Source organism: Scyliorhinus canicula, chromosome 19 (genome assembly GCF_902713615.1).
Source record: "Scyliorhinus canicula chromosome 19, sScyCan1.1, whole genome shotgun sequence".
In the NCBI taxonomy this organism is placed as follows: domain Eukaryota; kingdom Metazoa; phylum Chordata; class Chondrichthyes; order Carcharhiniformes; family Scyliorhinidae; genus Scyliorhinus; species Scyliorhinus canicula.
This window is the reverse complement of record NC_052164.1, coordinates 32,489,781-32,561,869: the sequence shown is the minus strand read 5'-3', so window position 1 is coordinate 32,561,869 and position 72,089 is coordinate 32,489,781. Positions and strand designations below refer to the sequence as shown.

General features: G+C 44.8%; 1 protein-coding gene and 1 long non-coding RNA gene across 2 annotated transcripts; one reads left to right on the top strand and one right to left on the bottom strand.

Annotated features, from left to right (window-relative positions):
- Positions 1–12,597: 12,597 nt before the first annotated feature.
- Positions 12,598–51,239, bottom strand: slc35b1 (solute carrier family 35 member B1). Its single transcript, XM_038778836.1, has 9 exons — positions 50,989–51,239; positions 47,099–47,196; positions 44,137–44,267; positions 42,264–42,294; positions 37,124–37,284; positions 24,031–24,157; positions 15,859–15,965; positions 15,537–15,690; positions 12,598–13,933 (listed from the first exon to the last, which is right to left on the bottom strand). The coding sequence occupies exons 1-9, from the start codon at positions 51,144–51,146 to the stop codon at positions 13,875–13,877; spliced, it is 1,026 nt and encodes a 341-aa protein (XP_038634764.1). The 5' UTR covers positions 51,147–51,239; the 3' UTR covers positions 12,598–13,874.
- A 7,973-nt stretch (positions 51,240–59,212) lies between these two features.
- On the top strand, positions 59,213–71,778 carry LOC119954055. Its single transcript, XR_005458158.1, has 2 exons — positions 59,213–59,270; positions 71,437–71,778. It is a non-coding gene; the product is annotated as an uncharacterized LOC119954055 (long non-coding RNA).
- Positions 71,779–72,089: the final 311 nt, after the last annotated feature.

The window sequence follows — 72,089 nt, the reverse complement described above, 5'->3', positions numbered from 1 at the left end:
GGAAGGATCAGCGCCCGCTGTGGAGGTTAGATGTGGGGCTTCTGTCAGAGGAGGAAGTATGTGGGTGGGTCCGTAGGGGTATAGAGGGGTATCTGGAAGCTAATGACCATGGGGAGGTGCAAGTTGGGGTGGTCTTGGAAGCGCTGAAGGCGGTGGTTAGAGGGGAGCTGATATCTATTCGGGCGCACAGGGAGAGGGGGGAGAGGGCCGAGAGGGAGAGGTTGGTGGAAGAAATGGTAAGGGTGGACAGGAGGTATGCGGATGTCTCGGAAGAGGGGCTTTTGAGGAAGCGTCGCAGTCTCCAAGCGGAGTTCGATATACTGACCACCCGGAAGGCGGAGGCGCAGTGGAGGAGGGCGCAGGGGGCGGTATATGAGTACGGGGAGAAGGCAAGTCGGATGCTGGCCCACCAGCTCCAGAAGCGGGAGGCAGCGAGAGAGATAGGGGAGTCACAGATGCAGGAGGGAACCTGGTGCGGAGTGGTAGGGACATTAATGGGGTGTTCAGATCCTTTTACAAGGGGCTGTATCGGTCGGTGCCCCCTAGGGAGATGGGCGGGATGGACCGTTTTCTGGATAGGCTGGAGTTCCCAAGAGTGGAGGAAGAGCGGGTGGAGGGTCTGGGGGCCCCAATCGAGTTGGAGGAGCTGATGGAGGCGCTGGGGAGCATGCAGACAGGGAAAGCACCGGGACCTGATGGGTTCCCGGTGGAGTTTTATAAGAAGTTCTCAGACCTGCTGGGCCCGCTGCTAGTGAGGACCCTGACTGAGGTGAGGGTGGGGGGGGGGGGGGGGGGGGGGGGGGGGGGGGGGGGGCTTTGCCCCCGACGATGTCTAGAGCAATAATCTCACTGATCCTGAAGTGGGATAAGGACCCCCTCCAGTGTGGGTTTTACAGGCCGATCTCGCTCCTAAACGTGGACGCAAAGTTGTTGGCTAAGATACTGTCCAGGATGGTGGAAGATGTGGTCCCGATGGTTATCCATGAGGACCAAACGGGGTTTGTGAAGGGGAGGCAGCTGAATGTCAATGTGCGGCGGCTTCTTAATGTCATGATGATGGCGTCGGCGGATGGGGAGGCGGAAATAGTAGCATCGATGGATGCGGAGAACGCTTTTGACGGGGTAGAGTGGAGCTACCTGTGGGAAGTGCTGAGGCGGTTTGGGTTTGTTGAGGGATTCATCAACTGTGTGAGGCTGCTGTATAGTTCCCCGGTAGTGAGTGTGGTGACGAATGGGAGGAGGTTGGAGGACTTTGGTTGTCCCGGGGGACAAGGTAGGGGTGCTCCTTGTCTCCCCTCCTCTTCGCGTTAGCGATTGAGCCCTTGGCCATGGCGCTGAGGGATTCGAAGAACTGGAGGGGGATTGTTGGGGGGGGGGGGGGGGGGGGGGGGGAGGAGAGCCGGTTGTCGCTATACGCAGATGATTTACTGTTGTACATCGCGGATCCGGCGGGGGTGGATGCCAGAGGTGTTGAGGATACTTGGGGAGTTTGGGGTTTTTTCGGGCTATAAGCTCAACGTGGGGAAGAGTGAGCTGTTTGTGCTGCACCTGGGGGACCAGGAGAGGGAGATATGAGAGCTCCCGGTCAAGAGGGCAGAGAGGAGCTTTAGATATCTTGGAGTCCAGATAGCTAGTAGCTGGGGGGCCCTGCATAGGCTAAACTTTTCGAGGCTGGTGGAATAGATGGAGGAGGAGTTTAGGAGGTGGGATTCGCTGCCACTCTCTTTGGCGGGTAGGGTCCAGTCAGTTAAGATGACGGTGCTCCCGAGGTTTTTGTTTCTCTTCCAGTGCCTCCCCATATTGATTCCGAAGGCTTTTTTTTCGGAGGGTTAATAAGAGTATTCTGGGGTTCGTGTGGGCGTGGAAGACCCCGAGAGTGAGGAGGGTATTCCTGGAGCAAGGAAGGGAGGTAGGCAGTTTGGCGTTACCCAACTTGTGTGGGTATTACTGGGCTGCGAATGTGGCAATGATTCGTAGGTGGGTGATGGAGGGGGAGGGTGCCGCATGGAAGAGGTTGGAGGTGGCGTCCTGTGTGGGTACGAGTTTGGAGGCATTGGTGACGGCCCCGCTCCCACTCCCCCCGGCAAGGTACTCTACGAGTCCAGTAGTGGTGGCTTCCCTCAAAATTTGGGGGCAGTGGAGGCGGCATAGGGGGTAAGTGAAGGCCTCAGTTGGGCCCCGATATGGGGCAATCCCCGGTTTGCACCAGGGAGAATAGATGGTGGGTTTTTGAGTTGGCATAGTGCAGGCATCAGGCGGATGGGGGACCTTTTCCTCGATGGGAAGTTTGCGACTTTAGAGGAGTTGGAGGGGAAGTGGGGTCTCCCCCCTGGGAATACTTTCAGGTATATGCAGATTAGGGCGTTTGTTAAGCGGCAGGTGGCTGAGTTCCGACTACTGCCGCTAGGGGGGTGCAGGATAGGGTGCTCTCGGGGACGTGGGTCGGTGAGGGTAGGATCTCAGCAATTTATCAGGTGATGCAGGAGGAGGAGGAGGCCTCGGTGGAAGAGCTGAAAGGGAAGTGGGAGGAGGAGCTAGGGGAGGAGATCGACGAGGGGACGTGGCAGACGCCCTGGGGAGGGTGAACTCGTCCTCTTCTTGCGCACGGCTCAGCTTAATTCAGCTGAAGGTGCTGCATAGGGCACACATGACTGGGGCCAGGATGAGCCAGTTCTTTGGGGGAGAGGACAGGTGTGGGAGGTGTTCGGGAGGCCCGGCGAACCACACGCATATGTTCTGGGCGTCTCCTGTGTTGGAGGGGTTTTGGAAGGGGGTGGCGGGGACCTTGTCCAAGGTGATCGGTTCCAGGGTGGAACCAGGCTGGGGGCTCGCGATCTTTGGGGTGGCATCGAAGCCGGGAGTGCAGAAGGCGAGAGAGGCCGGTACCCTGGCCTTTGCGTCTCTAGTAGCCCGGCGTAGGATTCTTTTGCAGTGGAGGGACGCGAAGCCCCTGAGCCCGGAGGCCTGGATTAACGACATGGCCAGGTTCATCAGGCTGGAGAAGGTCAAGTTTGCCCTGAGGGGGTGGGTACAGGGGTTCTTCCGGCAGTGGCAGCCCTTTCTCGATTTTCTGGCTGAGGGTTAGAGGGTGGTCAGTCTCCGCAGCAACCCGGGGGGGGGGGGGAGGCTAAGGGGTCTGTTTAGGGGTCTGTTAAGGGGGTTTGTTTTTGCGACTGTTTGTTTGCTACTTTCTTCTTTTTGTATTGTTATTAATTTATTGCTTTGTATTGGGGGGGGGGTTCTTCTTTCTTTCTGTTTATTTCTATACCTTGTTTATTTTATTGTTGGGAGAAAATTTGTTGTTGAAAAATTTGAATAAAAATTATTTAAAAAAAAAATGTCTTTACTCAATTAGTGGTAATTACTTGGTGTTTCTCATTGTGGTCAATAGTGGGCAAGTGTCACGTGATCAAAATGTCATGTGATTAAGTATTCCGTGGTTCCACTTTATTGAATACCTTATGATCATAGGTCACATGCTCAAGCCACTGAGAATACAAGAACCAGAGTTGGCAATCCAAACGTAAAATAATTAGTCAGCAAACAAGAAACCAAAAGATAGTGCAGAGTTAAGAGGAACGATGGTATCCTTTTCAGGAGATGCTTTAAGTGTGTATAAATGTTGTTGGGAGAGGGAGAAACATATTGTCTCTGGTCTAGCTGAAATAAAATCTGTAAGAACTGCTGAATCCAGTACATGGTTGATACAAAAGAAGGACTAATCACAATGGAAACCATCATGAAACAAGGAGTAAGCAGAGTATCTATCAGTTCCTGAGCTGTATTTAAAGGAGAATACTAGTGATAAGAGAACTCAATGCATGGGCAGCACGGTAGCATTGTGGATAGCACAATCGCTTCACAGCTCCAGGTCCTAGGTTCGATTCCGGCTTGGGTCACTGTCTGTGTGGAGTCTGCACATCCTCCCCGTGTGTGCGTGGGTTTCCTCCGGGTGCTCCGGTTTCCTCCCACAGTCCAAAGATGTGCAGGTTAGGTGGATTGGCCATGATAAATTGCCCTTAGTGTCCAAAATTGCCCTTAGTGTTGGGTGGGGTTACTGGGTTATTGGGATAGGGTGGAGGTGTTAACCTTGAGTAGGGTGCTCTTTCCAAGAGCCGGTGCAGACTCGATGGGCCGAATGGCCCCTTCTGCACTGTAAATTCTATGTAATCTATGTAATAGTGTATATGGAATCAGAACTTGCAAAGCCTGGAACTGGGGACAGAAGCCAGTAGGTGACCAATAATCACACCAGGTTGATGATCTAAGTCAAGGAGACTATGGGCACGATTTAATGGCTGCGTTGCGCTTGAGCGCGACAAGGCCGTTAAATCGCGGCAGAGGCCAAGATAGAGAACTGCGCCAGGCGCCTATCTGTTTATGATCTAACTGGCTCACCCCTATTGGCAAAATCAGGATCCCACCGTGGCTTGGCGTGAAACCAATAATCCCCATACAATTAACGGAAGCGACCCACTATCTAACGGTCTCCCGTGACCTAACGTCCTCCCCAGCAAGTGGTCATGTGGGAGCCGATTAGTACTCCTGTTTAAAAACGTGAAGCTGGCAGAAGGGCTGCTGCAGGGACCCAAGGAGGTGAGCAGCCATCTTCGCTCTTGGACAATGAGCCCGGGAGCACTGGTGTTACTGCTCCGTTGCTCGGAGGGCGGGGTGGAAGCCCCAGGTGGTGCCAGCCTTGGTCAGAGTGGGCTGACATCAGGGTGGGGGGGGGGGGGGGCTGTTGCAGACCAGACGGGATGACCACCCATGGTCTTGGGGTGGAGGGGGAGGGGTGGTGCCAACCCACCTGTGCGGACGGTGGAGGTCATTGATCTTCTTAAGGCATTGGGGGCTGCCAGTCCTCCTGGTGACGCTCCCCGAACTGAAACGCTGCCACTTCCTCCCAGGTAGCACTGGCTGCCATGTGGCTGATCCTCTGAGACCCTAATGGGAACAGGGCTTCCCTTCCAGCCTCTACAGCGTCCCAACAATCTGCCCAGGTTGGCACCCCTCACTCGTGGGGCTGGTCTTCTTGGTGACATGGCTGTGAGCGGAGTGGGATTGGCTGTGAAGGAGTGGATTAAACGTTGCTTTCCCTTGTTAGCAGGGGGCTGTGAGCGCGGTCCCATCGAATCAGCCGGCAGGACCATTTACGGCGTGAAGCCCGTGGTGTCTCATTCGTGGACCAATTAACATTTTATAGCAATGATGGCCTTGCCAATCCAAGCATTAGGAAGCGCATGGCAGTTCCTGCTTGCTACCATTGCTCTATATATAGGACCACATTGCTACGAATGTGGGTCTTTACCGAATGTGGGTCTTTGCAAGATGCTTACATTTTATGATGTTGCCTTTAACTTAAGGTGAAACAGAACATTTGGATAGAGGAGACGATAGATATTTTCGCCTCTGCCCGGAAACAGACATATGTAATTTAGCTGTCATAGAAATGAATCCCAAACTGAAACCTATTGAAAATCATGTGACAGTTTTCACACCATGACACAGCAGTTTTTTTGGTACAGATACAGAGAGAGAGAATGCAATTACCATTAAGAGCAGGCCCGCAGCCAAGCAGTTTGCTGGTGGGAGCTGGTTCTCTGTTTGAAAATAACAGAAGGGAACAGATGAGACTTTTGAGCTTTTAAAGAACAAGGGGCGGAATTTAATGGAATCATTTCTAAGAGCGCGATTCTTCCAAAAGGGAACAAAATCCCCAGCGAGCATGCTTAGCCGCATTTTTCCTGGCACACGCAGTTTCGAGAAACACATGGCTACTCAACACATCTCATGTTCAATGAGGGGCCTGAACGGGGAATGCGCAGCCCCGTTTTGTACAGGAGGAGCTCCACTTGACATTATAGCGTGAGATCGGGATGCCATTTCCCCAAAGCCCCCAAAACAATCCATGACCTTCTTCCCCCACCCGAAAGCAACATCCACGCCAGGTAAACCGGCCCATTCGTGCATGCACAGAAAATGCCTGCTTGGCACCTTGGCAGTGCCAACCTGGCAATGTGCATGCCAGCTGGCAATGTCACCTAGGCACCTTGGCAGTACCAGGTTGGCACCCAGGTGGCACAGCCAGGATATATAGACAGCACCAGTCATGCCAGGGCATCACCTTGCCCAAAGAGCATACAGCGGGGGGCCTTCGATCCCCTGGGAGACCCTCACGAGTGCCATTCCATCTGGTCCCCAGTTATGAGAACCAGTGCTGAATGGCATTCACCCAAGGTCTCTGAGGTGAAGGGGTTGAATCTCAAAGCCTCAGGCACGTCGGGAATCTTAACATTAGAGTGAGGCTAGCTGTATCGCTCTAAAATGCAGGTTTGCCAAAAAGTGATTCCGCCCACATCGCAGCGTCTCATGAGATTGCATTGAATGTCGTGAGGCATTGCGAGCCGGGTAGATCAAGTGAGCGGGACCCCCAGACTTTCAACGGCTATGCTGTGCTGTGGCAAGCTGCTTTTATGACACAACACGTCGGTTGGATCGCATCCCCCAAGTGAGGGCACCCTGTTTTGGGGTCTCTGGGGTTCCCCCTCATCAAGCCACCCATCCAGGTCCGCCGCCTGTCACCCTCCAACCTCCCAGAGGCCCTGCTAACCTGCCATGCACTTCCCCATCCTTCAACCCCCCCTTTCATGGGCATGGCCCCCCTCGGGCCCTGACCCATGGCAGTGCCACCCTGGAACCCAGGTACCCTTGCACTGCCACCCTGGCAGCACTACCCAGGCACCTTAGCAGTGCCAGGATGGCAGAGCCAGCTGGACAGCACCAAGGTGTCCACATTTCAGGGGGAGGGTCAGAGGGCCACCCTGCAGTATCCCTGACCACCCAGGGGTCTCCGCTGGCCCAGGTGTCTCTTTGGGTGCCGTTCCACCTGGTCCACATTTGTGTGGATCAATACTGACCAGCTTCAACCTCACTGGAGAGGCTGATAATTCCCATGTGAGCTGACCTAAGTAGGTTTAAACCAGTGTTTTTCAAATTTTGCCTGGGACCCATTTTTCTCAACTGGCCAACCGTCAGGACTCACGCCGACCGACCTCCGGGGCTCACGCTGGCAGACATTCACTTTTTTAAAAAAAATTTAGTGTACCCAATTAATTTTTTTCCAACGAAGGGGCAATTTAGCATGTTCAATCCACCTACCCTGCACATCTTTGGGTTGTGGGGATAAAACCCACGCAAACACGGGGAGAATGTGCAAACTCCACACGGACAGTGACCCAGAGCCGGGATCGAACCTGGGACCTCGGCACCGTGAGGCAGCAATGCTAACCACTGCATCACCGTGCTGCCCAACCAGTATACATTCGTGATCACCATTTTCTCTTACCTTTAATGTGGGAGGAGAGCCTGGGCTTATATTCTATAGTCTAGAGTGGGGCAGAATGAGAAATGACCTCATTGAAACAGGTATTATTCTCTCAGGACTCTGCAGAGCAGAAGCAGAATGTAAATTATCCTCAGATGGGTGGTTTACAGCCTGGGGATATAGTCTGCAAATTACAATGCGACGATTTTAGACATAGATGAGGAGCAATTACTTAACTCAAAGTATTGTGAATCTTTTTAATCTCTAAAATTCACTATCAAAGAGAGTTCTGCAGGCTCAGCCATTGAGCATATTCAAGACAGATGCAGGAAGACTGAATTGAATTTAGGAAAGTCTTCTCCTTGGTCAGGGCGCTGATGTCAGGAGGAGGCAGTGTTTCAGTGTTGCGCAGGAGGAGGTGGTGTTCGCCCTGCTCAGTGCTTCGTTCCAGAGACCCCATCCTACCTCTGTCCCCAGTTCATCCTCCCATTTTTACCTGGTCTTGTCCAGTGTTCGAGCTCTGTCCAGTAGCTGTCCGTATATATTCCCACATAGCCCCCCCTTCTCACTGCTTGTGCCTATCAGGTCCTTTAGTAGTGTTTTCTGGGGTACACTACTGTCTCTTTGCGGAGGTAGTGTTTTATTTGGAGGTGTCTCAATTCCTGTCCTTTTGCTAGTTTCCACTTCCTTGGGAAGTTCATTTTTAAAACAAAGTTATTGATCTCAGTGGGGATTCTAACATGTCAGTTTTTTCTGTGCTCTTCTGCTTCTGCCAATACACACTCTCAATCCAGATGCTTTCAGATATCTTCCTCCAAGGCTACCCTGATGAGATGTACTCACCCACCATCTTGCTCAGAAGTAAACCTGTGCTACTCCACCATCAACTGGTATCATGGCATCGACAAATCCTCAACTGACTTCAATGACTGAACCAATCCTAAGTATATTTATTTTTTTCTATAAAGCTTTGGTCTATATCTGGAACTTCTTACTGAAAGCCCAATCAATAAAATGCTGCAGCACAGATGAAGGCTTTTTGATCCAATATGACTGTGCAGATTCTTTGGCAGAGACTCCACAATTAGTCCTATTTCTGTGCTCTACTCCGATAGCAATGCAAATTTCTTTTAATAATTCCATCACCTTTTCAGGTAAGTGTTCCAATTAACAACAATGTGTGGAAACAAATCTCACTTCCCCCTTGGGTCCTTTTGCCAATTATTTTAAATGTGTGTCTTCTGCTCATCGACCTGCCTATTAATGGAAAGTTCCTCCCCTTCTACTCTTATCACGACCCTTCATAATTTCGAACATCACTTTTAAACGTCCCCTTGCACTTCTCCGCCATAAGGAGAGCAATCCCATCTTCTCTGATCTCTTTACATGGTCATCCAAAACCAAATCCAAAATTGGTGACCTTACTCATAAGCAAGGCTCATTCACTATCACCCCTATGTTTGCTGCCCTACATTGAACCATTGCTTAACCTAGAGCCAATACTCAAACTCTCATGCTTATTTTCAAATCCCTTCATGGTCTCGCACCCTGCTAGCTCTTCCAGCCCCATGGTCTTGAGATATGTGCACTCCTCTAATTCTGGCTTCTTGAATCTCTCAAATTTCAATTGCTCAACAATTGGTGTCTGTGCCATCAGCTGCCAAGACCCCCAGGTATTTCCACTCTAAACGTCCCCACATCTGTTTCTTTCCTTAAGGTGCTCCTTAAAATCAAGCTTTAGGCCATCCACCCCAATATCTCATGTGGCCCGGTGACAAACGGAAAAAGAAAATGAAATGAAAATTGCTTATTGTCACGAGTAGGCTTCAATGAAGTTGCTGTGAAAAGCCCCTAGTTGCCACATTCCAGCACCTGCCCGGGGGGGCTGGTATGGGAATCGAACCGTGCTGCTGGCCTGCTTTAAAAGCCAGCGATTTAGCCAAGTGAGCTAAACCAGCCCCATACTTTTTAATACTCCTGTCAAACACCATGAGCAGGGGCAGCACGGTGGCCTAGTGGTTAGCACAACCGCCTCACGGCGCTGAGGTCCCAGGTTCGATCCCAGCTCCTGGTCACTGTCCGTGTGGAGTTTGCACATTCTCCCCGTGTCTGCGTGGGTTTCGCCCCCACAACCCAAAAAAAATATGCAGAGTAGGTGGATTGGCCACGCTAAATTGCCCCTTAATTGGAAAAAATAATTGGCTAACTTAAATTTAAAAAAAAAATAAAAAAAAAAAAAAAAAAAACACCATGAGCATGTTTTATTATGGTAAAGTTGCTGTATAAACACAAACTGCTGTTGGTTAAGAACATTCATTTGTGGCATCACTCTAGTGAATAGCCTCTTCACACTCACCAAGATCTTAACATCCTTTCTTAATTGGGTGACCAAATTTGACATTGCTAATTGGGCCTCAGTGGAGTAATTGTAAAGGTTTAACATAACCTCCTTGCTTTTGTACTCAATGCCTCTATTTATAAATCCAAGAATCCTGTATGCATGTATTCTTATCTTGATCTGGCATCTTCATCTGCATTATTACTTTATGATTTATCTCAGGTGCTGTTTGCAGAATTTTGCTGTGTGCAAATTGGTTATCACAATTGCCTCCAAAGCAGTAGCTGTAAATAAAATTTATTGTCTTGACATATTCGGAGATGTGAACGTTGCCAAGTCCCTTTTCGTACTATGAGACTGAATAGCTGAGATGGCATACAAAGCATGATGGTAAGAAGTTAACATAAGCAGACATTTACACAATCCGAAGTGGGATACTATGGTGCAAATTAAAATTGTGGTGTTTCCACATGTGTCCATTAAGCACAATCCAATGATACAGATTGAAACAAATGCATTTGGAGACTGGTTAAGTGTTTGAGGAAATCTCAAAAGAGTCAAGCAGCTGCTAGATGCTTCTGACCTCATTTCAAGTTTTGGTTTCTGGCTAAAGTCAGAAGCTTAATTGAATTTTATCTGGGTTGCAAGGTTTAATTAATCATATCCTAATTTTACAGGCATGCAACTTGCCTTTTTTTAAAAAAATGGTCCTTACATCATTATATGACGTAGTTAAGTAGTTTTCAGTGGTAAATGTAGGGTCTCTGAATCTCAAGGACCTAAAGCCACCTGGAAATCAAAGGATAAAGAGCCCTGTACAAGTTGACAGCAGAGAATTAGGCAGAAGCAGTACACTACAATGAGAATAGACAGTAATGATCACACTAAATATTATTTTGACAGACTGTATAATCACCAGCACGGTCCATCAAAATTTGATCAGCTTCTGATTTGCACAATGGCATTGGGACCATAGACCTTGTGTGATCAAATGTTAGGTGATGCCCTTGTGCAATAGGCTAAAGGACATTCTGTCCCACTGATCAAAAAGTTTTTATTTTTTGAACTTTTGAGACCCAAAAATATGAAACGGCATTGTATTTTGATTTTAAACATATCATTGTATAATATTTGCTACGCCATCTAGGCAACAGGGCGGCATTGTGGCAATGGTTAGCACTGCTGCCTCACAGCTCCAGGGACCTGGGTTCAATTTTGGCCACAGGGTGACTGTGTGGAGTTTGCACTTTCTCCATCTATCTGCATGGATTTCCTCCGGATTCCCCCTACAGTCGAAAGATGTGCAGGTCAGGTGGACTGGCCATGATAAATTGCCCCTTTGTGTTTAAAAGGGTAGGTGGGGTTACTGGGTTAGGGGGATACAGTGGAGGCGGGAGGTGTAGCTTAAGTAGGGTGCTCTTTCCAAGGGACAGTACCAACCCGATGGGCCGAATGGCCTCCTTCTGCACTGTAAATTCTATGAACAGAAATAATAATGATCAAATACACAAGAACAAAAATCATCAAAGCAGTCTTAACCCCCACCCCCGCCTGCCAGTCTCAGCATACAAAAGTGCTATAATATTGTTTTCAAGACTCAATAGTTGAATGTACATCATTGCTTTCCTCCTTCTCTAGGGACCTGGAGAACAGTGGATTGCTGATGAAAGTACTGATACAAGGCAAGCAATGCAGCATCTGATACTGCATCTTGACCCCATGTGATCCTTCTGTCAAAACCTTAGAACTGCCTGAGATTATGAAATGCCTGTGAACCCAAACAAAGATCGGCTGTTTTTAAGGTGCTTTTCATGAATAGTGCTCACTTTACTTATTTGTGGCTCAAGCAAATGGAACTGGAGTGCCTGGACAGAAATGCACCTTCAATATCAGGTTTCACATCTACACTAAATATACAGTAAAAATACATCTAGAATCAGTTACGGCCACTTACTGATTATATCACAGCGATCTGGCATACTGTTCCAAAAGATTGGAGAATACATCATCACAAAATCACACTGTCACCGATAGCAATTAACAATTCCCCACAAATTGTAACGCCTACCTCTGTCACCTCATTCTACAACTGAGAAATCAACCAGACGACGATCCAGGGATGTAGACAAGGCTTTCCTTGCCCCATACCTACAATTAAAAACTACCCGGCTGGAATCAAAATTTACCGTACAGATATATATAGGATTAATCCATTTTCTATTCCGCTATAGAACCTCAACATTTGCTACCCATTAACTCAGTAACTGGACTGTACACCATTTGTACGGAATTCTAACATGGAAATGGAACACGCCATTGGTCCAATCAGCCCTCATTTTTGTTCATCCTCCGTAGCAGTAATCCTAATCTCATGTGCCCATACAAATCTCTTCCCCCCCATTCTTTCAACTATCAATCTGTTTCAATTACTAATTCCAATGGTGCGTTCAAGTCTCTCGACCATTCGTAAAAGTTTTGCCTGTTCCCTATCCAAATCTCTCATTTAATCTTTTATCTATATTGCATTTTGCTGGATCCATGACCACGGAAAATTGCCTATTTCTAACTACTCTGCTCTGACCATTCAATTATAAAAACCCTCCATCAAATTCAATGGTTCAGCTCCTCCGAGTTTGATTAATCATCATTTTAAAATAAATTTTGAGTACCCAATTTTTTTTCCAATTAAGGGGTAATTTAATGTGGCCAATCCACCTAACCTGCACATCTTTTGGGTTGTGGGGGTGAAACTCACGCAGACATGGGGAGAATGTGCAAACTCCTCACAGACAGTGACCCAGGGGAACCCGGGTCCTCAGCGTCGTAGGCAGCAATGCTAATCACTGTGCCACCGTGCTGTCCTGGTTAATCATGTTCAATGGTGCGCACAATAATCCCAAGGGCTATAAAAATGTACAAAATATATTACAATGAAGACATTATTTAAAGCTTTTATTTTGAAAATAGATGATGATTTGTTTTTTTGTTGGAAAACTTCCACAACTGGCAAAATGTCATACTGTGAACCATGTGAGACAATAGGCGAAGAACAGATGGCTCACTGACAAGGACCATCCAGAATAAAATATAATAAAATCAGATTGTGGTGGGTTAGCTTCCCAACATGTAATAAGCCATTTCTTCCTTCCTCCTAAATCATTACTGAAGATCACTTTGCACACAATAGTTAAATGTAAATCAAGATGGCATTAAATTAAGCTGTGCTCAATTTCACACAGACAACAGCGACATCGGGCAGTAGCAAATAGGATTTGCTAACTATTCTCACTTCAAAGTGCAGGATTTAGCGTTAAAAATAATCTCTACTTTTAAGGATTTTTTAACATGAATTGGTTCTTAATTATTACTCCTTATTACATTTTGGGAGGGTTTTTCTTTTTAAAAACAATTAAAAAACGTCGGTATTAAAAATAGAACATGCTGGAAAGACTCAGGTCAGGTCGCTGACTTTTGAACATTATCTGTTTCTCTCCGTGCAAAATGTTGCCAGACTGGCTGAGTATTTCCAGCACTTTCAGCTTTCATTTCAGATTTCCAGCATCTGAATTATCTTGCTTTTTTTAGGCTTGAGGAGGACTAAAGTAAACACTTTATGGTGTTTTAAACTAGGTCATGTAGACTAACAATCAAATAATGAAACTTTAAGCTATGAACTATGAGTATATAATCATAACAGTATCCAGATTGTACAGAACCACTGATCTTTTTTATGGCACTACAGGCCACGTGATTTAAAAACCTGAGGACAGGAGGCTTCCAAAACATTTCATAAGACAAATGCGATAGTAAGATGATTGAGAAGGCACTACACAGACACACACAATACAATCAAATTATCAAGAACAATTTTATCTTTCAGAAATTCAGGATTGTTACACACTATTTGCCAAATTTTGAGAAACATTATCAATTCTAGAACTTTATTGATAGCATTTACAAGTCACGCTTGATGCGAGGCATTACCTAACAAACATGTCCATGATAATAAGTTAAGTATTGCACAAAGTGTAAGTGTAAACCCTTAAAGTACTCACATGGATACACAGAAATCTTGGAAACGAATACTTTAAAAAAAAAAGTGAACCATTCCAACATTTAAATGATGTAACAGCCTTAGCAAAGAATTTAAACATCAATTGATCAAGTTCAGACAGCATTATTGGTGATGAAAATATTCTGATTATATTGACTTCAGTGTTTAGTGATGGTTTTCTTAGTTGTCTTTCCAAATTTGGCATCTAAACCAAGCCCTGGAGAGAATAATGGAAAATAAAAACAACTTTAGTGAGATTTGTGAAAAAAAATGCTCTTGCTATTGCAGGTTCAATGTAAGGCATTTCAAACTAGATTCTCCTAATCTTAAACCAATTTGGCAACCGGAAAGAAACAATTACTATTTTTACCTATGGATTCAGTGGATTGAATGAGCATGAGGTTGCAGGAATTTCCAAAACAGACAAGCAAATGACTTGTTCATTCATTTGCATGACATGAGGTTAAAGATTTAGAAATGTGATTAAGCAGTACTCATTTTACATAAATAGGAACAGATATTCTTTTTTTTTTTTTATAAATGTTTTTATTCAGTTTTCGTATTTTATATTGAACAAATTACAAATTGTTAGGAGAGAGAAACAAAAAAAAAAAACAAACAAAAACAAACACGCAAAAATTAACATACATATTTACAGGTAAGCATCTTCGTAGTAGTAACTGCGCCCCCCCCCCCCCCCCCTCAACATGTTTATTTAGCTTGGTTTTGGGCCTTAGCTAGCCATCGAACCCCCGTAACGAACCTGTAGCCCCCCCCCCCCTCCCGCTACCTTCCCCCGACTATTCTTCCTCTTGTACATTGGCCACAAATAGGTCCCGGAACAGTTGCATGAATGGCTCCCACGTTCTGTGGAAGCCGTCGTCCGACCCTCGGATGGCAAATTTGATTTTCTCCATTTGGAGAGATTCCGAGAGGTCGGACAGCCAGTCCGCAGCTTTGGGCGGTGCTGCTGACCGCCAGCCAAACAGGATTCTACGGCGGGCGATCAGGGAGGCAAAGGCAAGGGCATCCGCCCTCCTCCCCAGGAATAGATCTGGCTGTTCTGAAACCCCGAAGACCGCCACTATCGGGCATGGCTCCACCCTCACTCCCACCACTTTGGACATTACCTCGAAGAAGGCTGTCCAGTACTCCACGAGTCTGGGGCAAGACCAGAACATGTGGGCGTGGTTGGCCGGGCCTCTTTGGCACCGTTCACATCTGTCTTCCACCTCCGGGAAGAACCTACTCATACGGGTTCTTGTTAAGTGGGCTCTATGTACCACTTTTAGTTGCGTCAGGCTGAGCCTTGCGCACGTGGAGGTGGAGTTGACCCTATGCAGTGCTTCGCTCCAGAGTCCCCACCCGATCTCCATCCCCAGGTCGTCCTCCCATTTCCTCCTTGTTGCGTCCAGTGCGGTGTCGTCCCTATCTACCAGTCGGTCATACATGTCACTACAGTTAGGAACAGATATTCTAAGGTAAAACAGTATTACAGTATAACTCTACAACATCAGAACAAGTGAACACCTTAATCACTGGGGACTTCACTAAAATACAGATGGCGTTAATGAGACATGGACACTGAAGATATTCACACCTATATACAAAAGGTCACCTCCCTTAGGGAGGTGCTTTTCCTTTATAATACAAGGATTCAGCAAAGTAATGACCCAGTCTGTTGGTTGGTATTACAATCTAATTGCCATCGAGTCAAATGCCTGAATTACTGGCACTTAAGCGAACTGCCCTAACTAAATTGGGATTTTAAATTTTCTTATTTTGTAGGCTACTGCTAGGAAAAGGTTTACATCACTCACCTAGGAATACAAAGACAGTGCCTAACCACTGCAAGGAGCTAATTGGATTACCAAAAATAAGCACAGAACCAAGGATAGTAAAGAACTTTCTGGTTGTAGTAATGATCGAACACGTTAAAGGTCCAAAGTGAACAACAGTCATGAAGATAAAACTCTGTAAAAGAAAAAGACATAAAAGTGCTGAATTTCTGTTACTTAAATTCCCATTTATAGCGAGAGGATGAATGCAATAAAGCTTGTCGTTTACAGTTTATTTTAAATGTTAAAAATTTTTTATTTTGCGATCCTTTTGATGTTCCACAGCGATACAAATAATACTGACCTGGCCTAGAGCACTAGTTAAACTGAACAGAAGTATCTTGTAGAGAATGCTGGAGTGGCGCTCAGTGAAATTCAGAAATTCCCAGAATTCTCCAGTACCCAGGACACCTAAAAGAAAAGCAGGAATTGTTAATGGAATGAGGACTCATTTGAAATTTCAAGTAATGCATAGAAAATGATAGGTAAAACAGTACTGCATGAACAGCTGAGATACACAATTTACACATAATGTACCGAAACACATTTTCGATAGCATGGGAGAGGAATTAGGATTCCTTGGTGCACAAATGAAAAAGAATAGAAAGCTCCATTTATTTTTTTTCACATGCAATTTCTTTTCAACAAATTAACTCTGGATGAAAATAGGCAGCAGCAAAATAGGCTTTTAAAGACTGATCGATTTAAAAGAAAAATCTCTCTAATTTGCTTCACATTTTAAACTCATAATCTGAACCAATTCTCAAGAATAAATGTATCAAAATAATAGGCCTTTTTTAGTACAAATAATATTTTTTTAAAATTCCAAGCAGTAAATCTGTAGTTCTTCGAGGAGCCAGATCCCTTTCACCACATTGCAATCCGAATGTCCAATTCCTATCTCAATTTGCACGCTGAGACATTGCCTGCCTGAAGATTCTTTCCTGATTTCCTTATATCCGGAGCCACTTTAATTACCTCGAGCATTTTTCAGATTTAATAAAATTCAGATTTTTTTCTAAGTTGGCAAAACATAAAATATTCATGTACAAGGCAGCAAAGCACCAGAGCTCAGTCTGAACAGAAAATGACATTGACGCCAACCAAGACAAACAGACTCGGTGCTGAAGGAAGTACTTTTTCACACAATTTATATAACACACAAAAGCTTTGCTCCAGAAAAATCATGCCAGACTACCTTTCATGGATCAAGATACCATGAAAATCCGGCACTAACCTTATCATGTACGGTAATTAGCTATCGAAGTTAGAGTAATCATCCCACATTGAACAGCAAAAAGTGACAGAAAGAAAGCTATTCTATAGGGTTGGGAATAGGCCAAATATACTGGCATCAATTCTGAGAAAAGGACGTGCTCTAGGGGGATCTTACTGACAGATGCCACTGGATTGCATGTGGGAAATAGGACATTTTCTGTGAACTAATGTTGGAGCCCCTCAGTTGCTCTAAATTTATTCAGATAAAAAGCTGTCACACTAAAATAGAACATGCTTCATCTCTGAAGTGTTTACTGCTGGGTCTACTTCCATTCAACACAAGATGTACACTCATCGGTTCGCAAACATAATCAGTCCTGTTTGATGGAATGTATTCACCACATAAATTGAACTATTCCATGATAAAGAAAAAAGCCATTAGCAATCAGAACATGTATTCTACATTTCACATGCCACTGTGATTCATAACTTTCATCACCAACTCCTCCAACAGAAGAAACATTGACACATTTCAGAATGCAACATTTGCTGCCATTTGGTTTGAGGTCATCACACTTTTGATTCCAGCAAGTTGGCCAAGAAAAAAAATTAATGGAGCTTTCTATTTTTTTCCATTTGTGCACCAAGGGTGCCATTAATTCTAATTTTGCTTCCTAGCTATCCAAAATGTATATAGGTAAATTATGTGTAATTCGCGTATCTGCAAACTCTCTCTCTCCGCCCCCCCCCGCCCCCGGTCTAAATCCACATCTCATTTAATAAATGTACCCAGTCAAATCATGTAGGAATACTGCTCTAGTGGAATCGATAACAAATGTAGTCAGGGTTAAATAAATGTTAGGCATGGAATAATTGCTTTCAAAACTACAAAGGTCTGTGACAGCAAATGTCTACAGAAAGATGGCACTATGCTGCAGAGAAATGCCAGAACAACTGTAGAAAAGAATTTCTCCGCCAGTATTTTACAAATTCTAGATTCCTTTTCCACATGTCACAAATACTACAAATGTTTATCTTAAGTACCATTAAGTCCATGTACACAACAGAAAGAAAAAAAGATAAATTTACATTTATATAGTACCCTACACAACCTCCAAGCATCCCAAAGAACTTTACAGCTAATGCATTACTTTTTGCAGCACAGTCAATATTATAATTTAGGAAGTTCTATAGCCAATTTGGGCCCAGGAAGGGTCCAAAAACATCAATGAGAAAAATTACCAGATCATTGTTAAGTGATGTTGGTTGAGAGATACAATATTGGCCAGGAAACCCACAAACACCCCTATTTATTGTTCAGGAAACCGAAGAGCACCTGCTCTTCTTGGAATGGTGCTATGAGACTTTCTATACTGCAGGATTGACATGGCTTCAGTTTAATATCTCACCCACAATACAGTGCCTCAAATAGTTCAGCACTCACTCAGTACAGCACCCTGGAGCTTGCCTCAGCTCCCAAATCAGTACCCGAACAAGCGCCGGAATGTGGCGACTGGGGCCTTTTCACTGTAACTTCATTGTAGTGTTAATCTAAGGCTACTTGTGACAATAAAGATTATTATTATTATGCATGCAGACATTTGAGCAAAGTTAATACATTAGCATAGTGCAATTCATCTGGCCTTTTAACAACAAGTCAAGTGCATTACTTGCCCTGGCAGAAATTATTTGGATTCAAATGTCAAGCTAAGCCATTATAATAAACGTAATTACAACTCAGATGCCTTTACTTGAGCACACTCTTGTGGATTAGAAGAGCATGTGTTAACAAATGTGTAATGTATCGAAAAGATGCTGCCAAACAGAATTAATCTCTCAGGGTGCAAAACATTTTGTTGAGAATATAATACAATTAATTTAAAAACAAAACTATACAGGTTCCATTAACTTGAGATTCTGACAATTATAGTCGAAAATCACGACATAAATTTAAGCCATCACATTTTCTAACATACCATTTTCTATTTCCCCGCCAAAATTTACAATTCCAAAAACTCACTGATAATGTTAGCTATTAATCTTGAAATTATTTATAGCAGCCAGTACACTCCAACTTTTGCAATGAGGTCTCCTATGTATATTGGCATGAAGCAAACTCATGTGGGAGATATGTCCTAATCTGACTTCAGCCTGCACAAAAACCCAAATGTACAAGACCATCCTTAGAAGCTGGTATCTCACCACTTGATACATGCCGAGAGTAGCATAATCCCAGCTCAAAGCAAAACTCATTTATAAATGACAGATAGAAATAATGCTGCAAATGTCACTCCATTCTTTTCCCTCAATGCTAAAAATAGCCATTAAGAAGGCAGAGATTTGCACAAGCATCCAAGCTCACAAATATAGCAATCTTTATGTAAAACCAGTAGCTGCAGTACAAGATATATCATGAAGTAAGTGTTGAAAAAGTTTTCTATCACAGGTTTAATAAATCCTAAAATTATATTGGATGCGCGGCACAGAAACAGGCAACTCGGCCCAACCAGTCCATGCCAGCATTTATGCTGCCTTGAGCCTCCTCTGGTCTTTTTTCATCTAAATCTATCATCGCAACAACTCCCCATTCCCTTCATCCTCATAATCCTGACAAGCTTTCCCTTGAAAATCTATACTATTCGCTTCAACCACTCACTGGGTGGCACAGTAGCACAGTGGTTAGCACTGTTGCTTCACAGCGCCAGGGTCCCAGGTTCGTTTCCCTCTTGGGTCACTGTCTGTGTGGAGTCTACACGCTCTCCTGGTGTCTGCGTGGGTTTCCTCCGGGTGCTCTGGTTTCTTCTGACAAGTCCCGAAAGACGTGCTATTGGGTGAATTGGACTTTCTGAATTCTCCCTCTGTGTATCTGAGCAGGTGCTGAAATGTGGCGATTAGGGGATTTTCACAGTAATTTCATTGCAGTGTTCATGTAAGCCTACTTGTGACAATAATAAAGATTATTAAGTGCCACATTCTCACAAGTTTTTGCGTAAAGTAGTATCTTCTGAATTCCTAGTTGGATTTCTTGGCAACTACCTTACATTGATGGCTTTAATTTGTGCTCTGCCCCACAAGAGGAAACATTCTCCGTATCCACTTTGTTAGGTCACTCTTCAGCCTTTTTACAAGATAAAAGAGACCTAAGTCTGTCATTCTTTCTCCGATATATATACACCCACATTTTTCTAGTATCACCTTTCTAAATCTTCTCTGCAGCTTCTCCAGTGCATCTAAATCCTTTTTAGAGTACTCAGTGTAGCCCTGCTTGCCATAGTCTAGCCAAGGTTCTTTCCCTATTTTTCAACTCTGTCTCTCTACAAATAAACCATAGTGCTTGGTTTGCTTTCTGCATGGCCTTGTTAACTGGTGGCTTAATTTTTAGCAATTAGAACATAGAACATAGAACAGTACAGCACAGAACAGGCCCTTCGGCCCTCGATGTTGTGCCGAGCAATGATCACCCTACCCAATTGATGTACTTACACTTAGAGATTCCTTTCTTCCTCTACCCCGCCTTGACTTGTACCTTCCAAGTGACTTCCCTATTCATCCCCACAATTGTGTCATCTGCAAATTTAAAAATTGTGTTTTTGATTCCAAAGTCCAAATCATTAATATTAATATCAGTCCCAGCACTGATCCTTGTAGAGCACTACAATAAATTGTTTACCACAGTGAATAGCTACGCTTACTCCCATGCTCTGCTTGATGTCTTGAAGCCAGCTAGCAATCATGCTGCCACTTGTCCCGACTCCATATTCTATGACCTAAGTTTATCAAAGAACCCCTTATCAAAGGCCTTTGTGCATCTGGATAAATTAAAAATACTGTATTACCATTGTCGACCCTCTCTGTTACTTCTTCAAGAAATTACGCAAGTTTGGTCAAACAAGGTTTTCCCTTTTAGGGGTGGTAAGGTGGCGCAGTGGTTAGCACTGCTGCCTCATGTCTCCGAGGACCTACATTCAATCCCAGCGCCGGGTCACTGTCTGTGTGGAGTTTGCACATTCTCCCCGTGTCTTCTTGGGTGTCGCCCACAATCCAAAGATATGCAGGGTAGGTGGATTGGCCACACTAAATTGCTCCATAATTGGGCAAATTGTTTTCAAAACAAGGTATACTTTTTGAAATCAAAGCTGAATATTCATTATTTTATTGTTTTGTTTCTAGATATTTAGGGGCAGCACAGTGGCTAGCAATTTGTCTCACATTGTCAGGGACCTGGGCTCGATTACGATCTCGGGAGACTGTGTGGAGCTTGTACATTCTCTCCTTGTCTGCAGGGGTTTTCACCCCCAATGCAAAGATGTGCATGTTAGATGGATTGGCCATGCTAAATTTTCCCTTAGTGTCCAAACGTTAGTTGGGGTACGGGGATAGGATGGGGGGGGGGGGGGGGGGGGGGGGGGGGGGGGGGGTTTAGCCTGGATGCTCTATCAGGAGGGTCTGTGGAGACCTGATGGGCTAAATGCACTGTAGGGATTCTATGATATTCTTTGATTCTCTTTAAGAGGAATTTGATTTTCTTTCCTACTGCTGATGTTAAGCTGAATGGTCTATAATTCCATGGACAATTTCTAGCCTGATTCTTTAATATGGCATTACATTGGTTACCCACCAGTCCTCTGGCGCTACACCTTTTTCTAACAAATTATTGAATGTGTAATGATGTCTCTACCATCTTTCCCTTGGATTCTTTTAAACTGCAGAAGTTTATCCTTTTTGAGTAATTTAGTCAATACAGTGTTTTTGTTTTAAGTGCACTTATCTCTTTACTCATCTCATCATCCAATGTCATATCCATCTTGTAGGATTTAAAAATAAATTTAGGGTACCCAATTATTTTTTTCCAATTAAGGGGCAATTTAGCATGGCCAATCCACCTAGTCTGCATATCTTTTCATTGTGGGGGCGAAACCTAAGCAAACACGGGGAAAATGTGCAAACTCCACATAGACAGTGACCCAGAGCCTGGATCGAACCTGGGACCTCGGCGCTGTGAGGCAGCAGGGCTAACCCACTGCGCCACCATGCTGCCCCATCTTGTAGGATTTTGAAAATTTGACTATTGAAAACAAAGGTAGTTTTAAGGAATTTATATTTATAGTGATAAGCAATAGAAATAAGGTGTAGTTTTAAGTGAATTTAATTTAATGTTCCTCTGCCTGGAAGAGTAGAACCTGTAGTTAGATTCACGTTGGACAATGGTGTTTGTCTGTGTGGAGGTTGGTTAAGTTCCAAGTGGGTTTCTATTGTGCTTCGAGAGGGCTGCGGTGTGAAAAGTAAATAAAATACATAAGCATGTGGCCGTTGTATAGCAACTGGAGGTCCTTGTACAGTAAAAGCTTTTAAGTTTTAGTTTAAGTAATTTGAGAGCAGTTGGAGACAGGATCTTGGCAAGTGAACATCTCCCAACTCTGCCAGTAGAAAGACTGGACAGAACTAGAGATGCAAAGAGCAGGCTTCCTAAAGTACAAATTACAGTCCAGATAACCAGGGAATTGAGACAGAAAGAATTTCTTCAGACAACTGAAGTTAAGAGAACAGGGGTCAAGGCATTGGTTCAGAGGAATTCAAGGAAGAGTTTAAAAAAAGTTAATTTGAAAAATGGGCCAAAAACATTGTTAACTTAAACTGACACTTTGTTTAAACAAACCATGTATTGCTTTAATTGATCTGTACTGAGAGGGGAACCTTTATTTTCTCTTATTTGTGGGGCTTGGGTTAAAATATGTTGACAAGAAAATGTGAATTTGGTTATGACTGTGTGGTATCAAAAGGAAAACCTGTCATTTGTTTGTCATGGAATGTAAACTTCTGAGGCAGTAAGAAATAGAGCTGTGTTTTAGTTTACAGACCATACACTAGGTGGGATGACACATGATTTGCAACCTATAGCCAACAGCAGGGGTGAATTTGGACCATCTTTAAAAAAGGGAGGAGGAACAGGAGATTGAGGAATGAAAATTGAGAAATTATAATCCTTGTCGGTACAGCAATACCATGGTTTCTGCGGTATAACTTTTCCGGGCAGAGTTCAATATCACTTCAAAGACAAAGAAGAGGGACAACATATGTGCCGACAACACCAAGAGTTCCTGGGATCTGGAGAGATGAGAAACTTCTATGTTGTCTTCACTGCTTCTTGTTAGGTGTACATAAAGTCTTGCTTAATAAATTCTACTTGATTCATAGACACTAGTTATCCATACCTTGCAAGTTAAGTCCAACTGAGAACCCTAGTATTAGAAATTAAAAATGATGTGCTTAAATTATTTTTAATTAGAAGGATTTTATACCTACAATCCCTAAATATTAAAACCTGTTCTATCTCTCTGGTAAATACCAAAGCAAAATAATAATTTAATAGTCACTTGGTAGTACAGAATTTGAGCACGGCTGAAAACAAATTGCATGCTGTTGAAGCTTTTTATCTTGCACACATCAAGCCAGACGCAAGAATGCCAAATTTCAAAGGGATAAACAATTCATACTTCAAAAGGAAAGAATGCTGATTTGTTGGCAAGTCAACACTCATTGGTCAAGGCACTTCTATGGATTCTATTCAAAACAGGGACATGTCCATTGCAGGCAAAAGGAATATGACCAGGCATTGTGCCTTTTTTGAATAAAAAAGCGTGAGGGACAATAGTTCCCTGGAACATTCTTCATTGCAATGTCTTGTCCGAAGTTGGCTTGTCAAACAATCAGCACCTTTTTGTCATGAAGTATAAATTGTTGCTCCCTTTGAAATTTTTGCATATGTCGTGATGAATACAAGATGAAAAGCTTCAACGTCTCTTTTTTCAGTAATATTCAAAATATATAAGATATTGTTCTAACGTTATCTGTTGCATTATCCGGTAAACCCCTTAATCAAAATGGAGGAAAGAATTTGTGATCTGTAGTTGTTGAACTCAACATTAAGCCAACCAAGCTGTAAAATGCCTAATCAGAAAATGAGGAGCTGAAGAGAGGTGAGGAAAGGAGGGAGTCAAGATAGGGATCATTTTAATGCTGACGAAGCACAGAACAGCACAGTCCAGCCATTTAGTCAACACACCACAATAGATTTAAATTGAAACAATATTTCCCACAGTATTACCAAGGAGATCCATTAGGATAACTGCCTGTCTATCTCGCCCCACACACTTTCCATTTATTACAATTTCTATTCTCTGTGTAGTTTTACTGCAAGATACTTTTTACTTAATGAAACTTATTTTTAAATGACAAGAAAGATTTATAAAATTTTTACCTATTCCCAGGAACAAACTAGACCAAACATTTATATTCAGCATCATCTGGTTTGAACCAGTCTGGAAATTAGCTCTCATGTGATCTTGTGCAACTCCAGTCAATCCGTCCAAGGTCAAGGAGACGAGCTGTAAAAAAATAGAATCAGTGTTTGTCACGCATTCGAGCACAAAGTGATAGGCAAAGGGTAGGTCAGTAACAAATAGCTAGCAGTGTAATTCCTTAGTATTGGAAAATTCTAATCGGAAAGTATGTACACTTTACTAGAGCTGTTGAGTGGACAGAAATGGCAGCTTTTGACTTCGTAAAATTATTTCAACATAGAATATAGAACAGTACAGCACAGCACAGGCCCTTTGGCCCATGATGTTGTTCCGATCATTTATCCTAATCTAAGATTAATCTAAACTACACCCCTTAAATTTACTGCTGTCTATGTGCCTGTCCAAGAGTCGCTTAAATGTCCTTAATGACTTTGACTCCACCACCTCCGCTGGCAGTGCAGTCCACGCACCCACCACTCTCTGTGTAAAGAACCTACTTCTGACATCTCCCCTATACCTTCCTCCAATCACCTTAAAATTACGTCCCCTCGTGACAGCCATTTCTGCCCTGGAGAAAAGTCTCTGGCTATCCACTCTATCCTTGCCTCTCATCACCTTGTACAGCTCTATCACCTTGTACAGCTCTATCTTCCTTCTTCGCTCCAGTGAGAAAAGCCCCAGCTCCCTCAACCTTTCTTCATAAGACATGCCCTCCAGTCCAGATAGCATTCTGGTAAATCTCCTCTGCACACTCTCCAAAGCATCCACACCCTTCCTATAATGAGGCGACCAGAACTGGACACAATATTCCAAGTGTGATCTAACCAGGGTATAAAGCTGCAGCAAAACCTCCCAGCTCTTAAACTCAATCCCCCTGTTAATTAAAGCCAACACATCTTCTTAACAACCCTGTCAACCTGGGTGGCAACTTTGAGGGATCTATGTGTGTGGACCCACAAGATCCCTCTGTTCCTCCACACTTGCAAGAATCCTGCCTTTTACCCTGTATTCAGCATTCAAATTCGACCTTCTAAAATTAATCACTTCACATTTAACAAGGTTGAACTCCATCTGCCAATTCTTAGCCCAGCTCTGCATCCCGTCAATGTCCTGTTGTAACCTGCAACAGACCTTGATACCATCTACAACTCCACCAACCTTCGTATCATAGGCAAACTTACTAACCCACCCTTCCACTTCCTCATCCAAGTCATTTATAAAAACCCCAAAGAGCAGAGGTCCCAGAACAGATCCTCCGTGACACCACTGATCATCGACCTCCAGAGGGAATACTTTCCATCCACTACCACTTGCGGTCTTCTTTCAGAATTCATCTAATTCTGTATCCAGACAGCCAAATATCCCTGTATCCCATACTCCCTGACATTCTGAATGAGCCTACCATGGGGAAACTTATCAAATGCCTTACTGAAATCCATATGCACCACATCCACTGCCCAACCTTCATCAATGTGTTTTGTCACATCCTCAAAGAATTCAATGAGGCTTGTGAGGCATGACCTGCCCCTCACAAAGCCACACTATCTTTAATCAAATTATGTTTTTCTAAATAATCATAAATCCTATCTCTCAGTATCCTTTCCAGTATTTTGCTCACCACAGAAATAATACTGACTGGTCTGTAATTCTCAGGGATTTCCCTATTCCTTTTCTTGAACAGGGAAACAACATTCGCCTCCCTCCAATCATCCAGTACTACTCCAGTGGAAAGTGAGGACGCAAAGATCATCATCAACGGCGCAGCAATCTCCTCCCCCGCTTCCCGTAGTAACCTTGGGTATATCCCGTCTGGTCCAGGGGACTTATCTATCCTGATGCTTTTCAGAATTTCCAGCACATTCTCCTTCTTAATATCAACCTGCTCAAGCCTATCGAGAACCCTCAAGAGTATTGAGTCAGAGAGATCTAGGTGTACAGGTCCACAGGTCACTGAAAGGGACAACACAGGTGGAGAAGAGAGTCAAGAAGGCATACGGCACGCTTGCTTTCATTGGCCAGGGCATTGAGTATAAAAATTGGCAAGTCATGTTGCAGCTGTATAGACCCTAGTTAGACCACACTTGGGAGTATGGTGTTCAATTCTGGTCGCCACACTACCAGAAGGACGTGGAGGCTTTAGAGAGGGTGCAGAAGAGATTTACCAGGATGTTGCCTGGTGTGGAGGGCATTAGCTATGATGAGAGGTTGAATAAACTGAGTTTGTTCTCACTGGAACGATGGAGGTTGAGGGGGGATCTTATAGGAGGTCTACAAAATTATGAGGGGCATAGACAGAGTGGATAGTCAGAGACTTTGTCCCCAAGGTCAATTACTAGGGGGCATAGGTTTCAGGTGCGATGGGCAAGGTTTAGAGGAGATGTATGAGGCAAGTTTTTTTACACAGAGGACAGTGGGTGCCTGGAACTCGCTGCCGGAGGAAGTGGTGGAAGCAGGGACGATAGTGATATTTAAGGGGCATCTTGACAAATATATGAATAGGATGGGAATAGAGGGATACGGACCCCGGAAGTGTAGAAGATTTTAGTTTAGATGGGCAGCATGGTCGGCGCAGGCTTGGAGGGCTAAAGGGCCTGTTCCTGTGCTGTACTTTTCTTTGTTTGTTTGTTTATTAACCTGGTTCTTGCTGTTCTCACGAGCAACAAAGTCCCTCTCTCTAGTGAATACTGAAGCAAAATATTCATTTGGGGCCTCCCCCGCCTCCTCAGACTCTAGGTGCAAGCTCCCTCCACTATCGCTGATCGGCCTTACTCTCACTCTGATCGTCCTCTTATTTCTCACGTAAGTGTAGAATGCCTTGGGGTTTCCCCTAATCCTTCCAGCCAGGGCATTTTCATGCCCCCTTCTAACTCTCCTAAGTCCATTTTTGAATTTCTTCCTGACCATCTTGTAACCCTCTGGGGCCGTGCCAGCTCCTTGCTTCCTCAAACATACGCAAGCTTCCTTCTTCCTCTTGACTAGAAGCTCCACTTTTCTTGTCATCCAAGGCTCCTTCACCTTATCATTCCTTCCTTGTCTCAGTGGGACAAAACTATCCAGCATTCGCAGCAAGTGCTCCTTAATCAACCCCCACATCACTGTTGTGCATTTCCCTGAGAACATCTGTTCCCAATTTAAGCTCCTCAGCTCCTGTCTAATAGCAGTATAATTTCCCCTCCCCACTTAAATAGCTTCCCATCCCGACTGTTCCTATCCCTCTCCATGACTACGGTAAAGGTCAAGGAGTTGTGGTCACTGTCACCGAAACGCTCTCGCACCGAGACATCTGTCACCTGGCCTGGTTTGTTGCCAAGCACCAAATCCAATATGGCCTCCACCCTAGTCAGCCTATCTACTTATTGAGTCAGGAAACATTCTTGGATAGAGGCGGGCTGGCGCTGCCCAACCTTTTGGGGTACTATTGGGCGGCCAATGTGTCAATGGTGTGTAAATGGGTGATGGGAGGGGCGGCGTGGAAAAGAATGGAGATGGCGTCATGTAGAGGTACGAGCCTGGGTGCCATGGTAACGGCGCCGTTGCCGCTCTCCCCTAAGAGGTTTACCGCGAGCCCGGTGGTGGCGGCGACCCTAAGAATCTGGGGACAGTGGAGACGGCATAGGGGTAAACAGGGGGCTCGATGGAGGCTCCATTGGGTGGCAATCACCGGTTCATCGCGGGGAACAGGGATGGGGGATTTAGGGGATGGCAAAGGGTGGGCATCAGTAAATTGAGGGACCTGTTTATTGGCGGGAGGTTTGCGGGCCTGGGGGAACTGGAAGATAAATTTGGGCTTCCCCAAGGGAACATGTTCAGATACCTGCAGGTAAAGGCGTTTGCTAGGCGACAGGTAGAGGGATTCCCTTTGCTGCCCTCGCGGGGGATGATGGACAGAGTGCTTTTGCGGGTGTGGGTCGGAGAGGGGAAGGTGTCTGACATTTATACGGTAATGCAGGAGGTGGAGTCGTCATCAGTGGAGGAGCTGAAGGCTAAATGGGAGGAGGAACTTGGGGAGGAGATAGAGGACGGGACTTGGGCGGATGCCTTGGAGAGAGTCAACTCTTCCTCCTCATGTGCGAGGCTTAGTCTCATCCAATTTAAGGTGCTGCACCGGGCCCACATGTCCGGGACTAGGATGAGCAGGTTCTTTGGGGGTGAGGACAGGTGCACCAGGTGTTCGGGGAGTCCAGCGAATCATGCCCATATGTTCTGGTCATGCCCGGCACTGGAAGAATTCTGGAAGGGGGTGGCGGGGACGGTGTCGAGGGTGGTTGGATCCAGGGTCAAACCAGGGTGGGGACTCGCGATTTTTGGAGTTGCGGTGGAGCCGGGAGTGCAGGAGGTGAAAGAGGCCGGGGTCCTGGCCTTTGCGTCCCTAGTAGCCCGACGAAGGATCTTGCTGCAGTGGAAGGATGCGAGGCCCCCAAGTGTGGAGACCTGGATCAGTGACATGGCGGGATTTATAAAATTGGAAAGGGTCAAATTTGCCCTGAGAGGATCAATACAAGGGTTCTATAAATGATGGCAGCCTTTTCTGGACTTCCTGGCTCAAAGATAGGTATCTTGGTCAATAGTAGCAGCAACCCGGGGAGGGCGGGGGTGTTCCTTATTGTAGTTTCTATTATGTAACTTAATATTGTGTTAATTTGCGCTGTTGTTAATATGCTGTATTGTTCATGGAGGTGGGGTGAATGTTTATGATTGCTATTATTGTTATTTTTGGTATTTTATTATGGTTCGTTGTTGTTGTATAAATTCAAAATTTTTCAATAAAAATTATTTTTTTAAAAAAGGAAACATTCTTGGACACACCTCATTAAATCTGCTCCATCCAAACCATTTGCACTAAGGAGGTTCCGGTCAATAACGGAGTTGTTGTCATGGGTGAAATTGAAGTCACCCATGACAACTCTGTTAATTCTGCACCGTTCCAAGTCTGCTGCCCAATCTGTTCCCCTGCTAATGGGGGGTCTATAGAAAACTTCCAATAAAGTGACTGCTCCTTTCTTGTGTCTGAGTCCACCCATACTGACTCAGTAGATAAACTCTCCTTTAGTACCTCCTTTTCTGCTACTATGATGACTCCTCCTCCTCTTTTACCTCCCACCCTACTCTTCTTAAAATATCTAAGCCCCGGAACATCAAACAACCAGTCCTGCTCTGTGAAATCCATGGCTGTGATTCTCCGGTATCCGGCGGGCTTGCCGTACCATGGCCAAAGGGTGGCGTGAACCACTCCGGCATCTGGCCGCCCGGAAGGTGCGGAATCCTCCGCACCTTAGGGGGGCTAGGCCGGCGCTGGAATGATTGGCGCCGCCCCATAGGCGCCAAAGGGCCTCTGCCAGCCGGCGGGAGTTGGCGCATGCGCAGGAACGCCAGCGTGTTCCCAGAACCACTGCCGTGATCCCTGCGCATGCACAGTGGGCTTCTTCTCCGCACCGGCCATGGCCGCGCTTTACAGTGGCCGGCGCGGAGGGAAAGAGTGCCCCCACAGCACAGGCCCACCCGCAGATTGGTGGGCCCCGATCGCGGGCCAGGCCACCGTGCCCCCCCCCCCCCCCCCCCCCCCCCCCGGGCCAGTTCCCCCCGTGCCCCCCCCACCCACCTGCAGAGCCAGGTCCCGCCCGTAAGAACCTTGTGTAATTTACGTCGGCGGGACAGGCCGCAAATGGGCGCCCACTCAGCCCATCGTGGAGCGGAGAATTGCCGGGGGGGGGGGGGGGGGGGGGGGGGGGGGCGCGTTTGCCAACGCCCCCCCGACCAGCACAACTCGATTCCCCCCACCAAAAAAACGGCACCAGAGAATTCGGCAGCTGGCGTTGGGGCGGGATTCACGCCCCCCCCCCCCCCCCCCCCCCCCCCCCTCCCCGGCCCAGCGGGGGGGGGGGGGGGGGGGGGGGCGGAGAATCCTGCCCCATGTCTCCGTAATGGCCACAACATCGCAGTTCCAAGTACTGATTCATGTTCTAAATTCATCTCCCTTATTCCTGACACTCCTTGCATTGAAACAGGCACACTTTAAACCATCCCACTGAGTGCAACTTTGCCCTATCAACTGTCTATCCTTCCTCACAGACTTGCTGCATACTATTTCTGCCTGTTCAACAGCTACCCTATCCTCTGATCCGTAGCTCTGGTTCCCATCCCCCTGCCAAACTAGTTTAAATTCTCCCGAAAAGCTCTAGCAAACCTCCCGCCCAGGATAACTGGGGTCCCTCCAGTTTAGGTGCAACCCGTCCTTTATGTACAGGTCCCACCTTCCCCAGAAGGTATCCCAATGGTCTACATACCTGAAGACTTCCCTCCTGCACCAGCCCTGTAGGCAACTGAATTAAGTATAAGAATTTATAAAGAAACTGTGAGTACTTAAGTTCACAAATCAAAATTGATAAAGCAGAAATCAAGTAAGCATAATAATCAAGTGTGAGAAGATAGGGCCTGATGATCTGTAATAGATTGGCAGACCATGTCTATTGTACGAAAATGGCTCATTCAATATCTCACTAAGAAAACGTCAACGGCATTGGGAAATGTAAAGTCTAAGAACTGGGTGGCGAGTTTTTAGTTTTGCTCGACCAGTTTTAAGCTATTTTCATATTGTATCCTCAGCAAACTAACAAAGCCAAGGAAGCCATTTGGAGACTAACTTTAAGCTAAGAAGCCATTTTATATACAATGTGCTTTGTAGAGTACTAACTAAATGTATTAATCAGAATTACTGTCACCACTTAGCAACAAATAGTTGAATAAGAAATGAGTCTTAATTGAGTTACAGTTAATCAATAATTAAAAAGCAGTCGTATTAGAAATACTGAGCATATTTGAAACTTTTCATTGTAAGTCTGCAAAAGCCACTAATTGATTGCAAGCCTATGTCTATGAAAGGAATGTGTTAAGCAGATAAAACATGCTAGCAATAGATAAAACATGTTAGCAATGAGACTTTCAGGCTCTGATTAGCCTCAAGAGAAAATCGTACGAAGAACCAAAGTTAATGAAGCACTCTTTGGAATTTCCCAAATAGCAAATTGTATGGGATCATAAAAAGAGAAAGTATGAAACCGTTCTATTGCACTTTTGCTTAAGATAATGAGCAGTTGACATAAGTAATTGGGAATCCAATTAAATTTACTTAGCAACAGCATTGACCAATGGGGCAGAGTCAGTCAGTGCTGCCTTGGCAGCCGCAGTGTTGCGTGTGAAGCAGAAATGTGGCGCCAAGCCCCTCCGGCTTGCGGCTGCAGATCAGCGGAGAGGCCGGGAGCCTGGCCCTAGGAAACATGATGTGTAGACCCTCTTCGGGCTAGTGGCCACCGTTGGCGTTCAGGACGACCCTGTTCAGAGGTACATGAGAGAAGCCATCTCTCAAGACAAGGCCTTGCTGGCCCTTAAATCCTCTGAGACCGGTGTCCAACTCTATAAACAAGCATCTCGAAGGCAGTCAGTCAGAAAAATCAGTACAAAGTCATTGCTCGCCACAGAAGAAATGTTTGTACAGGTACGGAATTTCAATTGAGTTATGTCAAATATGCATACCAGCCTGGAACAGAAACTTCTGGAGCTCAGTATGAACGAGACCAAGATAGCTGGAAGAAGGCCTACACAACTTCTGGAAATAAAAAAGATGGCACTGGGTCTGCAGCTGAAATTCAAGTGTTCAATATTGTCCAGCATGATGAACAAGTTGAAAATGATGAAGAAAGCTCAAAGTATAAAGGTTCTAAGGATTCTGGTACAGGGCAGGACGACCCTCAGGAATTTCTATACAAACGATTCGGGAGAAGCTTACAGTGACAGATTATGGTTTTGGGTCAGAGCATTGGACTAATATTGGGGAGTATGTTTATGACATATATTGTACTGACAGCTGCTTTACTGGGGGTAGCATCCAAGATATTCTCTCAACGATACCATGTTTTGAGGAGAACGAACTGGTTGGTTATGAAGTGATTGCAGATGAAGATGATGAAAATGAAGAAAGAATTGGCGGAATGATTACACAAATAAAGATTCATTGAAAATTACTAGAACAGTGAAGGTAATTTGGAGAAATAAGATGGCAACCACAGCAATGTATCAAAGATGGTAGCTCTGATTAATTTCCATGGCAGTGACATATTTGTACAAATATCAACATATGAATGGCGAAAAGCTACATTCGGTTCATTGAAAATATTAGTGCTTTGTTACGAGTGAAAATGGCTGATTTGTCACAACTTCGTTCATAACTACCTCGCACCTAAAGTGGATGTATGGTTGGCTATTGTGAATGTTAAAAATTGGAAGTCGAAAACCAAAAAGAATCACGTAGGAGTTTAAAGCAGAGGTTCCAAGGGGATTCTTTGCTAGCCTGGTGCTGAATATTCCCGAGGCAGAATTTCAAGAGAACTACAGTCAAAGAAGTTGTTCCAAGAGGGTTACACTTTGTCACGATAATGAAAGGAAAACACCAAATTATGTCTGGATGTATTGAACTTAAAACTTGAGTTTAAAAAAAAAAATGGATATACAAGCCAAAGATGGCTGAGGATGTAAAGCCAATAATTGGCTGAATTGCTGGTGACAATAATAAAGATTTTTTAAAAAAGATTAAATTAAGGAGAGACTGAAACCTTGTGATGTGGGCCATTGTTGAAGCTGCCCGAGTAGAGAGAATTCCAGGACAAGATCTTCAAAGGTGATGCTGGGAATCCCTCGTGAAACAGAGTTTCAACAAGATTGTTTGATTTAGTATTTACTAACATTTGGTGGGTTCTTGATAAATCCATGGGCTCTGTCTTGGTTGCATCTGTCATTTACTCTGTAGTATGGTGTGTTTAACCAAAATTCATATCTACCTTATACTTACCTGAATGTTAAGAGTATAAGATGCATATTGAAAATTGTTTTGTCTTTCTGAACTTGTATAGCAAAGTTTGTTTTTGTTTGTTCTAAACCCGTGGAATCTTGTAGCTTTATTCTGAAACAAGATGTCTGAAATCTCAACCTTTATCTAATTTAAACAAAATGTTGTTGTTCCTTAAATCGGATCTCCTCCAACATCCCAGGGTCTGGGCAAGAATCACAACACAACGCATAAGGTGAAAACCTACTGGCTGCTGCGGGGGAAATTTGCATCAGTACACTGCGGTCACTGCATCCAGAAGGTGTACCTGAGCAAGACACCCTCCATGTTCAAGTAAAGGCAAGCATCCAGCAGAGGCAAGCAGAGTGGAGCCACTGATTGGCTGTTGCGGGGAAAATTTGCATCAGTGCATTGCGGTCACTGTATCCAGAAGGTGGTTTGTGGAGGAGCTGATGGATACTGTTGGGGGAGATGGCTCACCAGGGGAAGGCAGCAGTAGCCAGGTTCATGGCTGGCTCTGCTGTACAGATGGGCAGGGAAAAGAGTAGAATGGCTATAGTCATAGGGGATTCAATTGTAAGGGGAGTAGATAGGCGGTTCTGTGGTCAAAAACGAAACTCCCGAATGGTATGTTGCCTCCCAGGTGCACGGGTCAGGGATGTCTCAGATCGGCTGCAGAACATTCTGAAGGGGGAGGGTGAACAGCCAGTTGTCGTGGTGCATATAGGCACCAATGATATAGGTAAAAAACGGGATGAGGTCCTAAAAGCAGAATTTAGGGAGTTAGGAGCCAAGTTAAAAAGTCGGACCTCAGAGGTAGTAATCTCAGGATTGCTACCAGTGCCACATGGTAGTCAGAGTAGAAATGAAAGAATAGGCAGGATGAATGCGTGGCTTGAGAGATGGTGCAGGAGGGAGGGGTTCAGATTTTTGGGACATTGGGACCGATTCTGGGGGAGGTGGGACTACTACAATTTGGACGGTCTACACCTGGGCCGGACTGGAACCAATGTCCTTGGGGTGCTTTTGCTAACGCTGTTGGGGAGGATTTAAACTAATGTAGCAGGGGGGTGGGAACCAAACGAGGAGGTTTGTGGACAGTAAGGAGATAGTAACTAAAGCCTGTAAGGAACTAGATCATGAAGTCAGTGTGACTAAGGGGAAGAGTAGGCAGGGAGCAGATGATGAATGCAAAGGGACTGGTGGTCTGAGATGCATTTGTTTTAATGCAAGAAGTGTAGTAGGTAATGCAGATGAACTTAGGGCTTGGATTAGTACCTGGGAGTATGATGTTATTGCTATTACTGAGACCTGGTTGAGGGAAGGGCACGATTGGCAACTAAATATCCCAGGACATCGATGCTTCAGGTGGGATAGAGAGGGAGGTAAAAGGGGTGGAGGAGTTGCATTACTGGTCAGAGAGGTTATCACAGCTGTGCTGAAGGAGGGCACTATGGAGGACTTTAGCAGTGAGGCGATATTGGCAGAGCTCAGAAATAGGAAGGGTGTGGTAACAATGTTGGGGCTGTACTACAGACCTGCCAACAGCGAGCGTGAGATAGAGGTACAAATATGTAAACAGATTATGGAAAGATGTGGGAGCAACAGGGTGGTGGTGATAGGAGATTTAAATTTTCACAACATTGACTGGATACACTTAATGTCAGAGGTCTAGATGGAGCAGAATTCGTAAGGAGCATCCAGGAGGGTTTTCTAGCGCAGTATGTAATTAGTCCAACTCGGGAAGGGGCCATACTGGACCTGGTGTTGGGGAATGAGCCCGGCCAGGTGGTTGAAGTTTCAGTTGGGGATTACTTTCGGAATAATGATCACAATTCCGTAAGTTTTAGAATACTCATGGACAAAGATAAGAGTGGTCCTAAAGGAAGAGTGCTAAATTGGGGGAAGGCGACCTATACCAAAATTCTGCAGGAGCTGGGGAATGGGGATTGGGAGCAGCTGTTTGAAGATAAAACCACATTTGATATGTGGGAGGCTTTTAAAGAGAGGTTGATTAGAGTGCAGGACAGACATGTCCCTGTGAAAATGAGGGATAGAAATGGCAAGATTAGGGAACCATGGATGACAGGTGAAATTGTGAGACTAGCCAAGAGGAAAAAGGAAGCATACATAAGGTGTAAGCGACTGAAGACAAAGCTTTGGAAGAATATAGGGAATGAAGGACCAATCTGAAATGAGGAATCAAGAGGGCTAAAAGGGATCATGAAATATCTTTAGCAAACAAGGTTAAGGAAAATCCCAAAGCCTTTTATTCATATATAAGGAGCAAGAGGGTAAGGAGCAAGAGGGTAACTAGAAAAAGGGTTGGCCCACTCAAGGACAAAGGAGGAAAGTTACGCGTGGAGTCAGAGAAAATGGGTGAGATTCTTAATGAGTACTTTGCATTGGTATTCACCGAGGAGAGGGACATGACGGATGTTGAGGTTAGGGATAGATGTTTGATTACTCTAGGTCAAGTTAGCATAAGGAGGGAGGATGTGTTGGGTGTTCTAAAAGGCATTAAGGTGGATAAGTCCCCAGGCCCGGATGGGATCTATCCCAGGTTACTGAGGGAAGTGAGAGAGGAAATACCTGGGACCTTAACAGATATCTTTGCAGCATCCTTGAACATGGGTGAGGTACCGGAGGACCAGAGAGTTGCTAATGTTGTCCCCTTGTTTAAGAAGGGTAGCATGGATAATCCAGGTAATTATAGACCGGTGAGCCTGATGTCAGTGGTAGAGAAGCTGCTGGAGAAGATACAGAGGGATTGGATCTATTCCAATTTGGAAGAAAATAGACTTATCAGTGATCGGCAACATTGTTTTGTCAGGGAAGGTCATGTCTTACCAACTTAATAGAATTTTTTGAGGAAGTGACAAAGTTAATTGATGAGGGAAGGGCTGTAGATGTCATATAAATGGACTTCAGTAAGGCATTTGATAAGGTTCCCCATGGTAGGCTGATGGAGAAAGTGAAGTCTCCTGGGGTCCAGGGTGTACTAGCTAGATGGATAAAGAACTGGCTGGGCAACAGGAGACAGAGAGGAAGGGAGTTTCTCAAAATGGAGAACTGTGACCAGTGGTGTTCCACAGGGATCCGTGCTGGGACCACTGTTGTTTGTGATGTACATAAATGATCTGGAGGAAGGTATAGGTGGTCTGATTAGCAAATTTGCAGATGACACTAAGATTGGTAGAGTAGCAGGTAGTGAAGGGGACTGTCAGAGAATACAGCAGAATATCGATAGATTGGAGAATTGGGCGGAGAAATGGGAGATGGAGGTCAATCCGGGCAAATGAGAGGTGATGCATTTTGGAAGATCCAATTCAAGAGCGAACTATATGGTAAATGACAAAGCCCTGGGGAAAATTGATGTACAGAGAGATCTGGGTGTTCAGGTCCATTGTACCCTGAAGGTGGCTGCGCAGGTTGATAGAGTGGTCAAGAAGGCATACGGCATGCTTTCCTTCATTGGAAGGGGTATTGAGTACAAGAGTTGGCAGGACATGTTACAGTTGTATAAGACTTTGGTTCAGCCACATTTGGAATACTGCGTACAGTTCTGGTCGCCACATTCCCAAAGGATGTGGATGCTTTGGAGAAGGTGCAGAGGAGGTTCACCAGGACATTGCCTGGTATGGAGAGCGCTAGCTATGAAGCGAGGTTAAGTAGATTAGGATTATTTTCATTAGAAAGACGGAGGTTGAGGGGGGACCTCATTGAGGTCTACAAAATCATGAGAGGTATAGACAGGGTGGATAGCAAGAAGCTTTTTCCCCAGAGTGCGGGACTGAGTCAATTACTAGGTGTCACGAGTTCAAGGTGAGAGGGGAAAAGTTTAAGGGAGATATGCGTGGAAAGTTCTTTACGCAGAGGGTGGTGGGTGCCTGGAACGCATTGCCGGCGGAGGTGGTAGAGGCGGGTACGATAGCGTCAGTTAAGATGTATCTAAACGGATACATGAATGGGCAGGGAGCAGAGGGATACAGATCCTTAGAAAATAGGCGACAGTTTTAGATAGAGGATCTGGATCGGCGTAGGCTTGGAGGGCCGAAGGGCCTGTTCCTGAGCTGTAATTTTTCTTTGTTCTAAACTGGATGGCTCAAGAGAGTAATTTCCATGGATATGCCAAGTCCAAAGGCTAATGCAAAATGAGAGATAAGTTTCTGAAAAATAATAAAAATACTAGAAGAGATGTTTGTACTTACTAATAGTGTTTCCCCAAACCCAAAGATGTGGTCATCTGCATCGCCAAGCCCTTTTTTAGGTTTGTACATAAATAATGCCACTCCAAGAACTATAAGTAGCACACACATATACTTGGTCAATGGATATCTTTTCCTTCCAATAAGGACTCCTAAAATCATCACTGTAAAATAAAACAAAACAACCATGAAAACCTGAGTAAAAGTCAAAAAGTTACAAAGAACAGTATCTGCACTGGAGTAACTAATGCAACATTGTAAGCAAGAGGTCAAAGGTCACACCTTATTGCTGATTTACCACTAAATAGTCTGCAGTATTCACTATATGTGCAGATGATATCTAGAACAGTCTCAAATTTATTTAGAGCATTACAGGAATGCCCACTGGATATATGGCAACACTGAAGAACACTGCATAAAGTTTCAAGCAATTATCTTTTGCAATGCATTACTTTCAGATTATGCTATACTGAGCATTGGTTTGGTCTGTGGCTCAGGTAGATGTAAATTATTCTGTAACATTATTTCAAGGATAACACATTCACTTATTATGGAAGCCAACATTCCGCCACAAACCACTAAAAATTGAGTCATTAATCATTCATGTGATCATAGAAATTGGTTGCTGCACTTACTACATAACTACAGTTCAAAAAGGGATTTTCAGGACAAAGTACTTTGGGACAACCGCTAGTAAAACATCAGGAAGAACAAAGCCTTTGTCTTCAGTGCATGCCATGAATTCTGTATCCTAGCCAGCAACATCTCTTTCTACGCTAACTTTTTAACAGGATTCTAGCCAGTTGGTGAAGTCAAAACTAAGACACAGTCTTTCCTTGCTTGGAGTGTTTGTTGACTTTGTCCACCATCAACACTTCTCACCCACACCCTGCTGTTACCAGACTGCTGAATGGCTCTCTTATGGACTGAACTGATCTCTCTCTGCATCTTCTCTATTATTGTAGCATTGTACTCTGTGTGCGTCACCTGATATCTATGTATTTACATTGTATATCATATGTCCCATGTTTTTTCATATAGAACACACAGTGCAGAAGGAGGTCATTCAGCCCATCGAGTCTGCACCGACCCACTCAAGCCCTCACTTCCACCCTCTAACCCAATAACCCCTCCTAACCTTTTGGACACTAAGGGCAATTTAGCATGACCAATCCAACTTACCTGCACGTCTTTGGACTGTGGGAGGAAACCGCAGCACCCGGAGGAAACCCACGCAGACACGGGGAGAATGTGCAGACTCCCAGCGGGGAAATCGAACCTGGGACCCTGGCGCTGTGAAGTCACAGTGCTAGCCACTTGTGCTACTGTGCTGCCCTCAAATATGGAATAATCGGCCTGGACTGTACGCAGCACAATGCTTTTCACGGTACCTCGGTACACGTGACAATAAATCTATATCATAATGTGTCCTGACTATCCCCTAATTATACGCTTTTAAAACCAAGAAGCGAATTATCAAATTAACAAAGGCGATAGCCCCTTAAAAGTGTGCTCAAATACCCATCATCTGTTTCTCAAGACATTGACAGATTTCCCTCTTCTTCAAATCAAACTTTTGAAAACATAAGAACAATCTTCCAAATTAAATTGAAAAGAAACAAAATTATATAGTTTTCATCTTCTATGCCTCACATTATAGTCCAATGAACCATTCCCATATTCCCCCTTCTTTAAATGCTAGAATATCCATTTAGAAGACTGACATGTGAAGCATTACTAAAAATGACCTATGACCTCACATTCTGAATCACCCAAGGTTGGAAATTCGAATGTGTATTTCCCGGAATTTAGTTTCTTTAATGTTTTATTTGTTCTCAGAAATTTCTCAATTGTAATGTTTCATAATAGTACTCCATTCAAATACATCGTAACTGGTATCAGGTCTAGTCTGAGTGCACAACAAGTATTCTGTACAATTAAACTTCTGAACTTATTTCTTCCTTGGATGCAAGATCCTCTGATCCTCTTATTGTTGGAACCTGGTCTGATTTATGGGGATTCAATTGACATTTGCTAAGAAATGTTGTTGATTCAAGTGCCTCTTCACTTTCTATTACCTGTTCAGAATCTTTACATGTATATTCAGTATCAATTAGGTTTGAGGAATGTATCCTAACAGTTTGATTGCCACAATGTAAAATTACTATTTTCCATCACTGCCCATAACCTCAAAGGATTCTTTCCATTCTTTCTGCCCTCTCCTTTTGTAATATTGTATGTCTCCTGGATTCAAATTTATTTGATGGCCTTATGTAGTGCTGTAAAGCTCACTGAGTTTTCTCTGAAACCTCAAGACTTGATAAATGTCTTTCTCCCTGCATACAGGGCATTCAAATGCTCAGAAAAAAAGGAACTAATCAGAGTTCCTACCTAGGCTGGGCATGATCCCACATTATCAAAGGTATTTTGAGGACTGTAGCCCTCAACCATTTGAAATTAACTATTTGCCTGGACTGCCCACGCCAGGGTCAATGTCAGTTTACAGTTCCACTGGTCAGCTCAGATTTTGTGAAGCAACCCATCAACCATGATTTATTTAATAAATCCCATTACTATAGGGACAATCTGTTGCTGTGTTCATAACTACATTGTTCATATTTTCACATACACTTTTAAATTCATCATTAGCAACGCTCCACCCCACCCCCCACATTGTCAGTTAGGAATTTAACCGATGCTCCCAGTCGAGTTTCTATCCATTTTTCCATCATCTTAACCACAATTACCTTTTTGTCTTTACTATATATTACTGTTGAAATACTGAATTTAGGTTGCCGTGTCTATGAAATGTAAGAGAAAAATGTTTTTGTCCTGATCTCAGAATCCATTGCTACAATTTCATTTAAATTTCTTGCTAATGAGAGACTCACTACAGGCTGTGATAGTGTCCTTTTTTTAAAACATAAAATCACACTTCACACTGAAACAGTCTATAAAAAGTTTAGTAGTATATTTATTATATGACAAGATGGATGAGCAAGCCGCCTTTTTTTCCCTTTAAACTCCTACCCCGTTGTCATCAACATTTTCTTAACGCCGTGATTGGGAATGCTGGGCCTCGTTACGGGAATACAATAGTGTGTAAAATATTTATCTACATATTTCCCATAAACAATTGCTTGCTTGTTCCATATCTAATTTAATTCGAGCCTTTTTCACAGACAGCTTCCTCAACAATAAGGGTATTTCACTGGATATGCTGACAAAATGGTTTAATCCTGGCTGTTTTCTTTGGAATCATCACTCGCTTTAAACGCATCATTATCCCTTAACTGAAAGCAAGCAGAACTTTCATGCTCCTTAACCTTACTTAATCTTTACTATTTAGAAAATCCAAGCAACACTTTAACCCTGTGGACATGCATCCTCTGTCCAATACAGCACAATTGAAAGAGTCTGCAACTAGAACACACATTCCTGGACTAAAGCTTCTGGTAACTAGTACAACTCCTTCTGCCTAATCACCTTCTTCCGGTTTTCCCTTGTCACGTGTCATTTCAAAAACTCTGTTATTCTGTTTCGGCCAATTCATTGCATACTGATATTTTGATTCACATCTGAAATACCAGTTTACCATTCCTCGGTTATTCCTGAGGTTCATTATCCTGCCATAGTCAACCAATTCCTGTCATCTGTTAGAGCGACGAAGAGCCTTTACCATAATTTCCTTTGTTTTTGGTCCTGCTTTCGTATTGATACTTGTGCCCATATTGAAACGGTCTTGAAATGCTGCCAACATTGAATCCTTCATCTGGTGCCATGAAAGTAGCGGGCAATGAAGGCTTCCCTGCAGTTTCTTTTTAAAGCTTCAGACAACTGTTGGACAAGTGAATCTCTTTCTGAAAATCTAACTCCAGGAGCCAACAATTTGAAAGCAAGCACTAAATTAGGGATTTCCAAATACAATTTCTACAATCTCGTCTATAGCCTGTTAAATACCATGATATATTCTTCTCTGGAATAACCATCCATTCTTCTAAATTTCTCAAAGTCTAACCATTGCCCTCATGTGCATTTAACAGGTTATCTATAATTTTTTCCAAAGGTTTCAAGAGATTACCTGAGCCTTCTCCAGTATCCAAATGATGAACCTCTAGCTCCAAAAATACTTTTCACCTGATCCTGCTTTGGTTGGGTGTGGAAGTGCCAAGGCCATACCTTGGATTTTCTTTACTAAGAAAGTAACTCGCATCCATATATCCACTTCATTATCCTTATGTCATAAGGTTTAGTTTCACAGAACCAGGGGGTTTCAGCCATTCTTCTCCAAATTATAATCTTTTGTCTGAAAAGTATCTTAGTTTCCAATTTTTATCTTAAGGTCAATCATTCTCTGCCACCAATGTTTAACAGGATTCAATCTGTTCAGAGACGTCAAAACTAAGATATAGCCTTTCCTTGCTGAGTTTACTGCATTTGTCCAGTGTCAACACACCTCGCCCACACCCAATATCCCAGCTATCCCCATCTTTGTGTTCAAATACCCATCACCGTAACAATGTAATTGACATTAACAAACCTTAATGTAAATGTCATTAACAATGTAATTGATTAGACACTTAGGCACAGTTGAGCTTCCAATTATATAACATCCCTATCACAAAGAATGCTTATTTTGTCTCCATAACATTGTTCAGCCGCAGATATGAACTTACTCATGCTGTTGCCACCTCTAGATGTGAATACTTAACGAATTTCTGCCAGATTCCCATTCTCCACACTCAGTAATCCGCCACAGCAAGATTTTTCGTTTTAACTTTGACCCTTATGTTGACAAAACTTCATGGCCTCGTGCCTTCCTATTTCTTATCCAAACACCCCTGCCCCTTCCCCAGCCAGTTGGGCTCTGCTTCCTCCAAATCTAGGCTCTTGTGCAGCTCTCCCTCCTTTTTGTCCGACAATTGGCCACCTTGTTTTTCTTGGGTGTTGTGGTATTCCTTCCCGACTGCCCTCTACTATCTCATTCCCCTATCAAGGACCTGTCTGAATAAATTTCTCAACTGAGCTTTTAGCCTAGCATTCATTTTTTCTACACCTCTATGAAGTGCTATATGCATACTATAAAGTACAGCAAGATCTTGTGCCAGTTAAAGTTCTTACTTTCTATATCATTTTAACCTACCTGGAATAGGTTTACATGATTTTCCTAGAACCTGAAATAGAAGGAATTCTCATTAGTTGACAATAGAAGCTGCCATGAAGAATGCTATTTTTTTCAACAACAAAAAAAACAAATGAAGCCTATTTACTCATGAATCTTTGTAACAACTGGCACTTCCACACATCAATGTACAAAATGTACATCTATGAATTGTAAGCTGCTTTAAGCCAGTGGAAGATGCCCAACGTAGGGAAAATTAGTAATAGTTGAAGAGAATGCACAAGTAAGCAGATTTTCTATTTTTAGCAATACATAGATCAAAATGAGGAAGGTGAAGGAAAAGGGGAAAAAAATATTTTTAATGCAAGATTCCCCTAATGCTTACATGTTTTATTAGCAAGTTATTTGCTCTCAATAGGGCACAGTACATTTAAACACAGTGACCCTATACCCTCTAGACACTATCCCATAAAATAGTTCAGTAACACCAAAGAATAGTGCATACTTAATTGAGACACAGGTTCAACTTTTAAAAAACCTACCTCTTTTTATTAAGAATTCAATGAATGAAATAGCTATGTGAAAAAATGGCATTTCATTCTATTATACACTTATGTATATTTGTGTTTGGATTGCGTATGTTTGGACAATTTATTACACCAATCAGAATAAACAAATCTTTGCATATAATTAGTACATTAGTGATATTTGAGATTGTGTACTTTTTAAAACCAGTTTTGCGAAGTCATTCACCTTCACTGTAAATTTACACAATAGTTTATAAATTGCTTGAGATTTTATTAAAAATCAGTTCATGGGATGTGGGCGGCCTTTGCTGGACCAGCATTTATTGCCCATGCCTGAGCACATTCACGAATCAACCACTTTGCTGTGGATTTAGGGTCACATCGAGGCCAGACCAGGTAAGGACAACAGATTCCCTTCCTTAAAGAATATTAGCGAACGAGATGGGTTTTTAATGACAATCAACAATAATTTTGTGATCACCATCAGACTTTTAATTCCAGATTTTTCTGAGTTTGAATTTCACCACCTGCCATGGTGGGATTTGAACCCAGGTCCCCAGAGCATTATCCTGGGTCTCTAGATTACTAGCCAATCAACAATACCACGACACCACTGCCTCCCCAAAATTGTGTTTTTTTTTTCACTCGCTCAGGGAATGCGGGTGTTTCTGACTGCCCATCATTTATTGCCCATCCTTAACAATCCTTCATTTCAGAGGGCATTTGAGAGTCAACAATATTGCTGTGGATCTGGAGTCACATGTAGACCAGATCAGGTAAGGGCAGCAGATTTTCTTCCTGAAGGGAATTAGGGAACCAGATAGGTTTTTACGACAATCGACAATGGCTTTATGGTCATCATCAGACTTTTAATTCCATATTATTAAAAACTGAATTCAAATTCACCATCTGCCACAATCTCGCCTTGGGTCTCTTACTGGACCAGTGAAAATACCACTATGCTACTATACATTATTCTCTCAGACACATGCTGAGTATTCATCTTTTAAGTGCTCAAATTTTTTCAACATGTCCTTCAACATGAGCCATTTACATCTGTAAAAATGTTATTCATGAAGATCCAAATATTTATTAGATTGGAGGATGGGGAAGTGGAGAGAGGAGACTTGAAGAAATACAACAATATTTCTTTCTTTAAATTAGAACAATAATTAAGAGATTTAATTAAATTACACCTGGAACTATTTATGTCAAAACAATGTCCTCCAGCAGAAAATGACATTATAAAAATGTCAAAACAATGTCAAATAAAAAAAAAAATCTTGCAGGGAAGATTCAGCAACGTATTTTTTGGTAGAATTAAATATACCCTTTTTGAAAAAGAGGATGTAATATCAAATACCAACCTGTGTTGGATAGTTCACATACTGGAGTGCAGAATTACTGGAGACCATTGCTCCTAAATAGGACATCGAACAAACAGCGTACAGCCAGCGTGGTGTTCGTTCAGGTGAAGGAATTTCAAACAATTGTATTACTGGAACAAAACCAGTTAAAATATATTAGCTAATACAATTTATACATTAGTGCAAACAAGTTTGCCTTTCTGAACACCAGATTCCACTACTCAAATACTGTGCAATTCTTTACATATGCAAGTAAACATGGCTAGAGATAAAGAGACTTGGCAGTCAAGAACTTTTATGCTCCATTTTAAAAAGGTTGTATTTCAATAAACTTCTAACAGACATATTTAAATTATTTCAACAAATTGACTAGTTCCATCTAATTTTGGAGTTCCTTAATAGGTACACATGTGCAGTCTACAACATCCTGAACTTGTGGCTCGCTAGCTACTGAAATTCTCACAGCCTTCATTTTTATGTTGACTACTGGGAAATATCCCCTTCCATTCTCTGATCTGAACTAAAGTTACAGCTTCAATACCTTTTTCATCCCTCATGACAACTTAATATCCTGGATTTTACAGTCCCAACAGCAATGAGCGTTGAGGCGTTCACCACTGGATGCTGGAACAGCATTGCTATTTCCAGGGAGCCCAATTACACTGAATCTGGAAGTTGCAGCATGCCTGAGTGGCCTCTGGAGGAGCCCATTCTTAAGGTCCCATGGGGCCTGGCAGCATATAAACTTGGGCTGATTGTGAATAGCAGTGAAAGTATAGGGCACTGATTTATTTAGGACTACTGATAGCATGTGGGTAGCAATCCCACATGGCCTGTAAACCATCCCCTGACACCGAAAGCTCCAGTTACACTTTCTCCTCCCATATACTTAGACCTGTTGGTATTGGGAAGAGTCCATGGAGAGGATGGAAAAGCACAGCCGAGGGTTTGGGGAGTGAGAAGTGAAGGGGAGCAGTTCTGCAGTGGGGAAATAGAGGATCAGAACCGGTGGTGTTGTTGGGCAACTGGAATTCAAAATTGATTCAAGAAAACTTTAAATTCGTTAAAACGTTTACGTCATTGAACTGATAGGGGACATGGACTTTTTGACAGGAATGGATAGCACCTCACCCTATTTACCTTGCAATGAATTCTTGCTGCAGCCAGGATAGCAGCTTCCAATTGCGGCCAACAAAAAAGATTGGAACATTGGTTTAAATGCAATCGGTAGCATATGCCTCGACTTCGTCGCTGACCGCAAGATGCAATAATTACAACCTGAAGGACATCATAAATTCTCCACTAGAACAAGTCTGGAAACTACAAGTATTAAAATAGATAGATAGATAGAGAAATACAGCACAGAACAGGCCCTTCGGCCCACGATGTTGTGCCGAACTTTTGTCCTAGGTTAATCATAGAATTTTGGACACCAAGGGCAATTTATCATGGCCAATCCATCCAACCTGCACATAAGAACATAAGAACTAGGAGCAGGAGTAGGCCATCTGGCCCCTCGAGCCTGCTCCGCCATTCAATGAGATCATGGCTGATCTTTTGTGGACTCAGCTCCACTTTCCGGCCCGAACACCATAACCCTTAATCCCTTTATTCTTCAAAAAACTATCTATCTTTACCTTAAAAACATGTAATGAAGGAGCCTCAACTGCTTCACTGGGCAAGGAATTCCATAGATTCACAACCCTTTGGGTGAAGAAGTTCCTCCTAAACTCAGTTCTAAATCTACTTCCCCTTATTTTGAGGCTATGCCCCCTAGTTCTGCTGTCACCCGCCAGTGGAAACAACCTGCCTGCATCTATCCTCTCTATTCCCTTCATAATTTTAAATGTTTCTATAAGATCCCCCCTCATCCTTCTAAATTCCAACGAGTACAGTCCCAGTCTACTCAACCTCCTCATAATCCAACCCCTTCAGCTCTGGGATTAACCTAGTGAATCTCCTCTGCACACCCTCCAGCGCCAGTACGTCCTTTCTCAAGTAAGGAGACCAAAACTGAACACAATACTCCAGGTGTGGCCGCACTAACACCTTATACAATTGCAACATAACCTCCCTAGTCATAAACTCCATCCCTCTAGCAATGAAGGACAAAATTCCATTTGCCTTCTTAATCACCTGTTGCACTTGTAAACCAACCTTCTGTGACTCATGCACTAGCACACCCAAGTCTCTCTGAACAGCGGCATGCTTTAATATTTTATCGTTTAAATAATAATCCCGTTTGCTGTTATTCCTACCAAAATGGATAACCTCACATTTGTCAACATTGTATTCCATCTGCCAGACCCGAGCCCATTCACTTAACCTATCCAAATCCCTCTGCAGACTTCCAGTATCCTCTGCACTTTTCGCTTTACCACTCATCTTAGTGTCATCTGCAAACTTGGACACATTGCCCTTGGTCCCCAACTCCAAATCATCAATGTAAATTGTGAACAATTGTGGGCCCAACACGGATCCCTGAGGGACTGTGGGAGGAAACCGGTGTACCCGGAGGAAACCCACGCACACACGGGGAGGATGTGCAGACTCCACACAGTGATCCAAGTCGAAATCGAACCTGGGACCCTAGAGCTGTGAAACAATTGTGCTATCCACAATGCTACCGTGCTGCCCTTAAGAAATTAATCTACACTCCATTATTCTACCCTAATCAATGTACCTATCCAATAGCCGCTTGAAGGTCCCTAACATTTCTGACTCAACTACTTCCACAGGCAGTGCATTCCATGCCCCCACTACTCTCTGGGTAAAGAACCTACCTCTGAAATCCCCCCTATATCTTCCACCATTTACCTTAAATCTATGTCCCCTTGTAATGGTTTATTCCACCCGGGGAAAAAAGTTCATATATATTATATATATTTATATAGTGAGACACACACAGGTGTGTAGATATATATAATATATATATGTATATGTATAAAATAAAGTTACTTACCTAATTTAGAAAAGATGGCGTTAATAATACACTGGACAAACACAAGTGATTTGGCAAAAGTGAACGATTCTTGCTGTTCTCCATATTTGCCTCTAGTTCTGTAACACATGAGACGCAAGTATTCAAGATAAACAGGTGCCACAATAATTTGTTTTCGCTATCAGATAGATGTATAGAACATAGAACATAACAGCACAGAACAGGCCCTTCGGCCCTCAATGTTGTGCCGAGCCATGATCACCCTACTCAAACCCACGTATCCACCCTATACCCGTAACCTTACTTTTATTAGGACACTACAGGCAATTTAGCATGGCCAATCCACCTAACCCGCACATCTTTGGACTGTGGGAGGAAACCGGAGCACCCGGAGGAAACCCACGCACACAGGGGGAGGACGTGCAGACGTGTATGTAAAGAAAATATGCAGGAACACAGAAAAGACTGAAAAAAAGACTTCAAATCCACAAATCCAAAACATTTATGCGCTAACACATACAAATCAAATCTGGTTGCTATTCCTCATATTTCATGCCAACTAAGCAATAGGGAGCAAAAAAGAAATCAGAATTGTTCCTAAAGACACTGGACTAGGCGTTGCTTTGAGCTTATTAAGCTCGACTAGGATATTGGTCGAACACAGAACGGTCACAGGTCTTGAACTCTTGAGATGTTCCTGCATTACAGCTAGCTTTTTAAGACAGACATATCACGGAATCCCTGCACTGCAGAAGGAGGCCATTCAGCCCATCGATTCTTCAAGGACCCTCTGAAAGAGCACCCTACCAAGGCACACTCCACCACCCTATCCCCATAACCCCACCTAACTGCACATATTTGGACACTAAGGGGCAATTTAGCATGGCAAATCCACCTAAACTGCACATATTTAAACAGTGGGAGGAAATTTGGAGTACCCGGAGAAAGCGCAGACATGGGGAGAAAGTGCAAACTCCAGTCACCCAAGGCCAGAATTGAACCTGGATCCATGGCGCTATGAGGCAGCTCCGATCGGCAGGCAGGCCACTCCCCCCCAGGCCTACTTTGTTGCGCGGCCAGCCCCTGAACCTCCACGCCATGTTGCGTAGGGGCCGGCGCGCTGAAGTGCCCTGCGCATGCGCGGGTTGGCACAGCCCAACTGCGCATGCACAGGTTGGCGTGGTGCCCATTTGGCACCGGGAAGGGAGGCTGGAGCGGCATGAACCGCTCCAGCGCCGTGCTGGCCCCCTATGGGGGCCAGAATCGATTGTCCCCACACCCGTTTCACGCCGTTGTGAAACGCGATGACATTCACGACGGCACGAATACTTAGTCTCCATTTTGGAGAATCGCGCCCCCTTTCTCCGTATCCTCATGCATTAAACATGGCCAATCCACCTAACCTGCACATTTTTGGACTGTGGAAGGAAACCAGAGAACCCGGAAGAAACCCAACCAGACAAGCGAAGAACGTGCAAACTGCACTCACTCAAGGCCAGAATTGAACCTGGGTCCCTGGTGCAGTGAGGCAGCAGTGCTAACCTAGCAGTGCTAGAGCAGCACAGTGGGTAGCACTGTTGTTTCACAGCTCCAGGGTCCCAGGTTTGTTTCCTGGCTTGGGTCACTGTCTGCGTGGAGTCTGCACGTTCTCCATGTCTGCGTGGGTTTCCTCCGGGTGCTCCGGTTTCCTCCCACAAGTCCCAAAAGACGTGCTGTTAAGTAATTTGGACATTCTGAATTCTCCCTCTGTATACCAGAACAGACACCGGAATGTGGCGACTAGGGCTTTTCACAGCTTCATTACAATGTTTAATTGGATTGGATTGATTTGTTTACTGTCACGTGTACCGAGGTACAATGAAAAGTATTTTGCTGCGAGCAAAATCATTAAGTACATGGGAAGAAAAGGGAATAAAAGAAAATACATAATAGGGCAACACAAGGTATACAATGTAACTACATAAGCACCGGCATCGGATGAAGCGTACAGGGTGTAGTGTTAATGAGGTTAGTACATAAGAGGGTAATTTAGGAGTCTGGTAACAGCGGGGAAGAAGCTGTTTTTGAGTCTGTTCGTGCGTGTTCTCAGACTTCTGTATCTCCTGCCCAATTGAAGAAGTTGGAAGAGTGAGTAAGCCGGGTGGGAGGGGTCTTTGTTTATGCTGCCTGCTTTCCCCAGGCAGCAGGAGGTGTAGATGGAGTCAATGGTGGGAGGCAGGTTTGTGTGATGAACTGGGCGGTGTTCACGACTCTCTGAAGTTTCTTGCGGTCCTGGGCCGAGCAGTTACCATATCAGGCTGTGATGCAGCCAGATAGGATGCTAAGCCTACTTCGATCATAGAATTTACAGTGCTGAAGGAGGCCATTCGGCCCATCGAGTCTGCACCGGCTCTTGGAAAGAGCACCATACCCAAGGTCCACACCTCCACCCTATCCCCATAACCCAGTAACCCCACCCAACACTAAGGGCAATTTTGGACGCTAAGGGCAATTTAGCATGGCCAATCCACCTAACCTGCACATCTTTGGACTGTGGGAGGAAACCGGAGCACCCGGAGGAAACCCACGCACACACGGGGAGGATGTGCAGACTCCACACAGACAGTGACCCAAGCCGAAATCGAACCTGGGACCCTGGAGCTGTGAAGCAATTGTGCTATCCACAATGCTACCGTGCTGCCCAATCTCTATTGTGACAATAGAGATTATTATTATAACCACTGTGCCAACTTCATGTATTAAATCAGCAAAGAGAAAATCTTGGAGACTTAAGGTACTAAATGCCAACAAATCCATGGGCCTGATGATCTACATCCAAGGGTCTAAGATGGTTGCAGACATTATGGATGCACTGGTTATGGCTTTCTAAAATTATTGACCAGTCCCAGCAAATTAAAATTAGAAAAAGAATCCATTAATCAAGAAATTAGAGAGAAAATACAAAACTACAATCCAGTAGTTCTGACATCAGTCTTTGGGAAAATGTTACTTATTAAGAAAGTCTTAACATGCACTTAAAACATCATGATACAATCAGCCATGATGTTCGGAAAGGGAAATTATGTTTGACAAATTTATTTCATAGAATCCCTATAGTGCAGGAGGCGTCCACTTGGCTTATCAATACTGCACTGACAATCCGAAAGAATACCTGACCAAGCCGTACTTCCCCCAACCCTATCCCTGGAACCCCCACCTAACCTGAAGTCTTTGGACACTAAGGCCAATTTAGTACAGCCAATCCACCTAACCTGCCCATCTTCAAACTTTTTTTTGATGTGGAGATGCCGGCGTTGGACTGGGGTGGGCACAGTAAGAAGTCTTACAACAGCAGGTTAAAATCCAACAGGTTTGTTTCAAATCACTAGCTTTCGGAGCGCAGCTCCTTCAACGGTGAATCACTTTTTTTTGAGGATGTAACTAGTAGGGTAGATAAGGAGGAACCAGTAGATGTAGCATGACTGGACTTGCAAGGCTTTCAAACAGTTGCCACGTGAAAGGGTAATACACAAGGTGGAGGTGCATTAGGGGGTGAGGTAACATATTACCATGAAGAGGATTGGTTAATGGAAAGGAAGTAGAGGATCTGAAACAATCCTATATTAAAATTGGTTTCCAATGCATGGTTATAATGAATCTAACTCTACAATTACAGAATAACCAAAGCGGTCATATGTGAACAGTGCATCATGTAATCATGTGTATTATTTCATTTGATTCTATGCTTTAGTGTGGACAAGTCTATTTCCAGCCAGCTTTTGGGGGGGGGGGGGGGGGGTTGCCCAGTCCCAGTCCCAGTCCCAGTGCTGCTCCACCTCCTCCACACAATGCTGACGATCCAGGAACAAGCTGCACCGCCATTTAATCCAGGGAACTCCTTTCTCTCAATTCCCGGGCTCCCGAGTACTCACATCGACTCCTGCAAAATCCCGTAGTAAAAGTAACAGACGAAGACTCCCAGGAAGCAGACGATCAGCCGCAGCTTCTCGCTGGCTACTTTCTCCATGGAGGATCTGGCCGCCTCGCCCGGCGCCTCCGGCTCCACGGCAACAACTTCGGCCGGTCCCATCAGCCCCCGCGCCGCCCTGCCGCCAGGACCCGAGCGGGGGAGGGCCGGAACCACCGCCTGATCAAAACGCACCCTCACCCCCGCCCGGGCTTCACCGCGCAAACAAGGGCCACGGTCACTCCCTTTCGACTTTCAGATTTGGTAGTGAAATAAACGCAGGAGGTGACGTCTCCCTGTGAACGAGGTGGAAAAACTGGCGTGACTGCGTCCCCGGCCGAACGGGGTCCTGCGCTGACGGTTGGGGCTCAGTGCAAGGGCGCCGGCGGCCGGGATTGGGAGCGGCTCCCGGCTGAGGTGAGCGGCCCTGTCCGTGGGTGGCCGGCCGGCCGGTTGTTTGTCATCTGAATATCATTCTCCACAGAGAATTGTAAGATTGAGATTCCCCCGCCCCTATAAAAGACACCCCTGCAGGCTACAGTCAATGTGTCTTTGCACCATGGCTTAAAATTTAATTCGAAGTAAAGAAAAAAAGCATTATATACATTGTTCTGGGCCAGGGTTTAGAGAACCCCAAAGGGCTGGTTTAGCTCACTCGGCTAAATCGCTGGCTTTTAAAGCAGGCCAGCAGCATGGTCCGATTCCTGTACCAGCCTCCCCGGACAGGTGCCGGAATGTGGCGACTAGGGGCTTTTCACAGTAACTTCACTGAAGCCTACTCGTGACAATAAGCGATTTTCATTTCATTTTCATTTTTCATATCATTGAGTTCACCGGCCCCACAACTTTTAATAGATTGTGGTATGGGGAGCACACGGCCCACTCTACAGTGTGGTACAGCAGAAATGGAAACGTTTTTTTTTAAAGCAAAACAATGTTTTTTCTATGAACGCATCCTTTTTAAAACATAGTGTACACCTTAGCAACCATTAATTCAAATACAACCCCCCAAAGACTACAACACTAAGTAATCCTTGAAACTTTCCTTTTTAACATCCATACAACTTAAAAACGAAACCTTTATCAGAAGCACGTCTGGTTAAAGTCGCTACTGAAAACATTTATAATTCTGAATTCACCCAATGATCAAGAGATAGTCTTTTGATGGCAGAGAGAACAGCAGTGCCCTTGCTTGGTCTGGCTTCAGCTCCAACACTGAAAAGGAAACTAAAACATACACTGCAGCCTGCTCAAAAACGAAAGTCAAAAGCTGACAAACAGCCCAACTCCACCCACTCTCTAACATCACTACAGTAGTAAACGACCATTTCTTAAAGGTACACTCACTACAGATATTTATATACATACCCATTTATAAACAAACATTTCTTAAAGGTACTCTCACATGACAATATATATTTCCAGATTTATTGATATTTTTCATAGCAGTAGAATGCCCCAAGACACTTCATAACCACCGTGCAGTGTGGTTAATTCACTGTGAGTAGACTATTGAATATCTACACTGCAGAGGGAGTTATAATTGCTTGAGAAGGAGTTGGAGCATTCCACAGAGCAGTCATTTGCAAACTCATGGTCATGATCCATGGGTGGATGGCGCGGCCATGGGTTGCGGTGTTCCCAATCGCGGGAAGAAGTGCCCAACGGCTGCGACTAGCTTTCAGAAATGCCGGCTGTCCCGCATTTGCTTGCCCCCTGGACAGTGCCCGGAGCCCAGTGAGGCAGACGCCTCCTCCTGACATCAACGCGCTGACCCAGATCCTTTCTGAAAATCGATGAGGTCTCTCAAAGCGGCGGCAGAGAGCAGCAGTTCACCTGCCCCACACACTGACGTCACATGCTCTGGGTGCGAGAGAGATCCCTCCAGCAATGAGATTCCTTCTGTAGCAGCCAGCAATGCTGGTGTGAGCTCCAGGGCCTCTGGTGAACAACCCATGAAGAAGAGGCTGACATCAGGAACAAAGCAGCATAAAGATGATTCCTTGAGGTGTGGGTTTATTAATTGTGCCAATGCAAATAAGGATGCAAAGTTCATATATGTTATACATGAGCTGGCAAATTAAAGATTCAAATCACTTGTTTTGAGGGTTTTAAGACGAAAAATAGTGACTTTTGAGGACAAACATCAAACCTCTTGATTTGAAATTAAATGAAAATCGCTTATTGTCACAAGTCGGCTTCAAATGAAGTTACTGTGAAAAGCCCCTAGTCACCACATTCCAGCACCTGTTCGGGAAGGCTGGTATGGGAATTGAACCATGTTGCTGGCCTGCCTTAGTCTGCTTTCAAAGCCAGCAATTTAGCCCTGTGCTAATTTTCTTTTCAATGTTTTTTTTCAACATTTGCAGTGAGAACTTAAATCATGAACTGAAGTCCGTAGCAGAAATGTAACATTGAATGACAGAGTAAGTGAGGTTGGGAGGACCAATCAGGCTCACCTGTAGAAAAAATGGAGTACGTGAGTCCAGTGATGGTGGTGTTGGCTCTAAGGGTGTGGAGGCAGCATTTGGGACTGGAGGGTGCCGGTGTGTGGGCACCAATCTGCGACAACCATAGGTTTGCGCCTGGGTGGTGGGTTGGATGAGAGGTTTTGGGGGCACTGGCAAGCAGGGATTGAGCAATTTGGTGATCTGTTCATAGGGGGAAAATTTACAAGGTTGGAGGAAGAGTACAAGCTGCCAGGGGAGCAGTTTTAGGAACCTGCACGTCTGGGATTTCATGAGGAGAGAGGTGCTGCTTTTTCTGGGTTGCCGCCCCTGTGGTTGCAAGACAAGGTGCTGTAAAGGGACAAGATTAGGGGAGGGGAAGGTGTCCGATGTCTACAGGGAGTATCCCCCTGGTGGGGGATATAAAACGCTAGGGGGAGGTGGGTCCTGTCGTGTACGAGGTTAAGGCCCCATCCAGTTTAAAGTAATAACTGGGTCACATATGACAGTAGCAAGGGTGAGTAGGTTCTTTTGGGGGCGGGGGGGGGGGGGGGGGGGGGGGGGTGGAGGTTAGATGTGGGCGTTATGCGGGGAGCCAAGAATCAGGTAATTCACGTGCTGGGTGTGTCCAAAGTTGAAGGGGTTCTAGCAGGGGTTTGCGAATGTAATGTCCGAGGTGCTGGGAGTGAAAGCGGTCCCGAGTTCAGAGAGGTGATATTCGGGGTGTCGGAAGACCCAGGAGTCCAGGGGGTGAGAGAGGCCGATGTTCTGGTTTTTGCCTATCCGCCCGGAGACGGATTTTACTCGGATGGCGGGACTCGAAGCCGCCGGACGCAGGGGTGTGGGTGAGCGAACTGGCGGAATTCCTGAGGCTGGAGAAGGTCAAGTTCAACGTGAGGGGGTCAGTGAATGGGTTCACTCGGAGGTGGAAGCTGTTTATTGATTTCTTTAAGGAGGTTTGAGGGTTCTGCTGGGGACGGGGATGGGGGGGAGGAGGGTAAGGGCAGCATGGTAGCACAGTGGGTAGCACTGTTGCTTCACACCTCTAGGGTTCCAGGTTCGATTCTCGGCTTGGGTCACTGTGAGGAGTCTGCACGTTCTCCCCATGTCTGCGTGGATTTCCTCCGGGTGCTCCGATTTCCTCCCACAAGTCCCGAAAGAGGTGCTGTTAGGTAATTTGGACACTGAATTCTCCCTCTGTGTACCCGAACATGCGCTGGAATGTGGCGACTAGGGGCTTTTCACAGTAACGTCATTGCGGTGTTAATGCCTACTTGTGACAATAAAGATTACTTTATAAAGATCAGGGGGTTAAAATGGGGAAGGCGGGATTGGAGAAGTGGGCGTTATTAGGGGAGCGGAGGGGGACTGGTTGTTTATAATTTGGTTGTTCATCTGCTTTTGTTTATTCATGTGAAAATGCCTTAAATAAAAAGATTATGAAAAAAGGTAAGCGAAAGTTGTGGGTCGTGAAGATTGGGGGGCATGGTTCGCGAAGGCCGGCTGGCATGGGTTGCAAAGATCAGCCGGCGTGTGTTGCAGAGGATGGCCAGTTGGTAAAAATGGGTTTCAGACAAAAATGTTTGAAAAAAACACTGCCATCGAGGAGCACGGGGACCACAAAGATTCAGAAAGGCAGCTTCACATCTCAGGAAAGCAGTAAAAGCAGCTTTGCCAGCACCCTGTGAAATAAGAAAAAGATCAGCATTTATATTGAAGGTTTCATGATCTAAATTGACATTTCCAATCCCAATGTCGCATGAATCCAAAGACCAACTCTTCAAAAAATCTAGCGTTTTGACATACAAATGATTTGTTTTTTTCCCCCAAACTTAAACCAATGGATTGATTGACATGGGCCCTCAAGCTTACTTTGACACATTCTATTACTACAGTTTGGAGCTCCTTACAAAGAACTATCCAGAGAATCCCTACAGTGCATAAGGAGGCCATTCAGCCCATCAAGTCTACTGGCCCGCTGAAAGAGCGCCCTCCCTAGGTCGACTTCCTCCGCCACATCCCTGTAACTCCACCGAACCTGCACATCTTTGGACACTAAGGGGCAACTTAGTGTGGCCAATCCACCTAACCTGCACATCTTTGGACTGTGGGGGGAAGCCAAAGCACCTGGAGAAAATCCATGCAGACACTGGGAGAGCATGCAAACTCCACACACAGTGGCCCAAGGCTGGAATCTAACTCAGGTCACTGGCGCTGTGAGGGAGCAGTACTAGCCATTGTTCCACCTAATATTACACTTAGCTCCAGACCCTTGTGGTTGGAGTCATACCAAGCACACAGGTGATTGTTGGAGGCCAATCATCTGAACCCCAAGACCTTGTTTCCGCTCATCCTAAAGGTAGTGACTAAGGCTCCACTGTCTCCAGATGTTTCAATCATTTTTTTTTTTTTTTTTTATAAATTTAGAGTACCCAATTAATTTTTTCCAATTAAGGGGCAATTTAGCGTGGCCAATCCACCTAGCCTGCACATCTTTGGGTTGTGGGGGTGAAACCCACGCAAACACGGGGAGAATGTGCAAACTCCGCACAGACAGTGACCCAGAGCCGGGATCGAACCTGGGACCTCGGCGCCGTGAGACTGCAGTGCTACCACTGAGCCACCGTGCTGCCCTCAGATGTTTCAATCATGATCTCCCCTCCAACTGTACCTCATTCCGAAGCAGTCCATGCCCATATTCAACAAGATCTGGACAACAGTCTGCCTTGAGCTGGTAAGTGGCAAATAACATTTGTGCCACACAAAAGGCAGGCAATAACTATCTCCAACAAGAGAGAGTCTAACCATCTCTTGATATTCAATGCAATTGTTATCACTGATCCCCCACCATCAGCATCCTGAAGGTTACCTTTGGCCAGAAACTACACTGGACCTGCCACATAAATGTGGCTACAAGAGCAGGTCAGAATTCTGTAGTGAAAATCATCTCCTGGCAGCCTAATGCTTGCCAGCCATCTACAAGGCACTAAACAGGAGTGCAATGGAATACTCGCCACCTGGCTGAATGGAGCTCCAACAAACGCAAGGAGCTTTATACTGTCTAGGACAAAGTAGTACATTTGATTGGCACCCAATCCACCACCTTAAATATTATCCCTCTCTCACCAGGACACAATGGCAGCAGTGTATACCATTTACAAGATGGACTGCAGTAGTTTGGCATGGCTCCTTCAACTGCACCACCCAAGTTCATGAGCTTCATCTAGAAAAACAGCAGACACAGGGAGACACCGCCACTTGCACCATCTTGACTTGGAACTACAGGTATATTGCTGCTCTGTCACCAGCACTGGGTCAAAATCCTGGAACTCCCTCCTTAACCGCACTGTGGGTGCATTTTTGCGACATGGACTGCAGTGGTTGAAGAAGGCAGCTTACTACTACCTTTTCTAATTGAATTATTGCTGGGCAACAAATGCAGGCCTTGCCTGCAATGCTAACATCCCAAGCAGGAACTCAAAAGAAGCTGAAAATTCTTTAAAAGAAACTTTTAAAAAAGTTCCACTTGTTAACACCACTGAGAACATCCTCCATTATGTTGGGATAGATTCTGAGCACATCAACCAGCTCAAGACAGGGAAATCATGCCGCCCTTTGGGCCACCGGCAGCAGCAGAATTGTATTCCAGCACAACCGGTAACCTCATCTGGCATGTCCTTCACTTTACCATTGCCATTCACCCAAGGGACCAACTCTGGTTTAACTAATTCCATCAACACTAATCACAATTCTCTACCATTTTATAGTTTTTATTTTTTCAAATACCTATCCATGTTATCACCCCTGCTTTAGACTTGTAAGTTATCTGCCAATGATCTGCGGTTCCCTTTTACTATGCTCATTAGCCCCTCTTTTGCTACACTTATATCTTTGTTGTTTCTTTAAACAAGGCAGTACATGATCTGTGCTGTTCTATAAGTGCTCCTGCTAGATGGTCCGAAACTCAGCATAAAATCGCGAAATGGTTACAGCACAGAAGGAGGCTATCATGTCCATGCCAGCTCTCCACTTTTCTCACAGCCCGGCAAATTATTTTCTCTTCAGACACTTACCCAATTCTCTTTTGAAGGCCTCAATTGAATCTGCCTCCAATGCACACTCAGGCAGTGTATTCCAGATCCGAACACTCGTTGTGTAACAAGATTCTTCCTGGTGACATCATTGCTTCTTTTGCCAATTGCCATAAATTGGTGACTTCTGGTTCTGGATCCTTTCATCTGTCCAGATACCTCATGATTTTGAACATCTTGATCAATCTTTTCTCTATGTATTGTTCTCCCAAGAGAACAGCTCCAGCTTCTACCATCTATTCACGTAACTAGAGTTCCTCATTCCTGAACCCTTGTGAGTCTTTTCTGCGCCTTCACATTCTTCTTTAAAGGACGGTCCCCTGAACTGGGCGTAATGCTCTAGTTGAGGCGTAAACAGTATTTTATGCTGCTTTACCGTAACTTCCTTACTTTTGTATTAAATACATTATTTATGGGCAGCACGCTGGCCCAGTGGTTAGCACTGCTGCCTACGCCACTAAGGACCCGGGTTTGATCCCAGCCTTGGATCACTGTCTGTGTGGAGTTTGCACATTCTCCCCGTGACCACGTGGGTTTCACCCCCACAACCCAAAGATGTGCAGGCAAGGTAAATTGGCTCTTAACTGGAAAAAAAATAATAGGGTACTCTAAAATATTTTTTAAAAAATACATCTATTTATGAATCCCAAGATCATGTCTGTTTTTGTTAAACCACTTTCTGATCCTGTTCTGCCACCTTCAATCATTTTTGCACATAAAGCCCCACATCCCACTGCCCTTGCAGCCCCTTTAGAATTGTACGCTTTGTTTTATGTTACCTGGCCTCTCCCTCCCTACCGAAATGAATCACTTCACGGTTCTCTGCATTAAACTTAAACTGACACTTGTCCATATATTCTACATACAAATTAGGAGCAGGAGTAGGTCACTCAGCCCCTTGAGCTTGCTCCGGCTCATCTGATTGTGGCGTCAACTTTGTATTTCTGCCTATCCCCGATGATCTTTCACCCCCTTGCTAATCAAGAATTTATCTACCTCAGCCTTACAAAATACTCACAGACTCTGCTTCTACTGCCTTTTGAGGAATAGCTCCAAAGACTCTCGATCCTCTGAGAGAAAACATTTCTCCTCACTTCTGACTTATATTTAGTGACCCTGAATTGTCGATTTTCCCACAAGAGGAAACATCCTCTCCACATTCACCCTGTCAAGACCCCTCAGGATCTTATACGTTTTATTTAAAAACTCTTCCTCTTCCAAACTCCAGCGGATGCAAGCCTATCCTGTCCAATCTTTCCTCAAAGACAGACTGTACATTCCAGGTATAAGACTCATAAACCTCTGAACTGCTTCCAATGCATTTACATCCTTCCTTAAATAAGGAGATCGATACACAGTGCACCAGATGTGGTCTCGCCAATGCCCTCTATAACTAAAGCATAACCTCCCTATTTTGTACTCAATTCCCACGAAATTAGCAATAACATTCCACTAACTTTCTTAATTGCTTGCTGTGTCCACATACTTCCCCATTACAATTCAAATTCCAAGATGCTTCACGGGAGCATTATAAAGCAAAATTTGACATTTATTGTGCTCTCTGGAAGCCTTTCACTATCCTCCTCACTTTTCACAATACTTCTAAGTTTTGTTTCACCTGCAAATTTTGAAATTGTTCCTTGTACACACATCTATGACAACATATATGAAGAAAGGGAGGGGTCCAAGGAAATCGGCTGTAACTCGAGGTAATGATTGCAATATGTATTTTTTCCCAGTGGTGGTGCTGTAGGTGTTCCTTCGACACTTCCAAGTAGTTGGACTGTGCCCCACCACCTTGTTCAAAAGGTTATGCAGAAAAACACCTCGGACCACAAGTCCATCAGACAATGGTAAGCATGTGACATTCTAGAGGCCCTAAGGGAAAAGGAGATGATGGGAAAAGGAGGGACGGCATGGTAGCACAGTGGTTAGCACTGTTGCTTCACAGTGCCAGGGACCTGGGTTTGAATCCCGGCTTGGGCCACTGTCTGTGTGGAGTCTGGACATTCTCCCCATGTCTGCGTGGGTTTCCTCCGGTTTCCTCCCAAAAGTCCCGAAAGACGTGCTTGTTAGGTGAATTGGACATTCTGAATTGTCCCTTAGTGTACCCGAGCAGGTGCCGGAGTGTGGTGACTAGGGGATTTTCACAGTAACTTCAATTGCAGCGTTAATGTAAGTCTACTTGTGACACTTAATAAAGAGTCTTATTAGATGATGGAACCTGTCGATGGTTCCCTGAGCAGACTATCAAAAGTAATTTGACAGAATGCCTCATCGGCAGAACTTTCAAACAAGCGGCAAGATGTGGCTTCGCTAGAGGTGAGAAAGGCCCTCCCCCTCAGATCCTTTCCACACATCCGGAGTCGTGCCCTGTCTGCATGTTGCAATCGAGGTGACTGTAGTGGAAAAGAGACTTTTTCACCTTGTGGATTGTGTCTTTACATCTTGAGAGGGATGAGGTGGTTTTTGTTGCAGTTTATCACTCCCTGACAAATATCAGCTGCTGTTGGGGGATCATCAACTTGATGAAAGACACTCTTCGGCCTGGCTGAAACCTGTTGATCTTCCAATGCAAAGTTGTCTGCGAGGGATTGTTGCAGACAGGCACATTCCAAAGTCCAGGAATACGTGTTAAGGGATGCACTAAAGCTTGGGCAGCCACTGCAGAGGTATGATGGGGAACAACCTTTCAGACATGGAGAACTGAGGGGCTGGAATTTGTATAGAACCCTTTGGGCTGTATGACTCACATTGAATGGATATGGTGAATATTACTTGCATGACAATTGTATTGAAGCACCTCAGAGTGCAACATGATCTGTGTAGACAACTTAGTTCATTGCACCTTTTGTAATGACCATTTTGAAATGTCTGTAATGTCCATTTGCTTGTATTGAAGCACCTCAGAGTGCAACATGATCTATGTAAAAGAAAAATCTGAATATTATTGCACTTTCTGTGATGGCCAATCTGGAAATGTGTGTAATGTTCTTTCAGATATTTTATGAATAAAGTATACTTTTGAAAATTCAGTTCTCTGGTGAATACCTGAATCTGTTTCCCTAGACATCCTATGCAATTAATTCCATTTTGAAGACGTTTTCAGTGCTTCCCATGTTAAATCTTTTTTTTTGTCAACTAAAAAAAGATGTATGCCTTTTGGTCTGAATAACATGCAGCTTCATTTATTTTTATACTCCTCATGGGCCCTTGGGACCTTGGTTTGCAAACATTGAGCTTATTCAGCCAAACATAACTGCAGGGATATGGCCAATACCTCCTTAGCAGCATTTTAACCTCATGTCTTAGACCTCTTGAGGAAGGGGCTCCATAGGCCTTTCCCCAGAACCTGCTGTCACTCACACCAAGGGTGACATGTGCCAGTATCGATACATCCATGTCAGCGAACTCAACAAGAATTTGAAGAATTTGCTTCTATTTTGCTCCCCTGAATTATAAATGTGAAAGATTTCATGAACTCACAGACCCAGCTTCACCCTCAGTTCCAAGAAGCGATTTCAATATTACAGCACTTCCAAGAGCTGCGAACTTGGATAGAAATCCTGTCACCTGCAATTTCTCTTGGATCTTTATTTCTGGTATTCCTCCAAGGATCTATATTTGGCATCCTCCTATCCTATTTATCAACTACATGCTGTCCCTCAGCGATATATTCTGAAAACTCTGTCAGTTTACACAAGTACATTAACCACATCCAGTTATACCTCATCACCCCTGCCGACCGCTTCACTGTCTCGAGATTGTCAGACTGCTTGTTTGATGTCCGTTGCTGCCGTTGTCTTCATTCCCTGCGACAAATTCTACTCTGTTGCCAACAACTCCAGACCAGTCCCAGGCAATTGTCTGACTCTGAATCCGACTGTTGGCAAACTTGGTGTCATGTTTGATTTCTGATCAGGTTTCCATGTTATCACTCGGGCTGCTTATTTCCATCTCCATTGTATCACCTGACTCCGCCCCCTGCCTAGCTCATCTGCTGCTGAAACTCTCATCCTTGCCTTTGGTGCCTCTGAAAAATTCAATGTTCTATCTGCTCTGGACTTGATGTCATTCAAAACTCTGCTTCCCATGTCCTAACTCTCATTGCTCCATTCACCCATCACATCTGAGCTCACTGACATTGGCTCCCAGTTAAGCAACGCTTCAAGTTTTAAGTTCTCATCCTTGTTTGCAAATCCCTCCATGGCCTCGACCCTTACTATCTCGATATCCTTCAGGATATCTGCACACCTCTAACTGGCCTGTTGAGACAGAACAGGATATTGCCAGTGACCCTGAAGATAGAAACTGTTGGAGATGGTTAATTCACAAAGACACATTTTATCTCGTTACAGATGGCCTGCGTTCGCTTTTCATGACAACTTGGCTTAGTCACTAAATGCTGCCTTGCCAGTGTTGCCCACATCCTGACAACATTTTTTTTTAAAGGTTAGGTTCATATGGTAAGACTGAACTGGCCTCATAGGTAATTAAGAATATAAGAAACAAGAGCAGGGTAGGCCATGTAGCCCCTTGAGACGTCTTCACCATTCAATAAGATTCTGAAATCATTTTATTTGTGATATTTTGCATAATAAATACTCCAATTTTACCAAATGCATGATGTCATGGATCTGCCTAGGACAGCAGTAAAACAAATTTAGCAAGGCACGAAGGGTTGCGATCTGCCCAGTAACAGGTAGAAATCTGCCTAGCGACAGCATTCAAACGACATGATGAGATGCAACTTTTCCAGTAACGAGATTAGCAGGCATCTCAACAGAATCAGGTGTAAATCGCCCTATTAGTATAAACAGCTTACCTAGATGACTGAAAGATCAGTGGAGGTATACACATGCTAATTTCTAGAGTCAAGGAATTTGAGAGAGACAGACAGCCAAGTACAGAATGAAGAATCCAATGGGGAAAATGGTATAATTACCACCGCCCTCAGAAGCAGAGAGACCAGTTTCCATCTAATAGCTGGAGTGGCAGTCCACAACCCACAGCGAGTAGGCTGGGTCCGCATCTAAGTCAAGACAGTTCAGAAACCTTCGCAACGGCAGTTTAAATATCTTTGCTGGACGAGGAAAAGACATTTCCCAGACTATTATCTGTCCCGTATTGTGTGATAACTATAAACTGGATTTGACTTATAGATTTTTTAATGCGGATGTTGTTTGGGGGAAGGGGGCAGTCTTAACGAGTTTAGGGACCATAGATATATTTTGGAACAAGGTGTATGTTCTACATAAACTATGCATGTGTTGAGTGATTGATATACTTAATTATTTTAGAGTATTATAGTCCTGTTCATGTGTGTTTGTGTTCAGCTTTTCTTTAATTTAATACGTAGTCTTCAATAATTATTGCATGATTACTGGGCTGGTCATTCTCACTACGGTTCCACGTGATTCCTCTCACCATTCCAAACACAAAACACTGGACCCCCAAGAGTTGGGATACTCCAACGTTGTTTGTAACAATAAGATTCCAAAACTGTCTACCATCAGTCAAATGTTTTTGAGAAAGATGTGAACTATCATAAACACCATAGAGTTGACATATTGAATCCCTACAGTGTAGAAGGAGGCCATTCGGCCCATTGAGTCTGCACCGGCCTTGGGAAGAGTTCTATTTAAGCCCACGCCTCCACCATATCCCTGTAATCCAGTAACCCCACCGAAACATTTGGACACTGAAGAGGCAATTTAGAATAGCCAATCTACCTAACCTGCACATCCTTGAACTGGGGGGAGGAAACCGGAGCACGTGGAGGAAACCCACACAGACATGGGGAGAAAGATGACATATCATAACCTCTGAGTGTATATTCACTACAATTAAGTGGATCATTAAAATATAAAAGAGGAAACATATTTCAATATTAATTGTAAGTATGGCCTGCAATAACCCCAGTGGCATTGTCGTGATCGAATTTGTTCTCTCAAGGCTTTGTTCTCAAAGGCTACATGATCTGCGTGAAACAAAATCTAGTGGATATTGTATTCTTCCAGGAGGTGTCATGCTTTCTCAAGAGCCTCTCAGCAGAACCAGTATATGTGGAATTTAGTGTTTAAATCTTCCCCAGCAGAGTGTGAAGCAATGTAATGATCGTTTGGACTCAGAATCATCTCCAACAGCTGTTATTTGCCTAAAATAATCAAAATGGACCCTCCTGCATTGATAGGAAGGTTTAAAATTCAAATAGACTGAAGTGCATCTTTTGGATTAAACTGTTTGATTTTGAAATGCCCTCTTTGATTTTGAAATGCCCTATAAGGAATCGAAAAACAGAAAAGTGGTCATTTAATTGGACGTTTCACATTTGAAGTGTCCAATTAGATCAATATTGTATCAACATAGTAAGTCTGCCTGCTGTTGATGTAGCGCTGCCACCTAGTGGATGAGCAAAGCAGCAAATGGAATGGTCATTGCAATACGTTAGCATTAGGATTATTTTCTGTTGCCAGTTATTCTTTTAATTTTGTTACAACGCAATACCAAATCGTATTTACTACAGGTTTTAATATGTCAGGAATAGGCCAGGCAGTGAGCTTGAAGATCTTGCTTAGTCTTTCTCATTCTAACATGCTGGTCAGCCATCACTGTTTTCCATTGGCATCACGCTCTAGGGCAGGGGTGGGCAAACTTTTCCGTGCAAGGGCCACATTCAGAAATTCACAATTCACAAAGGGCCGCATAGTATATTAAGTAAAATAATTACTTCACCCGGTTATGATTCTGGGCGCCTCATATAGAACATAGAACAGTACAGCACAGAACAGGCCCTTCGGCCCTCGATGTTGTGCCGAGCAATGATCACCCTACTCAAGTCAACGTATCCACCCTATACCAGTAAGTAACCCAACAGCCCCCCCCATTAACCTTAAAAAAAAATTAAAAAAAAAAAAAAAAAATTTAAAAAAAAATTTTTTTTTTTTTTTTTTTAATGACTTGGTGGGCCGCAGAAATATCTTTGGCGGGCCGCATGCGGCCCGCGGGCCGTAGTTTTCCCACCCCTGCTCTAGGGGCAGTGAGCAGCTGATGAATGGAAGGACATGTTTCAAGGACAGTGAGTGAGCAGGAATAGATATTCCCAACCACAAAATGGCAATATGCAGCAGGGGAAGCCTCATTGGCAGTCAACTGGCGGACACTATGCCAGCAGTGAGCTTGGTACTATGTAGAAAAGGTGCCCTGTGTCCAGTGAGTTGGGTGAATGTGCATAACAGGCCAACATGTAAGCAGTGAGCTGGTAATATATAGCAGAGGATGTCCAATTGGCAAGAAGCAGCATACTGCATTTAGCCATGATCATAGCTATTAGTTTGCTCCAGGGAGGAGTCAGTTCCAACTGTAAAAACACAACTGTGTGGCTGTTGCTATAAGATAATGATTCCCTCAACCATTGGGTGTGATCCAGTATTCAACATGACTGATCTCTCACAGAAAAACTGTCTTGGGGATCCTGTCTTGCAAACAAGTCAACAAATCCTGGTGATGAATATTCACAATGTAGCCATTCACAAAATAACCTAATTATAAATATTTACAAGTAACAAATAGATATTTGTGCTTTTTCAAATTCTAATCTTTTGCTTTCTGGAGTGAATTATTGCCTTCAATTGTCTCGATAGTTCACATCCCCACTCCAATCTCTAACCATACTCCCCTGCTCCTCCAGTACTGACTCCATGTTCTGATCAAAAGCTGCATTTTCAGCCACTATGTGACCCGCTTTCTGGAATTCTCTTTTTAAGCAGCTCAATCTTACACTAGCATCCCAAAACAAAGTGCTGTAGGGAGCTGGAATTAGAATATAGAACATTGAACAGTACAGGCCCTTCAGCCCATGATGTTGTGCCGACCATTTATCCTAATCTAAGATCAACCTAACCTACATTCCTTCAATTTACTGCTGTCCATATGCCTGTCTAAGAGTTGATTAAATGTCCCTAATGACTCTGACTCCACCACCTCTGCTGGCAGTGCATTCCACACACCCACCACTCTCTGTGCAAAGAACCTACCTCTGACATATCCCCCTTTACCTTCCTCCAATCACCTTAAAATTATGTCCCCTTGTGACAGCCATTTCCACCCTGGGGAAAAGTCTCTGGCTATCCACTCTATCCATGTCTCTCATCACCTTGTACATCTCTATCAAGTCACCTCTCTGCCTTATTCGCTCCAGTGAGAAAAGCCCTAGCTCCCTCAACCTTTCTTCATAAAACATGCCCCCCAGTCTGGGCAGCATCCTGGTAAATCTCCTCTGTATCCTCTCCAAAGCATCCACATCCTTCTTATAATGAGGCGACCAGAACTGGACACAATATTCCAAGTGTGGTCTAACTAGAGTTTTATAAAGCAGCAGCAAAACCTTGCGACTCTAAACTCAATCCCCCTGATAATGAAAGCCAACACACCATACTTCTTCTTAACAACCCTATCAACCTGGGTGGCAACTTTGAGGGATCTATGTACATGGACCCCAAGATCCCTCTGTTCCTCCACACTTGCAAGAATCCTGCCTTTAACCCTGTATTCAGCATTCAAATTCGACCTTCCAAAATGAATCACTTCACATTTATCAAGGGTTGAACTCCATCTGCCACTTCTCAGCCGAGCTGTGCATCCTGTCAATGTCCTGTCGTAACCTGTAACAACCCTCAACACTGTCTACAACTCCACCTACCTTCGTGTCATCAGCAAACTTACTAACCCACCCTTCCACTTCCTCACCCAAGTCATTTATAAAAACCACAAAGAGCAGAGGTCCCAGAACAGATCCTTGCGGGACCCGGGAATTGCCACGGGTTTCCCGGCGCTCGGCCCAGCGAGCCGGCAACACTATTCAACAATATTGTTACACTTAACGAGGCCTCACGGGTCACGGGCTTCTCGCCCCGAATTCCGGTGTGCCAGCTGATTCGCTGGGACCGTGCTCGCCAGCCCCCCGCCGCTAACAACATCAAGCAGCACTTGCTCAGCCAACCCCAGCCAGCTCGCAACAATAGCGCCGAGGAGACTGACCCCAAGATTCAGGAACGCTGACCTGGGGAGGCTCCTGGACGCGGTGGAGGCCAGGAAGGATGTCCTAGATGCGGTGGAGGCCAGAAAGGGTGTCTTGTCCCCCGAGGGTCCCAGAGGGTGAGCCACAAGGCTCAAAAGTGATGTTGCCTCCACCTCTGATGTGTATCCTGGGAACACAACCAGGTGCAGTGGTACAGCTAGAAGGGCAAAGCACATCGAGGATCACTGAGGGCACCGGGGGAGGGGGGAAAGGGTAGGTAGGGGGTGAGGGGTAGGTGGGGAGTGAGATGGTGGGGGGGGGGGGGGGGGGGATGCACTAGCGGGGAAGCATATATTGAACAATAAACAACCTTGTACGCATCCAGTAGGAAGCCTCTCACTTTTTTCCGCAATGCATTGCCGCGTCCAGGTGATAGGTGTGAGCGAACTCTCAGCAGACAGGCATAGATTGAGGAGCACCAGCGCCCAGCTCTCTGCGGGTATCATCACCCCTCTGCCCTTGACAGTGGCCCGCGGACAGTGCCGACACAGTCCCAGCACCTTGGAGTGATGTGACACATAACCTGGGAGGGTGGGAAATGGGGGTGGCGGGTGGGTAAGAATGTGACGATAGACCAGGCTAAGTCCGAGGTGAATCGGGCCAGTATGAGGGCCTTCCTGTCCCTACGGGCTTGCTGGGCCTCTGGCTGGTCCTCAGGTTCCCCCCTGGCCTCGTCCTCCAGCCCCTGCTGGTCCGGCGCCTCCTCATCATCCTCGACCGCGTTCACCACCTCCTCCTCTGAGGTGGCCACATGTTCATCATCACCAACCTCCAGCTCATTGCCCCGCTGCTGTGCGAGGTTGTGGAGGACACAGCAGACCATAACAATGTGGGTGACCCTCCGGGCGGTATACTGGAGTGCACCACCAGAGCTGTCAGGACATCGGAACTGCATCTTGAGGAGTCTGATGCACCGCAAAATGACAGTCCGGGTGGCTGCATGGGCCTCATTATAGCGGGTCTCTGTTTTGGTCTCCAGCCTCCAGACTGGATTCGTTAACCAGGTCCTCAGTGGATATCCCTTATCCTCCCAAGAGCCAGCCATCCATTCTGGGGTGCTCCTCGAAGAGGGCAGGGATATCTGACTGCTCCAGGATGTAGTTGACGTGCACACTCTTGGAAAGCGGACACACACGTGCATTATCTGCATCTGTTGGTCGCACACGATCTGTAGGTTCAGGGAGTCAAAACCCTTTTGGTTGACATAGGGCACTCCCAGATGCCCGGTGAGCGCAGGGCAACATTCGTGGCATCTATGACTCCCTGGACCTGGGGCATCCAGGCGATGGTGGAGAAACCTGCTGCCTGGGCATCCTGTTGGGCTTGGTCCATGTCAAAAACAATGTAGTCTTCCGTCTGGGTATACAGGGCATTCGAGATCTGCCGGATACACCTGTGGGCTGTGGCCCATGAGATCCAACACAGGTCCCCACTCGCACCCTGGAATGATCCCATGGCATAAAACGTTCAGGGCTGCAGTGACCTTGACGGCCATCGGAAACGGGTGTCTCCTCCACGTGATGCCAAGTCCATGAGGAGGTGGAACTTCCTGCGACACGCCCTGTCCGTCATTTGTTCGAATGACCTGCGACGGCTGTACACCCTGGGCTGTCATGGAACTCCCGCTCTGGGTCTTTCCCTGACCTGATGGGCAGCCGGGTCCTCAGGGTTTGGGGCGGGGTCCAGCACATGTGCCGCTGCCTTAAGCATCTGCAGATGCTTCTGCTGCTGCTGCCTTCTCTGGTTTCTGGTCGCATTGTGTAGCACCAGCATCACGCGGCAACTTCGGCATCCAACATTCCTGCCATAGCGTTCAATATCTATAAGGCATTGGGAGATGGTGTTAGACCGACAAACAGCAGTGGTTCCCACCCCGGGACCCTCCATTTCCCAATTGATTCACCTCCCCCCCACCACCCTAACCGGAACACCCTTCTCATGTACCCCAGGCCGCAGTGGGCCCCCCTCACCGGTCCCCAGATCCTTTACCCCGGCCACCCGCTCCCAAAACCACCCGGACCGGGTCCTGGAACCCCTCCCCGGGGCACTCATCCACCCTCCGACCATGGACATGTCACTGGAGCTGTGCCTCACCTCTGGGTGTTCAGGTTAACGCTGCTGCGTGTGTGGCGTTGCCTCCTGCAGTGTTCAGGAACACTGTGCAGGTATCACGGTCTGTTTGGGATGCCAGGCAATGTCTTCCATGTGTTACGTGGCCCGCCCACCCACGGGAATACACTTGGGTTGTGTGACGTGCTCAGTTAACCACGATTGCCAATTCCCTATTTCCATACAATTAACGAGAACCACCCGTCTGCGTGGCCAGAGGCCTCGGCAGCCAGTGGGGATTATAGGGGGTCTGGGGCAGACGGGCAGGGACAAAGATTGCCCCTAGAACAGGTACACACGCTGCAGACCCTACTGCTGCTGACATGGAGTTGCAGCGAGCGGTTGCCCCCCACCCGGTTGCATCCCCAGCAACCCCCCACCCTTCCATGGTGGCCCAGCCCTGCAGAGGGTCCTCCCATCCCCAACCAAATGTCCTCCATCCCCCACCGAGCACAGGAGCAGCAAGCCCAGTGCCCTTGGGCTCTTTCCCTGTGAGCAGAGATGGTTACTCACGTCGTCAGCTCCCCACAGAAGCCCTTCTGTCGGGTTTTTAAAAAGGAGTACTAATCGGTGCCAGCGTGAGCACTTGCTGCGGAGGCCGGTGAACGACAGGAGGCCATTGGATGACGGGTGGCTCTCGTTAATTGTACGGAAATGGGGCTTAAGTGGTGATAATTGGTTTCTCGCCACCTACGGCGAGATTCCGAATTCGCCTATGGCAACAGGCCGGTTGCATCGCAAACTGTTTGGCGGCTGGCGCGGTTCCCGTTTTTGGCCTCTCCCGCTATTCACCGGCCTCATTTTGCTTGAGTGCGCGTAACAAGGCTGGAAAATCACGCCCTTTATCTTCAATCATTGTTTCACGCCCCCAACCATTTTCTCCTGATCAGTGCCTGTTTGGTTTTTCACCCTGTAAATTGTCCTCAAGCACCTTTCTGTTTGTGAAAAATGCTGCAGAAATGCACATGGTTGATGCAAAGATACCGTTCTGCTATCTATTTGTATCAATACGTTGTGTCTTCCTGTTTTAAACTTTATTCCCGGACAACGAAATCAGCTTAGTTCGGAGTTTCAGAAATCATAAATGTTACATTGGAGTAGATCTGCCAATTGACATTGATTGTCACCCAAGGCGGGGAATTGACCCCGGGTCACCGTTGCTGTGAGGCAGCAGTGCTAACCAATGTGCCATCCATGTTTGAATGCTGCGTCTGCCTCAAGTTCGAAGCAGGCCATTGCTGTCTCTGTCACTTGAAAGATCTTGCAACAGGCCCAGGTGATGGTGCTTGGGAAGAGTAAGCGATAGTTGTTACTGTTTCATGGTATCACAGAACATAAGTGCACACATTGGCAAATAACAATGTCAAATAAATAAATACAAAAATGGAACAAGTAAGCCAAGGCATAAAATCTCAGTTTATATGGATTATAATTATATATGTCACGATGAGAGGGAGAATATACCGCAGGAAGGAATTTTTAATGAGTGAAATCATCATTTATCATTCCCACCATTTGCATGTTGACAAGCAAAACTGGAACTTAGTAGAACACTATCCATCAGCGTGTGATGCTCAGATCTTATGCAAATCATTCTATATGAGAAAGCAGTAGCTGATTTTGAGCAAGCCTGTCAAAATCTTGTATGTTGCTCAGTGTTCAATGTTGTATAAAAACACTCCTGAGAAAGGCCTTGGAATGTTTTTGTATTAACGGCTCTATATAAATTCAATTTGTCAAGTGCACCTGCACACTCAGTACAATAAGAATATAGTCTTTATTGTCACAAGTAGGCTTACATTACCACCGCAATGAAGTTACTGTGAAAAGCCCCTAGTCGCCGCACTCCGGCGCCTGTTCGGGTACACAAAGGGAGAATTCAGATATCAATTCACTTAACAGCACGTCTTTCAGGACTTGTGGGAGGAAACTGGAGCACTCGGAGGAAACCCACGCAAACACGGGAGAACGTGCAGACTCCGGTGCTCCGGTTTCCTCCCACAGTCCAAAAATGTGCAGATTGGGTGGATTGGCCATGATAAATTGCCCTTAGTGTCCAAAATTCTATGATAATCTATGATTAACCTAGGACAAAAGTTCGGCACAACATCGTGGGCCGAAGGGCCTGTTCTGTGCTGTATTTCTCTATCTATCTATCTATCCATACAGACAGTGAACCAAGCTGGGAATCAAACCTGGAACACTGGCTCTGTGAAGCAACACTGCTAACCACTGTGCTACCGCGCCGCCCTATGCTGCCTCTTAAGTGTCAGCCGCAGCTCAGCTGGTAGCACTCTGGGTCTGTGGGTTCAGGTCCCACTCTAGGATTTGAGTACAAAAGTTAAAATCAAGGCTGACACTCCAATGAAGTACTGGGGGACTACTGCAGTTGGAGGTGCTGTCTTCAGGTGAGTTATCTGAGCCCCTCTCTCATCCTTCAGTTAGATGAAAAAGGCCACACAATTTAAAAGAGTGCAGGAGAGTTACCTGGTGCTCAAACAACATCAAAAAAACAAATGATTTGCTCATTATAACTGTTGTTTCTGGGAGCTAACTGTACACCAATTGCCTGCATGTCCCACATTAAAACAGTGATTAGACTTTAAAAGCACTTCATTGGCTGCAAAGTGCTTTGGAACGCCCTGCGGTCATGAAGGATGCTCTATAAATGCGATTTTCTTTTACAGAGCGAGGAGAATCCAGTGGACCGTCAAGTCAACGGAACACCATGCACCGAAGTAACAACTCTCGCCACCCTACTTGAATGAGGCAGCAACAAGAAATATAATGGGACCGTTTAATGTGAAGGATATATTGTGGTTCTGGTTGAGAGTTTTAACTTTCACAAAAGATGTAAATCCTGTGGATGAACTGGGTATATTAAATTTAAAAGATCTACCAATGCATAATGTTGGCAGTTTCATCTAACAGTCACTTATCAGACTTATCTACGTGAATTATGTTTTTTAGAAGATACTATTGACTTCTGGAGAAATCCTTTTATTTCATTAAAAAAATATTGTACTGATTCTGCAGCTCACTGCATCATTTAACTATTTTATTGTAATATTTAAGCAGTGCATTAAATCCAACCAAGTTCTTTGAACCTGTATACATTCATCTGATACCACGTTATCATTTGCCTTTCAGAAAAGCTAAAACAGTGTGGTGAAATGTCACAGATTCATAACATATTGTTGTTAATTGTTAAATCTGAGTACACTGATCCAGACGGCAGACATATAACAACCTCTGGTTCAAATGAGGGATAACTCCGCCTTCTTTTGTTACGAACGTGACCAGATCTCCTGGGACAAAGGCTTTTCACAACAGCTCTTGC

Excerpts from the sequence above, each read along its gene's own strand:
- slc35b1 (XM_038778836.1), bottom strand. The coding sequence starts at position 51,146 with ATGGGACCGGCCGAAGTTGTTGCCGTGGAGCCGGAGGCGCCGGGCGAG. Across the intron at positions 47,197-50,988 it reads GGGATTTTGCAGGAGTCGAT|AACTAGAGGCAAATATGGAG; the intron begins GTGAGTACTCGG and ends CATGTGTTACAG. Across the intron at positions 15,966-24,030 it reads TAGTTTGTTCCTGGGAATAG|GTGTCCTGGGTACTGGAGAA; the intron begins GTAAAAATTTTA and ends CTTTTCTTTTAG.